The sequence below is a fragment of the Hevea brasiliensis genome, chromosome 18 (assembly GCF_030052815.1).
Source record: "Hevea brasiliensis isolate MT/VB/25A 57/8 chromosome 18, ASM3005281v1, whole genome shotgun sequence".
NCBI classification, from domain to species: domain Eukaryota; kingdom Viridiplantae; phylum Streptophyta; class Magnoliopsida; order Malpighiales; family Euphorbiaceae; genus Hevea; species Hevea brasiliensis.
The window spans coordinates 33,901,930-33,974,018 of NC_079510.1; the positions used below are offsets into that span (position 1 = coordinate 33,901,930).

General features: G+C 35.5%; 1 protein-coding gene, 2 long non-coding RNA genes, 2 other non-coding genes and 1 pseudogene across 5 annotated transcripts; 3 read left to right on the forward strand and 3 right to left on the reverse strand.

Moving 5' to 3' along the window:
• Window positions 1-3,574: 3,574 nt before the first annotated feature.
• On the reverse strand, window positions 3,575-4,717 carry LOC131175859 (extensin-like). Its single transcript, XM_058140535.1, has 2 exons — window positions 4,353-4,717; window positions 3,575-3,641 (listed from the first exon to the last, which is right to left on the reverse strand). The coding sequence occupies exons 1-2, from the start codon at window positions 4,715-4,717 to the stop codon at window positions 3,575-3,577; spliced, it is 432 nt and encodes a 143-aa protein (XP_057996518.1).
• Window positions 4,718-14,981: 10,264 nt separating this feature from the next.
• On the forward strand, window positions 14,982-15,088 carry LOC131176276 (small nucleolar RNA R71). The gene has a single exon (XR_009146399.1). It is a non-coding gene; the product is annotated as a small nucleolar RNA R71 (small nucleolar RNA).
• An 11,844-nt stretch (window positions 15,089-26,932) lies between these two features.
• Window positions 26,933-27,039, forward strand: LOC131176277 (small nucleolar RNA R71). Its single transcript, XR_009146400.1, has one exon. It is a non-coding gene; the product is annotated as a small nucleolar RNA R71 (small nucleolar RNA).
• A 5,670-nt stretch (window positions 27,040-32,709) lies between these two features.
• LOC131175970 (uncharacterized) lies at window positions 32,710-34,405 on the reverse strand. The gene is made up of 3 exons (XR_009146087.1): window positions 34,341-34,405; window positions 33,552-33,608; window positions 32,710-32,978 (listed from the first exon to the last, which is right to left on the reverse strand). It is a non-coding gene; the product is annotated as an uncharacterized LOC131175970 (long non-coding RNA).
• A 5,305-nt stretch (window positions 34,406-39,710) lies between these two features.
• Window positions 39,711-41,432, reverse strand: LOC131175971 (uncharacterized). The gene is made up of 3 exons (XR_009146088.1): window positions 41,350-41,432; window positions 40,561-40,617; window positions 39,711-39,986 (listed from the first exon to the last, which is right to left on the reverse strand). It is a non-coding gene; the product is annotated as an uncharacterized LOC131175971 (long non-coding RNA).
• A 4,984-nt stretch (window positions 41,433-46,416) lies between these two features.
• On the forward strand, window positions 46,417-47,870 carry LOC110650971 (metalloendoproteinase 3-MMP-like; annotated as a pseudogene).
• Window positions 47,871-72,089: the final 24,219 nt, after the last annotated feature.

Sequence of the window (72,089 nt, forward strand, 5' to 3'; positions counted from 1 at the left end):
GGAGGGACATTTTGATACTTTAAACTTGTATCTTGCATTTTCTTTTGATGATTGTCCCTAAAAATGCCACCCCCAAACTCATTCCTTTTAATACTTTGGGTGGATTTCTTTCAATTTGAATGACAATAATGAAAAGCACATATACTAGCACTCTTACAAGATGACAAGCATTTCTTCTCCCTTTTATTGTATTTTTTTTCTTTTTTTTTATGTACCTAATATTATAAATAATTATTCTCATGAAAAGGGTTGGAGTGTTTGGTTCATTGGCTAGGTAGCAATAAGGGTTTCAAGAAAAATTAGGGATAAAAAGGCTCAAAGGGGTTTGCAAGGGTCAATTTTAATTAGGAAAAGGGCCAAAGGTTTGAAATGAGGAGGTTTAAATCAAAGAATGCCTAATCATCTCTCTTTTCAAGTACAAGCTGGTATTTCGCCTTGAAAGGTTTAGAAAATTTGTTCTAGGATTGGTGAGACATCACTTGACTACCTTATATCCAATAACTCCCTCTAAACATTCCAATTTCTAAAGGACTAGTTGAACGGCTTTTTGGCTAAGAAGATATAGGCAAGGGATAGACACTTCAAAACTTTGCACCTCTTAGGAAACTTTCAATCCACAAACCCAACTAAAGGTAATTCAAATCACTTTCATAGGCAACTTTTCAATACTCAAGGGATTTGGCAAAAGATTTTAATGCATGATGCATGATTCCTAAAAATGAGCAATGCATTAACTAAATGGAGGGAATCTATTTGTATGCAATGTGTACAATTTCTAAGTGATGTATAATGTGTGTGTAAATGTGTTATGTATATGTATGTATGGATGTATATGTAAAATTTTTACAATATATGAAAATGGAATGGGATGAGATGTTCCTATACTCAATATGTGCAAAATGTAGCAAAAATCAAAATGCACACCCCCAAACTCAAAATTGGACATTGTCCTCAATGTCTCAAGCAGTGCATTATCAAAACTCAAAGCAAAGAGGAATTACCAGGAATTGTGAAATTTAAGAGCAAAAAGAAAGAGTTACCTGGTATAGAGCAGATGAGAATTCAAGAGATAATGGTGATGCATAAGAAGCTGCATAGGTTATGCAGAATAAAATGCTGTACAGAACAGGTGCATAAGGAGGGTGCATAAGCTGTGTGGTTCTGCATGAGTGGCAATAAGGACTGCACAGGCTATGCAGAACATTTGCATAAGGGTATTCACAGCCTGTGCAGTTCTGCATGAGTGGCAATAAGGGACTGCACAGGCTATGCAGAACATTTGCATAAGGGGATTCACAGCCTGTGCAGTATATTCAAAAGCTGCTGCATGATGATATAGCAAGGAAAAATGTACAAACACCAGTAGAAGCATGCAAATATATACAGTGTACGGACTGTTATACTCAATTCATATAGGCATTTTAGGGTAGTTTTGCATCCATTTTGCCCTCATATTTTAGTATATTTTATGTTTTTAGCTTTATTTTATCTTATTTGTTAATTTTAGATACTTTATATTTGATTTTCATAATTTTTGTTGTTTTGATAGGATTTTGTGGCAAATCGAAGATCAATGAGTGCAATAGGAAATAATTTGAAGAGATTTGAAGTTCTTTAAGCATGGAGGAAAGTTGAAGAAATCAAGCCTTGAAAGAGCAAACTAGCCGAAATTTGCTTGAGACTTTGCTTAAAGTCATGCTTAGGGTAAAGCGGCAGTACTTAAGGAGCAGCACAAGTCAAGCACCAGTAGAAGAGTCCATTCTACTCTAAGTCTGCCGAGATTTGCTGAAGGTCTGCTTAACCTTAAGCAGACAGTGCGACCAGAAGCTAAAATTTGCTAAGAAGCTGCTTAGGGTTAAGCCGAACCCTAAGCAGAATGCCCAGAACGTGAATAGTGCTGCTGACTTGGATAATTTTATACCTCATTTCCTATCCACTCCTTGTCTTTTATTTACTTTTAGGGACCATATAAATTCATCATTTCCTTATTTTTGCCATAAGAGGAAGGAAAAAGAAAAAAAAAAGGGAAAGAAAAATAGAATAGAGAAAAGGGAGGAGACGCCATTTTCTTTTGGGGAGGAGCTACTGCACCAGTTTTGGAGCTCCAGAAACCAGAGACTTTGGTTCTTCCACCTGGGTTTTTCTATTTCAGTCCTCTTATCATGTTTTCCTTTACTTTTCCATCAATATTTCTTGTAAATACCATCATGAGCGAGTAATTTCTTTAGATTTCAGAGTTGGGAAATATGTTTTAGATTAATTTGTGGATTTGGACTGGGTATTTCCTTATTTTATATGAATATGAGTTTTGATTCCTTCCTTGTGTGCTTGATTTACTTGCCTAATGTTGGTACCCATTGGGTATTGTGTTAATCTTTGATTGAAGGACCGAAAGGTGAAAGTCATTGATGGGTAATCATGGATTGGAACTTAAAATCACCTAGATTTAGAAATAAACTAGGACTTTAAGAGGAATTAATTATTGGTTACAAAACTTAATGGGTTTTAAAGTAATCAAATACGTACGAAAGTAGGTTTGGTTATTTTAGAACACACTTTGATTTGCTTGAAAAAGATATCAAAGGGATTTAGAATCAATTTCCTTCAAACTCTATTTTTCCCTAAAAATTGGAATGCCCAAGACAAATCCCAATTAATTTATGCATAAACCCCCAACTCTAGAATCACTTTTACCATAATTAGACTTTCGTTTAAATTACCCATTGTTAATTTTAGTTTAATTGCGAACTAGAATTAGAATTTATTTGTTTGCTCTTTACCCATTTCAATTAGATTAATCAATTTACCTTGCTCATTTACATTTACCATTTATTCATTAATCATTAGCCCAAATAATCGCTTCATTCATAGTTTAGTAATCAAATAGCAAATCCTCGTGGGAACGATACTTGATTCATCACTTTATTACTTAAGACGACCCGTATACTTGTGGATTTTCGTACACCACGGACAAGTATGCACAAAAAGGCAGTAAAGGCAATGAGAATCAATGAAAAATTAATGAAATAGCCATCCAATAGAACTTCAAGAAAAACATAATTCAAGGCAAACTAAATTTGTTTCAGTTATGCAAAAAGAAAAACTCCTAGAAGTTTGAATAGAATCAAAATAAAGACTAATCTAATTCTATTGTTTTGCCCTTGTCCAAAGATGCTGCTAAGGGACTGGTTGGAGCTGTCTGCTGTCGAAGTGATGGTTCTGGAGGAGGTGATGGAGGTGGAGGTGGCATTCCCAGAAAAACCATGAGCTGCTTCATCATCTCTTTTAACTCTTTCTGTTTGTCTTTGGTTTCCATAACAAAATCAAAGAGTTGATCATGACGATCCTTGAGGGTATCAAGACCAGATTCAAGCTTTCTATCCACAAAATATATATCATCACTAAGCCTTTCAAGATAGATGAATAAGGCTTTAGTGTTGAAGGGAGGAGGTGCTGTGGATGAAGAGGGTCAAGCTGCAGAAGGTGTAGGCTGTGTAGAATCTGCTGGGATGTCCTGTGCAGACTGAGTGGGTGGTGTAGGTTCAGTAGAATGCTGTTGGACTGGTGGGACAGATTATGCCTCTAGTTGTGCAGTGGGTTCTGTGTCTGCTGCTGGTTGTGCAGTGTCAGAAGGTGGCAAACTGAATCCAGTTTTGGATAGGTGTGTAGCATCAAAATATAGAGTGTCTGAAAGTGCTGGTAGTGGATGCTCTTCCGGATTAAAACCAAAATGCTTGGCTATAACAGTTATGAGCCCACCCATGACTATGTCACCTATGGATTTGGTGGCAATATGTAACACATGCTCACAAAAGAAGTAACCAGGAGAAACTTTGACTTTGTGAAAAGCACACCATAGCATGAACAATTCAGATTTTCCAACAACACCAGAACTAGTCCCTCTGCCCAAGATAGTGCTAGCAATAAGCCTATGGATAAATCTAAGTGCAGGGTCTAGTATTTGAGAGGTCTTGGATCTGCCAGCAGAAAAAGTCTGAGGTTGGTTTGTGATAATCCTCCAAAACTGGGCAGCATTCCAAACACCTTTGTTTGCTACCTCTACCCCTGTATATGGTACCCTAAATAGTCCATCAATTGCAAACCCAAAAATGCTATGAAATTGGTCTAATGATAGCTCTCTATTTTGCCCCAAACATCTAAATTTCATAGTTGGTTTGTAATCTATCTCATGCAATATCAGGGTAGCAGAAAATGAGGAAATAAATTCCAAAACTAGAGCTGGATAAACTATTTCTTGCTTATGCACAAATTCCATCCAACCTAAGCCATCAAGGTAGGCAACAACATTATCAAATAAACCAACTGATTGGAGGGCCTCTGCAGAAATGTACCTTGTGGGTTGCACTTTCCTGTCCTTAAGTCTCTTAAAGGTTGCCTTGTGAGCTGCATCAGGAAGGGGCCAAGGTAGTTTTGATACCTGTGTTGCTGCTGATGTTTGCTTTTTGCTAGAAGAGGGTGATTTGGCTTGTGGGGTAGAGGTAGAAACGCCAACCCCATGTCGTGTGGAGGCTGAAGTTTTGGGGTTTTTGGGTGGAGGCTCTGATAGTGGAGTGGTGGGTGGTTCTTTGCGTTTTGTGAGAGGAGGTGCAGAAGCCATGGGTCGGGTGGATTTGGACCTGATTTTTCTCTTATAAGTGGCTGTGGGAGGTGGTGGAGGGGTTTCTTGTGGAGGGGAATCGGGGTTGGGAGGCCGCATTGCCAAGGGCGAGACTTAGAGAGGGGAGGTTTGAGGGGAATGAGGAGGCGATTCCATGGGGTTATCGACGATGGAAATGGAAGAGGTGATGGAGAAAGTAAAAGAGGCAGAGGGAAGTTAGGGCAAAGGCGGCGAAAAGAGGAGTGGGGAAGAAAGATAATGCCGAGAAAAAAATGGTTGTGGGGGAAAGGCGTGAACAGGAACGACGGAAAGTGGAGGTGGGAAAGTGGGTGCCGAAAAAAAAATTTTGATTTGAACAGGACATGTGTAAAACTGCATAAGGGGAGAATGGGTGTGCATAACTTATGCACTCTCTTATGCAGGTTTCGGTGGAAGATAAAGAGTGTGAAAAATTGATCATGCAAAAGTGCATAGCTACTTATGCAAGTTTCGGCTAATAATGGAAGTGTAGGAAATGTGGTCATGCAAAAGTGCATAAGCCGTGCACTCTCCTTATGCAAGTCTCGGCAAATTTTGGATTTCCAGAATTGTTGGTCATGCGGAAGTGCATAAGCCGTGCACTCTCCTTATGCAAGTCTCGGCAAGTTTTGGATTTCCAGAAAATGTGGTCATGCGGAAGTGCATAAGCTATGCGCTCCCTTATGCAAGTCTCGGCAGGTTTTGGAATTCAGAGAAATTGGTCATGCGGAAGTGCATAAGCCGAGCACTCTCCTTATGTAAGTCTCGGCAGGAAGTGGAAAATGCAGGAAAGTTGGTCATGCAAAAGTGCATAAGCTATGCACTCCCTTATGCAGATTTCGGCAGAAAGAGAAAATGCAGGATTTGAAGTCATGCACACACTTATGCAAGTTTCGGCAGATATGAAATTTGACAAAAATGTGGCTATGCAGAATGGCATAAGCTATGCACATCCTTATGCGGTTTGCAACAGAGATGAAAAATGGCAAGAATTGTGGTTATGCAGGATTGCATAAGTTATGCAGTTACTTATGCACAATTCAACAAGATTGAGATTACAATTGAAAATGATTTGCAAGTGTGAAAAATACACTAGAATGTAGAAATGTAATTCTATAAAGCATAAATCATGAGAAATTATCACCCAAAAACACATCAATATATACAAAATCCATCACAATTGCATCAAACAAGCTTGTAGAAGTGAGTTCTGCATAAGAGGCATTTGTGAATCATGCCATTTCAATTCAAATTCTGCAAATCAACATTTAGCACATTAAGACTCAATAAAATCTGCATAAAGTTGCATCTATCCACAAATGAGAATGGACTTCCCAAGTTATGCTAAGAAAATGCAGTATGTCCACCTTGAATCTCACAACCCAAATAAGCTCAAAACTACAAAAATGACCCACTTACCATCATATTAACATGATAAGCATAAATACTTAAAAGTTACACACCCAACCTCACAAAGAAACATAAGCCATGTGCTGCAGACCCTTCCTTGCTGAAAATTGCATTTCTCTGCATAAACCAAGAAACAAACCTGCACAGGTTATGCAGTAAGAATAAATCAATCTTGGGAGAGTTGAAGGACAAAATATCAGATTAAGAGTCACTCCCCAGCAGTTCACCAACCTTCCTCCATTGAAATACATCTACAAGGGACAAGATTCAACAATGTCAAAAGTTGAATTTGGGGAGATTTAAGATAAAAATAAAAGCAATGTAAATAAAAGTAAATCAACAAAAACAAGATAAAAGAACTTGGGATGCCTCCCAAGAGGGCTAATTTATAGTCCTTAGCTGGACTCTTCATGCATTTCACTGAAAAGAGGTGAGGGATTGGAGAGCTTGTAACAGCTTGCTCCCTTTATTGGGTCTCCAGTTATGTAATGTTTCAATCTATGCCCATTGACCTTAAAATTCCCAGATTTTGCACTCCAAATTTCAATTGCTCCATAAGGGAAAACCTTAGAAACTCTATATGGACCAGTCCACCTTGATTTAAGTTTTCCAGGGAACAATTTCAATCTTGAGTTGAACAACAAAACTGAATCACCCTCTTTAAATTCCTTTTTTCTAAGATGCTTATCATGCCAAACTTTAGTTCTTTCTTTGTAAATACGGGCATTTTCATAGGCATCCATCCTCAATTCTTCAAGCTCATTAAGTTGCAACAGCCTTTTCTCACCAGCTTGCTTAAGATCAAAATTCAAGGTCTGAATGGCCCAATATGCTCTATGTTCTAGTTCCACAGGTAAATGACAAGACTTACCATACACCAACCTAAAGGGAGTAGTTCCTATAAGGGTTTTGTAAGCTGTAACACCCCTATTTGTATAGCCTGGTATATTTCACTGTTCCAGTGATCGGTGTCGGTCCGGAAAATTAAGGGGATTAGAACCACACTTAAGACAACTGGAGAAGCCATAAATACAAATAATTAGTAATTGCCAATTAGTTAAGTATAAATAAGAAAAACAGAACATAAGAAGTTAAACGAGCCGAGAGTCACAGCGATGGGTGACCTTCTCGGGAAGGACTGCGAAGTCATTTTAAACTCAAATTTCGAACCGTAAAATGTGACGCTGCGGTCCTTAGGACCCTTATGAACACAATGGAAAAGAGAAAATCATGAAAAAGAACTATTAAGTCAGTCAAATAATTAGGTCAGGGAGCCGGAAGAAATATTGAATTATTTGCAAACCGGGATGAACCGGCGAGGGACAATTTGGTCAATTGACCCCGAGAGCTAACTCCTGACCTAATTGTCAAATAAAATCGGAGAAAAGAAAATTTCAGAATCGAGAATTAAATTAAAGAACTAATAGAAAAATAAATAGAAAAAAAAAAGAAAATAGAAAAGTTAAAAAGGTGATGACATCATGCATGATGCCATAAAAATAATAATTAATATATTTAATTAAATTGATTTTTGGTCTTTCATAAGACATAAAAGAAGCATAAAAAAAAAGAAAAAAAAAAGGAGAAAACTTATCTCTCAACCCGTCACTCACCTCTCTCTTTTCCTCACCCTCACTTTCCTCCGTTAACAAGCTTTTAAAGCTTGAAAAATTTAGTTCTTCTTCCACAAATTTCAACTCTAAATCTTAAAAAGCTTCTAAGTTACCCTAGAAAAGAAGATTGAAGAAGAATAGGAAGGAAGAAAGTGAAGAGTGGGTTAGCTAGGAAATCTCACAAGAGAGGTAAGTTAATTTAATCTTTTTCTTTAGTTTAATTAAGTGAAGTTGAGTTGAAATTTCATATGAAATGGAAGAATTGATGCTTGTATGGAAATAATGAATTTTTGGCAGCCATGGAAGTTTATGGAATTGATGTGTTTTGATTTAATTAAACATGCCTTCTAGCTTGATTAGTGATGCTTATATGATGTATAGGTTGATGTTGCCTTGAATTGCTTAGAATTGAGAAGTTGAAAATTTAGGGTTCTTGGCACCTAGGGTTTGGGGAGAAAAATTTGTGAATGAGCCATATGATGTAGTTAACCTTATTTGAGTTGAATAATGGTCATTTGTGACCAATTGAGGTGTGTTAGAAGTGTTTGAACCCAAACCAAATTCGGGTTGAGTGTGGTCATGCTACTGGCAGCATGACCAAGGTCCCTTTGAGGGACCAAAAATGAAATTTTACAAGTCCAATTGGTATGAGACCAATTGGGAATGAAAATAGACACTAAATGACACAATTTTCATTTAGGAAGCATGCCCAAAAAGTGACCAAAACCTAGTGAACAAATTGACTAAAGTTGGAAAATTGCAGGCTGCCCTGTATAAACTGACCAAATGAACAGTGTTTGTTCATTTGGTCATAACTTAAGCTAGACAGGTCAAAATGACCTGAAATTTTACCAGTGGTTAGATGGGATATAGACCTAAAACTTTCATGAAGAACACCAACCCAAATTATGCCATTAACCCAATCAAATTACTGAGCAAAGTTGGATCATTGAATCTGCAAGACTGTAGATTTACCATATGAACAGTAAAGTTTTAATGGCTATAACTCTCTCTAGAAAACTCCGACTTAAGCGATTCTTGAACCGATGGAAACCTAAGACATAGTAGAACATTTCATATGAAGAAAATTAGACCAAATTATGGACTTAACTTTATCAAATTGCTGAACGAAATTGGATCAATAAATCTGCCAGAACTAAAATCTGCAGCATGAACAGTAACCGTATTTTGGAAATAACTTGAGCTACAAAACTCCAATTGGGGTGATTCAAAAAGGAGAATAAACTTAAGACAATAGGGAACATTTTCTATGAAGAAAGTTTTGTCAAATTCCAATAGTAAAATGACCAATGGAACAGTGCAACCTAAGGCACCAAAACTGAAAATTTTCAATTTTGCTTAAAAGACCTAGAATTTGAATAAACAATCAAAACCAACAATTTTAGTGACCAAAATGTGGTATGTGGGTGAAGTTGGAATTTCCATACCTATTAAGCCTTAGAAAGTCAACAATTTGACTTGAATAGTATAGTGAATAGTAACCCCAAAACACAAAATTTCAAAAACGTCGAGTTTAGCACGTTAGAGCTAGGTAAAAGTGAAGTTAAATTTATTTTTGGATTTATGCTAAGTTATGGTACTGAAACACTGTAAAATTGTGTGTTTCAGTTGAAAAGAATACCGGGAAAGAACCCGAGGAACCGAGTCAAGGCCAAGAGGCGACTCGCTTGAGGTTTGTGCACAACATCACTATGCTTTAAAATTCATTGATTAAGTGAATGAAATATGCATTTTACCTTTGCTTTGAATTGTTAAAAGTATTGTGACCTTATTTATGATGTTTTGATTTAAATTGTGAAAGTTACTGTGTATATTTGAAATGACAATGTTTAGCAACTTGTTAAGATAAGTTTTGAAACCACAGTGTCATGATCATATATTTGAACACCTCACTAGCACGACTAGTGGGGGTAATTAGTTTCAAATTTTGATTCCTTCTCTGGAGAAGTGTTGAGGTGTGCCAGTAGAAGAGGATGTGAATGGATATCCATATATTTGAGCTAGCTAGCCTTGTGATGTGATTTCTCTTTAGCCTCTGGCTATTGAGATTCTATTTGTTTCGAATGGCATGATCTAACTGTGGGTTTTATGAAATGTGATTTGATACTTCAAAATGAAAGTGTTGGGATTAAAATCTCATGACGCATGACTTGTATTTAATTTTCATGTTCAGTCAAATTTTTGAATAAATGTGATTTAAGTTTTGCATAAAGATTATTTTAGTATGTTGTGCACCACTGAGTCCTAGTACTCAGCGATGGCTCTTATTGTTGTCGCAGATATAGAGACTAGAGAAGTAGCAGACTGAGCTGCTGAGGATTGAGGATTTATCAGATTGGGAGTTATCGGGTATAATTTATACCCTGCCTGTAAATATTTATTTTGATGTATGTATTGCACATAAATGTATGGACATGTAAAATGGGTCTTGAGCAGCTTGTACAAAGTTTGTATGAAGTTTGTAATAAAAATTTAGTTTGAATTTCCTTTGATGTAAATTTTGTAATGATGTATATATATAAATTGTTTTGTCTCTAATGAAATATGAGTGGAACTATTTTATTTAATTTGAATGAGATGAATTGCTAGTATTTTGAGGATTATTGAATTTTGGAAATTGAGAAATGTTGATTGTGGAATCTTGAGATTTGAGATTGATTGAGAATTTGAAGTAGTGGTTGAGAAAAATTTTTAGAAGTGCTTTTTACAGGTATTTGAAGAACTGTTTTCTCAAAATACAGACAGAACTCTGCCAAAATTTTTATAAAATTTGCGAAAAAAATAAAATGGACCAAAAATATTAACTAGTTTTAATTTAACTAAATGTTTTAAATACTTATTAGAAAATGCTCACCACTTATCAAAAATAAGAAAATTGTTTTAAAATCCCTTGTAGGGTACTTAATGAGCTATCGGTAGGTGAAGTTCGATAGTTCATTAGGTATTCTACAGGATCATGTTATGCCTTACAGAGGGGTAAGGTGTGACATAAGCAGTCCTATATGCCCATAAAGCATCATCTAGTTTGACAGACCAATCTTTCCGAGAATTGCTCACTGTTTTCTCCAAGATATGTTTGAGTTCTCTGTTAGAAATTTCAACTTGTCCTGAAGTTTGAGGGTGGTATGGGGTAGCTATCTTGTGCACTACACCATACTTCCTCATTAAGCTCTCAAATTGCTTATTACAAAAATGTGACTAATTACAGCCCTTAGAGCTCAAAATCTACTCAAGACAAATTTCTTCAAGAATTTCACTACCACTTTAGCATCATTAGTTAGAGTTGCAATAGCTTCCACCCACTTTGACACATAGTCAACTCCAACTAGAATGTATTTATTACCATATGAAGGAGGAAATGGCCCCATAAAATCTATTCCCCAGACATCGAATAATTCCACTTCAAGAATATCATGTAGGGGGATTTGATCTCTCTTTAACAAATTTCCACTCCTTTGACATTTATCACATTCCAACACAAATTTCCTCACATCCTTAAAAAGATTTGGCCAAAAGAAACCAGCTTGCAAAATTTTACTAGCTGTTTTAGAGATTCCAAAATGTCCTCCATAATCAGAAGCATGGCAATGATGCATAACACTCAGTGTCTCCTCATCAGGAATACATCTTCTTATTAAACCATCACAGCATCTCCTAAAGAGTAAAGGATCATCCCATCTATAAAATTTTGTCTCATGCAAAAACTTTTTCTTTTGTTGCCATGTCATTCCTAGAGGTAAGACTCCACAAGATAGATAATTCACCAAGTCTGCAAACCAAGGTAGTTTAGCAACAAGAGAGAAAAGTTGTTCATCTAAGAAAAACTCATCAATAGGAACTTCATCCATTTCTTCATCATTCAATTTTAACCTACTAAGATTATCCGTAACTACATTTTCAGCTCCCTTCTTATCTCTAATCTCCAAATCAAACTCTTGTAGCATCAGAATCCACCTAATGAGCCTAGGTTTAGCCTCTTTTTTACGGAGTAAATACCTGATGGCTGCATGATCTGAAAATATAACCACCTTTGAGTCAATAATGTAAGGTCTGAACTTTTCCAATACAAAGACAATTGCTAAGAATTCCTTTTCAGTTGTTGCATAATTTGTTTAAGCCTCAACCAGTGTTCTACTAGCATAATAAATAGCATAAGCCTTTTTGTCCTTTCTTTGACCAAGAACAGCTCCAATTGCATAGTTGCTAGCATCACACATAATTTCAAAAGGTAGGCTCTAATCGGGTGGTTGCATGATTGGTGTAGTGATAAGAGCTTGCTTCAACCTGTAAAAGGCATCCAAACACTCTTGGTCAAATACAAATGGTATTTCATGGCTTACCAAATTAGACAAAGGTTTAGCTATTTTAGAAAAATCCTTGATAAAGCGTCTGTAGAACCTGGCATGTCCTAGAAAACTTTGAATTCCCTTGACATTGGTAGGAGGAGCCATCTTCTCTATCACTTCAACCTTGGCTTTATCAACCTCTATTCCTCTGTTAGACACCAAATGTCCAAGCACTATCCCTTCCTGAACCATGAAATGACACTTTTCCCAGTTTAACACAAGGTCAGTATCTGCACATCGCTACAAAACTTTAGAAAGGTTAGCCAAGCATATGTCAAATGAAGATACATAAATAGAAAAGTCATCCATAAAAACCTCCATTATATCTTCAATGAAATCTGAGAAGATTGCCATCATGCACCTTTGAAAAGGGGCTGGTGCATTACACAACCCAAATGGCATCCTCCTATAAGCAAAGGTTCCATATGGACAAGTAAAAGTGGTTTTCTCTTGATTATTTGGATGGATAGGGATTTGAAAAAAACCTGAGTATCCATCTAAATAGCAAAAATAAGAATGCCTAGCCAATCTTTCTAACATTTGATCAATGAAGGGAAGTGGAAAATGATCTTTTCTAGTGGCTATATTTAATTTTCTTTAATCTATGCACATTTGCCAACTAGTCACTGTTCTGGTGGGAATTAATTCATTATTTTCATTTTTGACCACTATCATTCCACCCTTTTTTAGGACAACATGTACTGGACTCACCCAAGTACTGTCTGAGATAGGATATATGATCCCTGCATCAAGCAACTTCAAATTTTTTTTTTTAACAACTTCTTTCATATTTGGGTTCAACCTCCTCTGATGTTCAATAGATGGCTTACAATTTTCTTCCAAAATAATTCTACGCATACAAAAGTGTGGGCTTATTCCCTTAATGTCATCTATGGTATATCCTAAAACTTTACTAAATTGCCTCCACACTCTTAACAACTTATCAGCCTCTAAGGTACTTAAATTTGCATTTACAATTACTGGATAAGTGTTATTGGTGCCAAGAAATTCATACCTGAGCTGAGAAGGAAGTTGCTTAAGTTCTACCTTAGGTTCATCTTCTTCCTTGAATGATGGTTGCTTAGATTCAACTTTTTCCTTTTGTGTGAGTTGAAAAACTAGAGCAGAAATGAATGGTGGACTACCCTCTAAATGTTGAGCATATGCAGCCACATGAGGGTTGTCATAGTCTATGCCTCCTCCATGAACCAAGCAATTTTCAAGTGGATCTTTCGAATATCTCTTTCTGAAGTGTTCTTCAACCAGCTCATCAATGATATCAATTCTCAAATAAGTATCAGCTTAAGAATGATGCTTCTTCATAGTGTTATTAATATTGAAAACCAATTGATCTTCACCAACTCTAAGAGTCAATTTTTCTCCCTTAACATCAATCAATGCTCCTGCTGTAGCTAGAAAGGGTCTTCCCAAGATAATTGGAATATTAGAATCCTCCTCCATGTCCAAGATGACAAAGTCAACAGGTATATAGAACTTCCCAACCTTCAGAGGCCCATTCTCCAAAATCCCTTCAGGATACTTAATTGATCTGTCAGCTAACTGAAGAGAAATGTGGGTTGGCTTAAGATCTCCCATATTGAGCTTCTCATAAATGGAGAGGGGCATAAGGCTAACACTAGCCCCTAAATCACATAAAGCTTTTGTAGAACATGATTCCCCAATGTGGCATGGAATTGAAAAACTCCCTGGATCCTTGAGCTTTGGAGGAAGTTTCCTTTGGAGGATAGCACTATATTCTTCTGTCAAAGCTACAGTCTCATGGTCTTCAAGTTTCCTTTTGTTTGAGAGAATTTCTTTTAAGAATTTTGCATAAGAGGGCATTTGTGAAAGAGCATCAACAAAAGGCACATTTATGTATAGCTTCTTCAAAACCTCTAAGAACTTTCCAAATTGCTTATCAAGCTTGGCTTTTTGAAATCTTTGTGGAAAGGGAAGTTGTGGTTTGTAAGGCTCTGGAGGTATATATTTCTCTTCCTTCTCTTCAATTTCCTCTTTACCTTTTTCTGCACTCTCTTGTTTTTCACTCTCATCAGTTTCTTTCTCATTTTCTCTCTTCTCACTATTTTCACTCTTCTCATTATTTACAACTTTCCCACTTCTTAAAGTAATAGCTTGACACTGCTCTCTTGGGTTTTCTGGTTGACTTGGAAGTTTTCCAAAAGACTTGGTACCTGAGGAAGATGCTTGTTGTGCAATCTGATTTTCCAACATTCTGTTATGTGTTTGCATCTATTCTAGCCTTGCTTTCATCTCTCTCATCTCCTCATCATGCTTAGTTTGGTTAGCAAGAATCTGTTCTAATAAAGCCTCTGTGGTGGAACTTTGTTCTTGCTATTTTGGTGGAGGATTCATATTTTTCTGTGAAAATTAGGCAATGGTTGCCTATTTTGCTGATATGGAATTCCTTGTTGCTGTTGTGGTTGAAAATTCTGATTTGGAACTTGACTTTGCTGATTTCCCCATGAAAAGTTGGGATGATTCCTCCAAGTTGGATTATAAGTTTGAGAGTAAGGATTCCCCATTTGTTTGTTTCCATAATTACCAACATACGCAGCTTGCTCTCCATAGTCTACTCCACAGCTGGTAGTTCCCTCTGCATAAGCAACTTGTTGTGAACTTCCAGATGATGATGAACTAACCAACATACTTAAATCTTCCATCTTCTTAGCCAAAACATTTGTAAGTGCATCAAACTTTGCATTAATCATGTTGAATGGATCAAGGTCATACATTCCAGCAGCTTGCCTCTTTTGAGTTGGAGCTGGTCCTCTTGGACTACTCCAAAGATGAGTATTCTTTGCAATTTTCTCCAATAGCTCATAAGCTTCATCTTCATGCTTCATAATAAATTCTCCTCCTGTTTAAGCATCAATAATCCCTCTAATTGCAGGAGTGACATTTGTGTAAAAATTCTGATTTATCATCCATTTTGGAATGGCATGATGTGGGCATTGTCTCTCTAATTCCTTCCATCTCATCCATGATTCATAGAGAGTTTCATCTTCTCTTGGTCTAAAAGCTGTCATTTGATTCCTCAATTCTTGAGTTTTTCTAGGTGGAAAATATTGTGCAAGAAATGCATCAGTGAGTTGCTCCCAATTTGTAATGGAGTTGTGAGGTAAAGAATCAAGCCAATCCAATGCTATCTTTCAAAGAGAATGGGAATAGCTTCAATCTTGCTGCATCATCAGACACTCCTGGTTGCTTTTGCATATCACAAATCATAGCAAACTTCTTTAGATGTGTGTGTGGATTTTCAGAAGGATGTCCTCCAAATTGAGAATTCTGAATCATTTGTAGTACTCCAAAATCCATCTTGTAACTATTTGCATCAATTCTTGGTCTTGCTATACTTTCTCTCAAGTCATCAAAACGAGGAAAAGCATGATCCATCATACTTCCCCTAGGCACATTAGCATTTACAACTTCTTCACCTTGGGCTGCATTTTCATTGTTTCGACCATTTCCAGCATTACCTCCACCAATTCTGATTCTTTCGTCAGCCATGTCTGCTTCTAATTCAGTTTCTCTCAAAGCTTCTTTCCTTTTTCTGGTTTCTTTCTTGTTGGCTTTAAAAAATTTCTCAATTTCAGGATTAAACAATAAGGATGTGTCACTTGTGCTTCTAGCTCTTCTCATAAAAGATTAAGAGTACCTAAAAAAGAACAAACAAACACAAAATGAAAAGATAACAAAGATAAATCTATAAACAACTAAAATAATCAAGAATTCAATCTTAAACAAACAACTCCCCGGCAACGGCGCCAAAAACTTGATGTGGCCCAACCTCAAGTGCACGGGTCGTATAAGTAATATAGAAAAGATATCGTTCCCACGAGGAGTTGTGTTAATGATTGAATTTTTGATATAAAAAGTTGACTAAATTGAACTATTTTTGAAATTAAAGTAATAAATTGATGGGTATTGGAGTATGAAATCTATACGGGCAAAATTAATAATCTATTCAACTATGTAATGATTTAACTAAATTTGCATCAAATTGAAACAAGCAAATTCAAATATGGCAAGATTTAGAATGGCAAGTAATTAAATTCAATTAGAAATTAACAATGATAAAAAGGCGATTCCGGAGTTCGGGATTTCATATTCAAGCTATTTTGGGATTTTAAATTGGTTATCCGATCTTGTGGAACTTACGGGTTTTAAGGAGATTAATTCTTAAATCATTTGAATACCCTTTCGAGTGAGACAAAGAGTGTCTCAATCAATCTAATCCTACTTTCGTGGAGTTAGAGTTAATTAAGACCCATTAAGTTCTTTAATTAATCTGTAAAGCCTCTTAATCCTTAGTCTATTTCTAGATCTAAGTTAATTAAGTCCAATTTCTTGATTATCTATCACAAGGCTTTCTCCTTTCGGTGCCTCAACCATGGATTAAGAACATCACTTAATGGGATCCTACACTAAGCATGTCATTAAGCACACAAGAAATGAATAAAACTCATTAAGACCACAAAATATGGATTAACCAATCAAAATCCACAAAATATCTCAAATATTACAACCCTTACTCTAGAATCAAATGAAAACTACTCACTACCCATAATATTTACAAGATATTCTGAGTTAATATGGAAATAAAGCTTTAATCTAAACTAAGAACTAAGAAACCCAATACTAGAAAGGTAGGAAAAGTGCAAGAAAAGAAAGAAATCTCCAAATCTGGTTGGAAATGGTGTGGGAGACGATTGTGACTCTTTAGCTGCTGCCCTCTCCTTTCCCTTTTCTTCCTTCTTTCCTCTCTTTCTAAAATGGGATAAGGGGCTATTTATAACTTTTTTTTCTGACAAGGAGCCCTAAAATGGTGTGTTTGAGGTGAGATTTTCTGAGGGAATCTTCTGCCAGCTCATTAATGAAGTCTTTGTGGGACTGCATAAGTGGACTGCATAAGTTATGCAGTCCCTTATGCAGTTTTCGGCTGGTTTCTGGCTCTCTTATGCGAAACTGCATGAGCGAGGTGCAAGACTGCATAGGTTATGCACAATTCTGTGAGGTTGCATAAGGGGGGCACGAATCTGCATAAGTTATGCGGCAACTTATGCAGATTTCGGCAAGTGCTTAGGACAGGTTCTTCTCCTTATGCAGAACTGCATAACTTATGCGGCAAGTTATGCGCAATTTGGCCAATGCATATTTCAACTTTGAAACTTGTTTTTGACATCTTTGGCTGTAGAAATTACTCCTCAATGACAAAATTTCTTTTTAGTCCTTCAAAAACACCATTTTTCCTACAAAACAAAGTAAAATTTACAAATTAATCCAAATTTGACAATTATGAAAAACTAACTAAATAACAAATGAAATTAGCTAAAAGTGACTAATAATCAAATAAAATGGCTATGAAATTAAACCTAAATGATTATGCAAAATGTATGCATCAGGGACATTTTGATACTTTAAACTTGTATCTTGCATTTTCTTTTGATGATTGTCCCTAAAAATGCCACCCCCAAACTCATTCCTTTTAATACTTTGGGTGGATTTCTTTCAATTTGAATGACAATAATGAAAAGCACATATACTAGCACTTTTACAAGATGACAAGCATTTCTTCTCCCTTTTATTGTATTTTTATGCTTTTCTCTCTCTCTCTTTTTTTTTATGTACCTAATATTATAAATAATTATTCTCATGAAAAGGGTTAGAGTGTTTGGTTCATTGGTTAGGTAGCAATAAGGGTTTCAAGAAAAATTAGGAATAAAAAGGCTCAAAGGGGTTTGCAAGGGTCAATTTTAATTAGGAAAAGGGCCAGAGGTTTAAAATGAGAAGGTTTAAATCAAAGAATGCCTAATCATCTCTCTTTTCAAGTACAAGCTGGTATTTCACCTTGAAAGGTTTAGAAAATTTGTTCTAGGATTGGTGAGACATCATTTGACTATCTTATATCCAATAACTCCCTCTAAACACTCCAATCTCTAAAGGACTAGTTGGGTGGCTTTTTGGCTAAGAAGATATAGGCAAGGGATAGACACTTCAAAACTTTGCACCTCTTAGGAAACTTTCAATCCACAAACCCAACTAAAGGTAAGTCAAATCACTCTCATAGGCAACTTTTCAATACTCAAGGGATTTGGCAAAAGATTTTAATGCATGATGCATGATTCCTAAAAATGAGCAATGCATTAACTAAATGGGGGAAATCTGTTTGTGTGCAATGTGTACAATTTCTAAGTGATGTATAATGTGTGTGTAAATGTGTTATGTATATGTATGTATGGATGTATATGTAAAATATTTACAGTATATGTAAATGGAATGGGATGAGATGTTCCTATACTCAATATGTGAAAAATATAGCAAAAGTCAAAATGCACACCCCCAAACTCAAAATTAGACATTGTCCTCAATGTCTCAAGCAGTGCATTATCAAAACTCAAAGTAAAGAGGAATTACCAGGAATTGTGAAATTTAAGAGCAAAAAGAAAGAGTTACCTGGTATAGAGCAGATGAGAATTCAAGAGATAATGGTGATGCATAAGAAGCTGTATAGGTTATGCAGAATAAAATGCTGTACAGAACAGGTGCATAAGGAGGGTGCATAAGCTGTTCGGTTCTGCATGAGTGGCAATAAGGACTGCACAGGCTATGCAGAACATTTGCATAAGGGGATTGACAGCCTGTGCAGTATATTCAAAAGCTGCTGCATGATGATTAGCAAGGAAAAATGTGCAAACACCAGTAGAAGCATGCAAATATATACAGTGTATGGACAAGTATGCACAAAAGGGCAGTAAAGGCAATGAGAATCAATAAAAAAATTAATGGAATAGCCATCCAATAGAACTTCAAGAAAAACATAATTCAAGGCAAACTAAAATTGTTTCAGCACATTCAAAAAGAAAAACTCCTAGAAGTTTGTACAAAAGCAAAATAAAAACTAATCTAATTCTATTGTTTTGCCCTTGTCCAAAGATGCTGCTAAAGGACTGGTTGGAGCTGGCTGCTGTCGAAGGGGTGGTTCTGGAGGAGGTGATGGAGGTGGAGGTGGCATTCCCAGAAAAACCATGAGCTGCTTCATCATCTCTTTTAATTCTTTCTGCTTATCTCTGGTTTCCATGACAAAATCAAAGAGTTGATCATGACGATTCTTGAGGGTATCAAGACCAGATTCAAGCTTTCTATCCACAAAATATATATCATCACTAAGCCTTTCAAGATAGGTGAATTAGGCTTTAGTGTTGAAGGGAGGAGGTGCTGTGGATGAAGAGGGTCCAGCTGCAGAAGGTGTAGGCTGTGCAAAATCTGCTAGGATGTCCTGTGCAGACTGAGTGGGTGGTGTAGGTTCAGCAGAATGCTATTGGACTGGTTTGACAGATTGTGCCTCTGGTTGTGCAGTGGGTCTTGTGTCTGCTGCTGGTTGTGCAGTGTCAGAAGGTGGCAAACTGAATCCAGTTTTGGATAGGTGTGTAGCATCAAAATATAGAGTGTCTGAAAGTGCTGGTAGTGGATGCTCTTCCGGATTAAACCAAAATGCTTGGCTATAACAGTTATGAGCCCACCCATGACTATGTCACCTATGGATTTGGTGGCAATATGTAACACATGCTCACAAAAGAAGTAACCAGGAGAAACTTTGACTTTGTGAAAAGCACACCAGAGCATGAACAATTCAGATTTTCCAACAGCACCAGAATTAGTTCCTCTGCCCAAGATAGTGCTAGCAATAAGTCTATGGATAAATCTAAGTGCAGGGTCTAGTATTTGAGAGGTCTTGGATCTGCCAACAGAAAAACTCTGAGGTTGGTTTGTGATAATCCTCCAAAACTGAGCAGCATTCCAAACACCTTTATTTGCTATCTCTACCCCTGTATATGGTACCCTAAATAGTCCATCAATTGCAAACCCAAAAATGCTATGAAATTGGTCTAATAATAGCTCTCTATTTTGCCCCAAACATCTAAATTTCATAGTTGGCTTGTAATCTATCTCATGCAATTTCATAGTAGCAGAAAATGAGGAAATAAATTCCAAAACTAGAGCTAGATAAACTAGTTCTTGTTTATGCACAAATTCCATCCAACCCAAACCATCAAGGTAGGCAACAACATTATCAAATAAACCAACTGATTGGAGGGCATCCGCAGAAATGTACCTTATGGGTTGTACCTTCCTGTCCTTAAGTCTCTTAAAGGCTACCTTGTGAGCTGCATCAGGAAGGGGCCAAGGTAGTTTAGATACCTGTGTTGCTGCTGAAGGTTGCTTTGTGCTGGAAGAGGGTGATTTGGCTTGTGGGGTAGAGGTAGAAATGCCAGCCCCCTGTCGTGTGGAGGCTGAAGTTTTGGGGTTTTTGGGTGGAGGCTCTGAAAGTGGAGTGGTGGGTGGGTCTTTGCGTTTTGTGAGAGGTGGTGCAGAAGCCATGGGTCGGGTAGATTTCGACCAGATTTTCCTCTTATAGGTGGCTGTGGGAGGTGGTGGAGGTGTTTGTTGTGGAGGCGAATCGGGGTTGGGAGGCCGCATTGCCAAGGGCGAGACTTGGAGAGGGGAGGTTTGAGGGGAATGAGGAGGCGATTCCATGGTGTTGTCAACGATGGAAATGGAGGAGGTGATGGAGAAGGTAAAAGGGGACAGAGGAGTGCTAGGGTAAAGGGCGGCAAAAAGAGTAGTGGAGAGGAAGAGGAAGAGTAATGCCGGGATAAATGGATGTGGGGGGGAAAGGCGTGAACAGAAAAGACGGGAAGTGGGAGGTGGGAAAGTGGGTGCCGAAAATTTTTTTGATTTGCACAGGACTTGTGTAAAACTGCATAAGGGGAGAATGAGTGTGCATAAGTTATGCACTCTCTTATGCAGGTTTCGGCTGAAAGAGAAGTGCAGAAAATGTGGTCATGCAAATGTGCATAAGCCGTGCACTCCTTTATGCAAGTCTCGGCAGGTTTTGGATTTCCAGAAAAGATGGTCATGCGGAAGTGCATAAGCTATGCGCTCCCTTATGCAAGTCTCGGCAGGTTTTGGATTTCCAGAAAGTGTGGTCATGCGGAAGTGCATAAGCTATGTGCTCCCTTATGCAGATTTCGGCAGAAAGTGGAAAGCAGAATTTGAAGTCATGCAAGAGTGCATAAGTTATGCGCTCACTTATGCAAGTCTCGACAGAAGTGAAATTTGGCAAACATGAGGTTGTGCAGAACTGCATAAGCTATGCACATCCTTATGCAGATTGCAGCAGAGATGAAAAATGGCAAAAATTATGGTTATGCAGGACTGCATAAGTTATGCAGTTACTTATGCACAATTCAACAAGATTGAGATTACAATTGAAAATGATTTGCAAGTGTGAAAAATACCCTAGAATGATGAAATATAATTCTATGAAGCATAAATCATGAGAAATTGTCACCAAAAACACATCAATATATACAAAATCCATCAAAATTGCATCATGCAAGCTTGTAGAAGTGAGTTCTGCATAAGAGGCATTTGTGAATCATGCCATTTCAATTCAAATTCTGCAAATCAACATTTAGCACATTAAGACTCAATAAAATCTGCATAAAGTTGCATCTATCCACAAATGAGAATGGACTCCCCAAGTTATGCCAAGAAAATGCAGTATGTCCACCTTGAATCTCACAACCCAAATAAGCTCAAAACTACAAAAATGACCCACTTACCATCATATTAACATGATAAGCATAAATACTTAAAAGTTACACACCCAACCTCACAAAAAAACATAAGCCATGTGCTGCAGACCCTTCCTTGCTGAAAATTGCATTTCTCTGCATAAGCCAAGAAGCAAACCTGCACAGGTTATGCAGCAAAAGTAAATCAATCTTGGGAGAGTTGAAGGACATAATTTCACATTAAGAGTCACTCCCCAACAGTTTACCAACCTTCCTCCATTGAAATACATCTACAAGGGACAAGATTCAATAATGTCAAAAGTTGAATTTGGGGAGATTTAAAATAAAAGCAAAAGCAATGTAAATAAAAGTAAATCAACAAAAGCAAAATAAGAGAATTTGGGATGCCTCCCAAGAGGGCTAATTTATAGTCCTTAGCTGAACTCTTCATGCATTTCACTAAAAAGAGGTGAGGGATCAGAGAGCTTGTAACAGCTTGCTCCCTTTATTGGGTCTCCAGTTATGTAATGTTTCAATCTATGCCCATTGACCTTAAAATTCACAGATTTTTCACTCCAAATTTCAATTGCTCCATAAGGGAAAACCTTAGAAACTCTATATGGACCAGTCCACCTTGATTTAAGTTTTCCAGGGAATAATTTCAATCTTGAGTTGAACAACAAAACTGAATCACCTTCTTTAAATTCCTTTTTCCTAAGATGCTTATCATGCCAAACTTTAGTTCTTTCTTTATAAATACGGGCACTTTCATAAGCATCCATCCTCAATTCTTCAAGCTCATTAAGTTGCAATAGCCTTTTCTCACCAGCTTGCTTGAGATCAAAATTCAAGGTCTGAATGGCCCAATATGCTCTATGTTCTAGCTCCACAGGTAAATGACAAGACTTACCATACACCAACCTAAAGGGAGTAGTTCCTATAGGGGTTTTGTAAGCAGTCCTATATGCCCATAAAGCATCATCTAGTTTGACAGACCAATCTTTCCGAGAATTGCTCACTATTTTCTCCAAGATATGTTTGAGTTCTCTGTTAGAAATTTCGACTTGTCCTGAAGTTTGAGGGTGGTATGGGGTAGCTATCTTGTGCACTACACCATACTTCCTCATTAAGCTCTTAAATTGCTTATTACAAAAATGTGAACCCCCATCACTAATTACAGCCCTTGGAGCTCCAAATCTACTCAAAACAAATTTCTTCAAGAATTTCACTACCACTCTAGCATCATTAGTTGGAGTTGCAATAGCTTCCACCCACTTTGACACATAGTCAACTCCAACTAGAATGTATTTATTACCATATGAAGGAAGAAATGGCCTATAAAATCTATTCCCCAGACATCGAATAATTCCACTTCAAGAATATCATTTAGGGGCATTTGATCTCTTTTTGACAAATTTCCACTCCTTTGACATTTATCACATTCCAACACAAATTTCCTCACATCCTTAAAAAGATTTGGCCAAAAGAAACTTGCTTGCAAAATTTTACTAGCTGTTTTAGAGATTCCAAAATGTCCTCCATAATTAGAAGCATGGCAATGATGCATAACACTCTGTGTCTCCTCATCAGCAATACATCTTCTTATTAAACCATCACAACATCTCCTAAAGAGTAAAGGATCATCCCATCTATAAAATTTTGCCTCATGCAAAAACTTTTTCTTTTGTTGCCATGTCATTCTTAGAGGTAAGACTCCACAAGATAGATAATTCATCAAGTCTGCATACCAAGGTAGTTTAGCAACAAGAGAGAAAAGTTGTTCATCCAAGAAAAACTCATCAATAGGAACTTCATCCATTTCTTCATCATCCAATTTCAACCTACTAAGATTATCCGCAACTACATTTTCAGCTCCCTTCTTATCTCTAATCTCCAAATCAAACTCTTGTAGCATCAGAATCCACCTAATGAGCCTAGGTTTAGCCTCCTTTTTACGGAGTAAATACCTGATGGCTGCATGATCTGAAAATATAACCACCTTTGAGTCAATAATGTAAGGTCTGAACTTTTCCAATGCAAAGATAATTGCTAAGAATTCCTTTTCAGTTGTTGCATAATTTGTTTGAGCCTCATCCAGTGTTCTACTAGCATAATAAATAGCATAAGCCCTTTTGTCCTTTCTTTGACCAAGAACAGCTCCAATTGCATAGTTGCTAACATCACACATAATTTCAAAAGGTAGGCTCCAATCGGGCGGTTGCATGATTGGTGCAGTGATAAGAGCTTGCTTTAACCTGCAAAAGGCATCCAAACACTCTTGGTCAAATACAAATGGTATGTCATGACCTAACAAATTAGACAAAGGTTTGGCTATTTTAGAAAAATCCTTAATAAAGCGTCTGTAGAACCCGGCATGTCCTAGAAAACTTCGAATTCCCTTGACATTGGTAGGAGGAGCCATCTTCTCTATCACTTCAACCTTGGCTTTATCAACCTCTATTCCTCTGTTAGATACCAAATGTCCAAGCACTATCCCTTCTTGAACCATGAAATGACACTTTTCTCAGTTTAACACAAGGTCAGTATCTGCACATCGCTGCAAAACTTTAGAAAGGTTAGCCAAGCATATGTCAAATGAAGATCTATAAACAGAAAAATCATCCATAAAAACCTCCATTATATCTTCAATGAAATCTGAGAAGATTGCCATCATGCACCTTTGAAAAGTAGCTGGTGCATTACACAACCCAAATGGCATCCTCCTATAAGCAAAGGTTCCATATGGACAAGTAAAAGTGGTTTTCTCTTGATCATTTGGATGGATAGGGATTTGAAAAAAACCTGAGTATCCATCTAAATGGCAAAAATAAGAATGCCTAGCCAGTCTTTCTAACATTTGATCAATGAAGGGAAGTGGAAAATGATCTTTTCTAGTGGCAATATTTAATTTTCTGTAATCTATGCACATTCGCCAACTAGTCACTGTTCTGGTGGGAATTAATTCATTATTTTCATTTTTGACAACTGTCATTTTACCCTTTTTTGGGACAACATGTACTGGGCTCACCCAAGTACTGTCTGAGATAGGATATATGATCCCTACATCAAGCAACTTCAAAATTTCCTTTTTAACCACTTCTTTCATATTTGGGTTCAACCTCCTCTGATGTTCAATAGATGGCTTACAATTTTCTTCCAAAATAATTCTATGCATGCAAAAGTGTGGGCTTATTCCCTTAATGTCATCTATGGTATATCCTAAAACTTTCCTAAATTGCCTCAACATTCTTAACAACTTATCAGCCTCTAAAGTACTCAAGTTTGCATTTACAATTACTGGATAAGTGTTATTAGTGCCAAGAAATTCATACCTGAGCTGAGAAGGAAGTTGCTTAAGTTCTACCTTAGGTGCATCTTCTTCCTTGAATGATGGTTGCTTAGATTCTACTATTTCCTTTTGTGTGAGTTGAAAAACTGGAGCAGAAAATGAATGGTGGACTTCCCTCTAGATGTCGAGCATATGCAGCCACATGAGGGTTGTCATAGTCTATGCCTCCTCCATGAACCAAAAAATTTTCAAGTGGATCTTCTGGATATCTCTTTCTGAAGTGTTCTTCAACCAGCTCATCAATGATATCAATTCTCAAACAAGTATCAGCTTCAGAATGATGCTTCTTCATAGTGTTATTAATATTGAAAACCAATTGATCTTCACCAACTCTAAGAGTCAATTTTTCTCCCTTAACATCAATCAATGCTCCTGCTGTAGCTAGAAATGGTCTTCCCAAGATAATTGGAATATTAGAATCCTCTTCCATGTCCAAGATGACAAAGTCAACAGGTATATAGAACTTCCCAACCTTCAGAGGCACATTCTCCAAAATCCCTTCAGGATACTTAATTGATCTGTCAGCTAACTGAAGAGAAATGTGGGTTGGTTTAAGATCTCCCATATTGAGCTTCTCATAAATGGAGAGGGGCATAAGGCTAACACTAGCCCCTAAATCACATAAAGCTTTTGCAGAACATGATTCCCCAATGTGGCATGGAATTGAAAAACTCCCTAGATCCTTGAGCTTTGGAGGAAGTTTCCTTTGGAGGATAGCACTGCATTCTTCTGTCAAAGCTACAGTTTCATGGTCTTCAAGTTTCCTCTTATTTGAGAGAATTTCTTTTAAGAATTTTGCATAAGAGGGCATTTGTGAAAGAGCATTAATAAAAGGCACATTTATGTATAGCTTCTTCAAAACCTCTAAGAACTTTCCAAATTGCTTATCAAGCTTGGCTTTTTGAAATCTTTGTGGAAAGGGAAGTTGTGGTTTGTAAGGCTCTGGAGGTATATACTTCTCTTCCTTCTCTTCAATTTTCTCTTTACATTTTTCTGCACTTTCTTTCTCACTTTCTTGTTTTTCACTCTCATCAGTTTTTTTCTCATTTTCTCTCTTCTCACTATTTTCACTTTTCTCATTTTTTTCACTCTTCTCATTATTTATAACTTTCCCACTTCTTAAAGTAATAGCTTGACACTGCTCTCTTGGGTTTTCTGGTTGACTTGGAAGCTTTCCAAAAGACTTGGTACCTGAGGAAGATGCTTGTTGTGCAATCTGATTTTCCAGCATTCTGTTATGTGTTTGCATCTGTTCTAGCCTTGCTTTCATCTCTCTCATCTCCTCATCATGCTTAGTTTGGTTAGCAAGAATCTGTTGTAATAAAGCTTCTGTGGTGGAACTTTGTTCTTGCTGTTTTGGTGGAGGATTCATATTTTTCTGCTGAAAATTAGGCAATGGTTGCCTATTTTGCTGATATGGAATTTCTTGTTGCTGTTGTGGTTGAAAATTCTGATTTGGAACTTGACTTTGCTGATTTCCCCATGAAAAGTTGGGATGATTCCTCCAAGTTGGATTACAAGTTTGAGAGTAAGGATTCCCCATTTGTTTGTTTCCATAATTACCAACATATGCAGCTTGCTCTCCATAGTCTACTCCACAGCTGGTAGTTCCCTCTGCATAAGCAACTTGTTGTGAACTTCCAGATGATGATGATGAACTAACCAACATACTTAAATCTTCCATCTTCTTAGCCAAAACATTTGTAAGTGCATCAAACTTTGCATTAATCATGTTGAATGGATCAAGGTCATACATTCCAGCAGCTTGCCTCTTTTGAGTTGGAGCTGGTCCCCTTGGACTACTCCAAAGATGATTGTTCTTTGCAATTTTCTCCAATAGCTCATAAGCTTCATCTTCATGCTTCATAATAAATTCTCCTTCTGTTTGAGCATCAATAATCCCTCTAATTGCAGGAGTGACATTTGTGTAAAAATTCTGATTTATCATCCATTTTGGAATGGCATGATGTGGGCATTGTCTCTCTAATTCCTTCCATCTCATCCATGATTCATAGAGAGTTTCATCTTCTCTTGGTCTAAAAGCTGTCATTTGATTCCTCAATTCTTGAGTTTTTCCAGGTGGAAAATATTATGCAAGAAATGCATCAGTGAGTTGCTCCCAATTTGTAATGGAGTTGTGAGGTAAAGAATCAAGCCAATCCAATGCTCTATCTTTCAAAGAGAATGGGAATAGCTTCAATCTTGCTGCATCATCAGATACTCCAGGTTGTTTTTACATATCACAAATCATAGCAAACTTCTTTAGATGTGTGTGTGGATTTTCAGAAGAATGTCCCCCGAATTGGGAATTTTGAATCATTTGAAGAACTCCAAAATCCATCTTGTAACTATTTGCATCAATTCTTGGTCTTGCTATACTTTCTCTCAAGTCATCAAAACGAGGAAAAGCATGATCCATCATACTTCCCCTAGGCACATTAGCATTTACAACTTCACCTTGGGCTGCATTTTCATTGTTTCGACCATTTCCAGCATTACCGCCACCAATTCTAATTCTTTCATCAGCCATGTCTGCTTCTAATGCAGTTTCTCTCAAGGCTTCTTTCCTTTTTCTGGTTTCTTTCTTATTGGCTTTACAAAATTTCTCAATTTCAGGATCAAACAATAAGGATGTGTCACTTGTGCTTCTAGCTCTTCTCATAAAAGATTAAGAGTACCTAAAAAAGAACAAACAAACACAAAATAAAAAGATAACAAAGATAAAACTATAAACAACTAAAATGGTCAAGAATTCAATCTTAAACAAACAACTCCCCGGCAACGGTGCCAAAAACTTGATGTGGCCCAACCGCAAGTGCACGGGTCGTACAAGTAATATAGAAAAGTTATCGTTCCCACGAGGAGTTGTGTTAATGATTGAATTTTTGATATAGAAATTCTAACTAAATTGGACTATTTTTGAAATTAAAGTAATAAATTGATAGAAATTGAAGTGTGAATTCTATGTGTGTGAGATTAATAGTCTATTCAACAATGTATTAATTAAACTAAAATTGCATCAAATTAAAATAAGCAAGTTGAAATATGGCAAAATTTAAAATGGCAAGCAATTAAATTCAATTAGAAATTAACAATGATAAAAAGGCGATTCCGGAGTTCGGGAGTTCATATTCAAGCTATTTTGGGATTTTAAATTGGTTATCCAATCTTGTGGAACTTACGGGTTTTAAGGAGATTAATTCTTAAATCCTTTGAATACCCTTTCGAGTGAGACAAAGAGTGCCTTAATCAATCTAATCCTACTTTCGTGGAGTTAGAGTTAATTAAGACCCATTAAATTCTTTAATTAATCTGTAAATCCTCTTAATCCTTAGTCTATTTCTAGATCTAAGTTAATTAAGTCCAATTTCTTGATTATCTATCACAAGGCTTTCTCCTTTCGGTGCCTCAACCATGGATTAAGAACATCACTTAATGGGATCCTACACTAAGCATGTCATTAAGCACACAAGAAATGAATAAAACTCATTAAAACCACAAAATATGGATTACCCAATCAAAATCCACAAAATATCTCAAATATTACATCCCAACTCCAGAATCTAATGAAAACTACTCACTACCCATAATATTTACAAGATATTCTGAGTTAATATGGAAATAAAGCTTTAATCTAAGCTAAGAAACAAGAAGCTCAACACTAGAAAGGTAAGAAAAATGCAAGAAAAGAAAGAAATCTCCAAATCTGGTTGGAAATGGTGTGGGAGACGATTGTGACTCTTCAGCTGCTGCCCTCTCCTTTCCCTTTTCTTCCTCTCTTTCTTCCCCCCTTCTAAAATGGAAAAAGGGGCTATTTATAACTTTTTTTTTTCTGACAAAGAGCCCTAAAATGGTGTGTTTGAGGTGTGATTTTCTGAGGGAATCTTCTGCCAGCTCATCAATGAAGTCTTTATGGGACTGCATAACTTATGCAGTCCCTTATGCAGTTTTCGGCTGATTTCTGGCTCTCTTATGCGAAACAGCATGACCAAGCGTATAAGTTATGCACAATTCTGTGAGGCTGCATAAGGGAGGCACGAATCTGCATAAGTTATGCGGCAACTTATGCAGATTTCGGCAGATATTGGAACAATGTTTCTTCTCCTTATGCAGATCTGCATAACTTATGCGGCAAGTTATGCGCAATTTGGCCAATGCATACTTCAACTTTGAAACTTGTTTTTGACATCTTTGGCTGCAAAAATCATTCCTCAAAAGTAAAATTTTCTTTTTAGTCCTTCAAAAACACCATTTTTCCTACAAAACAAAGTAAAAATTACAAATTAATCCAAAATTAGCAATTATGGAAAAACTAACTAAATAACTAATGAAATTAGCTAAAGGAGACTAATAATCAAGTAAAATGGCTATGAATTTAAATCTAAATGACTATGCAAAATGTATGTATCATTACTCAATTGATTTAATTAACTAAAATATATGATTTAATTAACTAAAATATATGATCAATGTGATATGTCACATACTCAATTGATTCAATTAACTAAAATATATATTTTATTGAATCATTTAAATGATAATTGTCACAATTAACCTAAAATATATATGATTAATGTGACATTGTACATAATTAGTTGATTCAATTTACTCAATTAAATGTTCAATTGAAAAAAATATATGATTAATGTGATATGTCATATATTCAAAATGATTCAATTAATTTAAATATATATTCAATTGAATCAATTAAATGATAATCGTTATAATTGACTGAAATAGATATGATCAATGTGATATTACACATAATCAATTGATTTAATTAACTCAATTAAAAGCTCAATTGACTAAAATAAATGATTGAAGTGACATGTTACATACTCAAATTGATTCAATTGATTTAAATATATATTCAATTGAATCAGTTAAATGGTAATTTTCGTAATTGGCTCAAATATATATAATCAATGTGACATGTTACATATTCAAATTGATTCAATTGACTCAAATATATATTCAATTAAATTATAATTTTTGCAATTGACTGAAATGTATATAATTAGTGTGACATTATACATAATCAATTTTATTTAATTGACTCAATTAAAATTTTAATTGACTAAAATATATGATTAATGTGACTGCAACATACCCAAAATAATTCAGTTGACTCCAATATATACATTTAATTGAATCAACTGAATTATAATTTCGCAATTGACTTAAATATATATGATTAATGTGACCTTACACATAATCAATTGATTCAATATACTCAATTAAAAGCTTAAATGACTAAAATATATAATCAATATAACATGTCAAATACTCAAATTGATTTAGCTGACTCAAATATATATTAAATTGAATAAATTAAATTATAATTTTTGCAATTGATACAATCAATGTGACATGTCATATGCTCAGTTTATTTGATTGATTAAAACATATATTGAATTAAATTCATATAGATTCTTCCTATTTACTCAAACCAAACAAGCATATTAATTTATCTATTACTGTCTAATTCAATTTCGTATCATAGATCAAATTAAAAATTTTTTTAAATTGAATAATAATTAATTAATTTAAATTAAAATCATTTTGGTTTAAAAATGAAATAATTAAATATAATTAAAGTCAGAAATTAAAATTAAAAGTGAGATGAATAATTTGATTTAATTAAAATTAATCCTAACATTAACCACCCATATTTTTTTTTAATTAAACTAGCCAGATTAAAGGGCAGAAAATTTGGCATGTTGTACCTTACACGTTTTTATGTAATATACATGATTTTTATCAATTGGTACAAAGTTGAGAAAAAAAAAATAAAAAAGCCTCCAAATGATAAATATTGATTAAGAGAAAATTGTTTCATCACAAATATTAGCTGAAGGAAAAAATACATATCGATTGCACTCTTTAAAGCTTTAATAAATTAAAATTAAAATAAAATTTCAAAATTAAAATTTAAATATTAAGTATATGTTATTAAAATTCAAATAATTATCTATGTTTTCTTCAATGTGTGTAGAGAAAATAAGTGTAGAGAAAAAGTTTTTTTTTTTTTTTGAAAATGAAAATATAATTTATTACTATTTGCTAAAGAAAAAGATGTAGTTAGAGGGAAAGTATTGAAAGAGGAAAGAGTAAAGGATAGAAGGAAAATTTACCTCAAAAAATATAAAGAGTAAACAAGACATTTTATGTTGCTGAAAATCCTTTGATTCATATTAATTGTGGATCCACTTGATCCCTCAATCATGATCCATATATATATATATATATATATATATATATATATATATATATATATATAAAGAGAGAGAGAGAGAGAGGATGAATGGTTGAGATCATTTTTTCAAAATGGATGGCTAGGATCTAATGTCAGTTAAAAGAAAAAAACAAAAAAAACGTATGGGAAGACCTATACAAAATTAAAAGATTAGTTAACTACTGGGCTAGGGGAAACAAATATATATTAGTTGTTTTTAATATTAATATATATCAATCCGGTTTGGTTTTTTAAAATTTTTTGTTATAAAAATCGAACCAAACCGAATAACTAAAAATTTTAAAAAGTAAAATTAAATCGAATTAAATTTCTACAAAAACTGAACTGAATTTTTGAATTAAAATGGTTCGGTTCAGTTTATTCGGTTAAAACCGAATAATTATTTTTGTTTTTTTTTTTTATGCTTTCGTTCTTTATTACCGTGCTACACTGAAGTACAACTATAGTTTTCATTATCAAGAAATTTGTTATATACACCAGGATGTATTACAAATCATCAGAAATTAAAATTTTATATTTATATATTACAATAAGTTCTATCGTGTTTTTACATAAGGCTACTATAATTTTAAATTGCATGTCAATCTTTTATCAGATAAGTGTATACAACTAAGTACGTGTAAGAATTTTCCTTATAATTAAAAAAAATTAAGGATTAGAAATACCTGCACGTACCTTTTAATAATTTCATTATAATTTGGTTAATAATTGAATGATTGGGAAATCAAATCATTATTTAAAAAAAAATTACAATTTGAATAATTTTTATAGCAAATTTATAAAAGAAAAAAAAAAGATAATTTTAATAGTAAAAAGGAAAAAAATTGAAACCAAAAATAATTTCAGTTTTAATAATTTAATGTTTCGAAAATTATTCTTCCATGCAAGTGTGTAACCATTGAATATATGGAGAACTTGAGGAAAAAGGAGGAAAAGTTATTTTATTATCATTATTGTATCAATAGTGAATATATTTTGTTGGTAGATCATCATAAATTCAACATAATTGATTATTATAATAAAATTATTATACATATAGAATAGTTATATTCTAAAATTTCATGTAATGAAGAGGATAATTTTTTTTATTTTCATTTGTTTAAAACATTGTTAGGAGGGTTTTTAAATAAATAAAAAGAGAAATTTTTACTTAAATTTTGTCTATTATAGACTCAAAATATAAATATTTAGAGATATAAATATATGATACTCATATATTTAAGAAGTAAATTAATCTATTGAATCTATGATGAAACAGGTCTAAATAAGAAAAATCTAAATAAAAATTTAGTTTGAACATGACATGTCACGACCCAACCTATGGGCCGGACCGGCACTATGACCTGAGCCAGCTTAAAGCCCCGGAGGCCTGTAGTAAGCCTAACTATTCCTCAAATCCATAACCAGGCCCACAATTTAGACCTAATATGCATATAAAATAATTTAAATTAAACTATTATAATTATATTTTGAGCCAACTTAACCCAGAAATTTTCAGAAACTAAAATCAGGGGAGCCTAGCTCAACCCTGTTACCTCATTTACAAATTGTTTAAATACCATACAAATCTTCATTTATTAATTTCAAAATTTTAAATTAACACAATTTCTAACAAGGTCTACACTATTACTAACACATGCGGAATTCTAGATTTTAAATTTAGAAAATATAGTAAAACAATTAAATAATCGACGTTAAACCTGCGAGGAAGAAAACAGGTTGCTCTGTAAAATAACTCCTCCTGTGGCCTGGAAAATATTGAACAGGAGTGAGCGTTCGACTCAGAGAATAAAATATCAATTTTAACCATAATCTCTATAACTATCTAAAACTAATGCACCATGTGGAGTGAAATGCAACATCAGCAATATTATCACATCATAACAACAAAAAGGTAATTTGGAGCACTCACACACCCAGTAATATCAATCAGTACATTTATGGGAGTTGATCCCCTATACAGCTCTCTTAATCCAACATGTGCCAGCGAAGAACTCAGCTCGGACTTCCACTTAAATAACCAAATCGGGGTCCTAGCGAAGAACTCAAGCCGTGTCTACCCCGAAGGACCAGGTCTCAGCGAAGATCTCAAGCCGTGTCTACCCGTCCTATCCATAGTCCACACCACATCGCACGCACGCCAATGCACGCACACTGCTCCAAATTACCACAACAACATCCATGGCACTTTAACAGTTATGAATGTAACATAAATCGTGCCTAGAGTTTAACTACATAGATATATACATATAAGTGATGCATGGGCATGCTTGAACATATAATAAGATTGAAATTACAATTAAAATTAATATTTTACTCACAGTACACCGATGACTATTGTGGCTGCTGGATGCAGAAAAATAGCTGATCTCGATCACCTAATAATTAAATTATAAATTTATTAGTACTAAGTTAGAACAAAACTCTAAAGAGGCAATAGACTGTCTAATTTATGCCGAAAATCCAGCAGAGTTTTCCCTATACCTGGGACCTACACAACCTGCAAAAAGGCTCAAATAACACTTCTAAATTCAACTTATATCTCATCATCATTATATGGCCCCTCCTGGGCCCTCCAAACCAAGCAATACTCAAAACCTTAAAAATTACGTTTTAGTCCCTATAATTGGCATTTTGCAAAAATCCACTCAAACATGCTCTAAAAATTCTAAAATTTTGTTCCGCGGTCCTTAATAATATTATAAGGTTATTGCAAAATGAATTGTAATTTTCTAATCACCATGAATATTTTATTCAAGAATTTTACTCAATTCCATAAGTTTCCAACAGCTAACATATTCTTAATTCAACCCAATTCAATATTTACATATTTAAACCTCCACCCTCAAGCTTCAACCAATTATATAAAATTTAAATATCTTAATTTCAAATAATCTTATATGCCTATAAGTTAAAAATCTAACTAAAATCCATCTATATTTTTCAAAAATATTCTACAATCACTCAAAAATTCAGCAAACACCATAGAATATCTCCAAATAATTTTGCTTTCATCATATATTTTTCTTAGAATTTTTTTCCAATTTTTCCTGTTTAAGAAACACTGTATTTATACTCCACAGACAGAGAAATAATAAAAATTGTCTTACCCGAAGTTTATCTGTCTCAAAAATTCCAAAAATTTATGAGGAAACCTCTGGAAGTTGAATCATCTCATAGCCCACCGGAGATACCGCCGGAACCACCGCGCACGGTGGCCGGCCACCGGCGATATTTGCTGGATCTGATCATACCACCATGTTCCTCTCCTCTTCCTCAGTCCATAGGTGGTCTCGGATCGTCGATCCAACTGTCGGATCGTCGTAGATCTGACGAAAAAGCTTGAAAAACCCGAAATTTCTCTCCTCCATATCTCACTCATCCGACCTCCATTTGCTGCAAAATTGGTATCAAAAGAAAGCTCTCGGAACAAGCTTTCCAACACTACCTGAATCGCCTCGATCGGACATCGGATGAAGCCGAAATTACGCCGGAAAGCCGCTGCCCACTGTGCACGCGTTTTCTCTCTCTTCTCCCTCTCTTGCTGCCATTTCTGGTGGTTCTGGCCGTCGACGGAGGGTCGCCGGCCGGATGGGGAGCCGCTTGGGAAGTCGTCGGCCGGTCACCGGAGAAGGAAGAAGAAGAAGAGAGGGGAGGAGAGGAGAGAAGAGAAAATGGGGGAGGGGGGGGGGGTTCCTCCTCCCGTTTTTGAACTTTTTTTTTTCTGGTTGTTACATTCTTCCCCCCTTAAGAAAAATTCGTCCTCGAATTTTCGAATAAACAAAGAAATAAGGAAAAGAAGATTATTAGAACAAGTGTAATCATTACTCCTTCAGCTATGCAGAGATTGGTAAAACATTTATTCTTCAAACTCTTCGTATATTATATATGACATTCTACTGCTCTCTGATTCTACTATAGTGTCCTATTTGTCATTATCTCTTTCTAGAGGGCTTTTATCTTGTAACTATTTATTAACCATTTTTCTGACATTTCAAGTATTCGCTATACCTCACTATTCTTGACTTGATGTCTCATAACTTCAATTAACTTTGGTGCTTACCTCACTTTTATTACGCCCCAACATGTCTCTTGGTGACTTCAGTCATCATTCTTTTGTTTTAATAATCTCTGTTTCCCCAATGACATAACTTATGTTCCTTATTCCATGGTATCCTATGAGTAGCTTTCCTGTAGCACCTAATCTAGGCATCTTGTTCGAGATCTTTACTCTTCTTATGACCTCAATGGTCAACACCTATAATCTTCTCACTCCCATGCTACTTCAAATTTTTAATCTCTTTTGTGTCATTACTAAGGTACTTAGACCAACCTCTATCCATCTTATGTAACTAGTCAGGTAGAGTCTCCTCCAAGGGCCAAGTGTATCATTTATCAACATTGGAAAGTAAACTGGGTTTCTCCTTCTAGGTAACAAAAGTGTTTATATTCCCTGACAACTCAATCCATGCGACTTTATCAATTCTCACTCCTCCTTTGGAATGAGAATATCTAGACTTTTTCCTAAAGCTTCTTAGTATGTGGCCTACTTCTGACACATTGGCATTTAGATCGAGGCTCTACTACTCCTTTAATCTATCATCTCATAATAACTTGTTTTAAACATCTCTTAGTGTGTTCCTAGCACACCTATTCCTTCTTATCCTCATCATTATAACTGGCTCTATCGAGCTTTCTTCCTGTCCTTTACATCTTATCCACTTCCCTTTTCCTATTTCTGGTATTGTTGATATCTTTTCAACCTGCTGTACTTATTCCTTAATTTTAATCCTATCTCACCCTTACACCTTTTCCTTCAAAGATGTCTATCCCATCATCAACTTTAACTTTCTTTTTATTTCTTAGTCTTATCTTGATTACTAGTTCCATTACTTCGAAAATTCTAACCTTACGATTTACTCCTACCAGCACATTCTTCACCTTATGTAACACTTATAATTACCCATAGAAATTTCTTTTTGTATCCCCTTTCCCAACTTAACTATCAGAACATTATCATTCCCCACCAGCCTCAGTAGGAAATTGCTCATCCTGGATGGATAGGAGCCCTTGAAACTATAAGTTCCATCTGAACTAACACGGCCGTGGGAAATGTGTGTCATGCCTTAATTCCAAACAAGATACTTCAAGTGTTCATTCTCCTGAATATAATCACATATACTGCCCATACCTTTCCAAACTTCAGTCTCCACTTTTCCCATTAGTAACAATTCTATTCACTGTAACTCATTAGCAATTAGCACTTCCTCCAGCTCATAATTTAAAATAGTCACAAGCCTTAGTAGCTAACTCAATTTGACTCCTGTTATTACTCTAATCGTCCTTTCATACTTAACACTAGGTATGCACTTACTGTCCTTCTCATATCAGGAAATTTATGTATGAATTGGTGCCTACCAAACTCTCAAATAACTAGGTCTCCTTAACTCAGTCTCTGTTCCTTATATAACGCTTCTAGAATCAAAAACACGAGCTAAACTTAAAAAGAAAGAAAAATATTCTCTTATATTCAACTACGCCCGATTGTCCATATAATAACGTTTAACCTATGTTCCTTGGTCTTTCTCTTCAAATTTCATCATCTCCTAGCACAATTATGCTCTACCTATAAGGTATCATCTGCATGAATTCTTTATCGCATCATTGTCCTTCCTGACATAATACTTTATATTTTTATTAACTTTACTTATACTCGACCTATGATTCATATCTATCATCGTTTATATTGTGCCCTTAACTTTTGTTGATTCCTGAAAGATTTCTCTCGCTAATAGATTCTTCCAACACTAATTCCACCCTTATCTATGGTCATTTATTTAATGCTTGAACTTTCTAGTGATTTATAACCACCCAAACTTGTCACTTCTCGTTCTACCGCTACTGTTATTCTGTCGTTATTGCTTCACTACAAAGTGATTTTGTTGATCACATTAAAAATGTTTGCCTAACATTCATAATGAACCTCTAACTACCTTCTCACTATCTCAAAGGTCTAACCTAAAGCCTATGTGTCATTATCTATCATTCTTTTCCTCTCATCATACCTATTTGATCCCTTAGATTGACTTTTATTTAACTTATTACTTACTAACTCCTTTGTCTCTGCCTAATTAGATAGTCCGCAATATCATCTCACACCTTCTAGCTTTTGCTCATTATTATTGTATCCCTCACCTAATCTTCTTGATACTGTTAACAAGTTAAAAGAATCTTGCCCCATTGCTATCCACTTCACTTTAGGAATAGGGAATAGATAAAGTATGATCTAATCATGCAACTCCAAGCTCTATATTTTAGCCCCTGGCACTACCTCAACTACATCATGCTATGAGTATCACATTACTAGATTCCACACCTCCATCACTATTCTCACTAATATGGTCCCATTTTGGGTTTTCCATCATTGTCATTCACCTTGCCAAGAATAACACTTAGCTTACCCTATATCTTAACTTTGTTCCTTTTTTATTATGCGTTCTTCAGGTTGTCCTTCCGTTTATTTCCTTTGTCTTACCCAAAATAGAACTTGACTATTCTATCACTGGTTCCATTATTCTTCCTAACATGATAGCTGTACCTACTAACTATATCTTCCAGAGTCTCTACCGCGTTATCACATATCTGTGCTACTCAGATTTGGTCCTTTGACCACTCTAGCTAGTACTTCCACTGGCTTTTAGATTATATTGCATTTGCAATCAATTGTCCAAACCTTCATCCTACACTTTCTCTATCCATTGGCCTTCTATAACTTATCTTCGCTAATTTATTTCTCTTAACACTATTATAATTAGATTATACTATTGTTTTGAACAATATAAAGTTAGAAAGGAACTCAGAAAATTGCAGTCATACCTTTATCGTATGATTTCTATTCTTATCCTTTAGTTTACATAATACCCTTACTACCTCGAGAACTGATTCTACAGTAATTTTATTTATTTGTTGTTGTTATTATTATTATTATTATTATTATTATTATTATTATTATTATTATTATTATTATTATTATTATTATTATTATTATTATTATTATTATTATTATTATTATTATTATTTTCTATGTTTACTCAATTAGCCAAAACTTAAGATTTCGGGCACCCAAACCCGTCATCCAATTCAAAGGATTTACATCCATCGTGATCTGATTATATATGATTTCTATAATGAAACTTGTATCCTCTGCAAGATACCCGAGCCAACTACTCTCTACCACACTTTACAGTCCCATCTAGGACACTATTCCATAAGTCATCATTATCAGTAATAACCTTCGATCCCTTCTGAAAAGATAGTACTATACCCTAACTTGCTGTAACAAAGATACTACATTTACCACCTTGCCAGAACCATGTCAAGTTAATGACTCTTTTATCATATCATAGCTCTATAAATCATCAATTCATAGTTTCGACATTCTCTAGGTAGTAGGGTTGTATTTTATTCCATACTTATACACACAAGGTATACTATTCTCACTCTATAAGTGTCACCTTTACTTTGCAACTAATCCAAAACCTCTGGTCTGATGGCAACTTTTGATGTAACTCTAGCTCATGCTAGGGTAACTGAGTCACTGACTCTAGTTATCACCCAACTGTGACCTTTCAATATTCTAACTCTAGACTCTTAACCAGGAGTTCCCAACTCCTCTGCAAATATAGAACTCTGTTCTGGCATAACTGTACCAAAACATAAGCCATCTCAAACACCCTCATTATGGAGCACCACGGGGATGCACGCAGCTCTACACAATAATCTCATGTCGGTACTGTAATCTGTAGCTTACAGAGCAGACATTGAGAACATTGTATAGTTACTACGATACGTCCTGACAGACTAAGTCTCTTAATCTCTTATCTCTCTTGAATATTCTATTATCATAAACTTATTCTGACTGGGTCATTCATTGACGACTGCCAGCAGTGGTATCCTTATCCTTATCTAGGGCAACTGTACTTTTAAGACTCACCTTTATGTACTCGTGCCTTGCACGAAATGGGCACACCATTTAAACCCATACAGATAGAAACATAACATTTCTTGGAGTACGTATCCTCATGATGGACCTCACATGTCTACTAACTCTATTTCACATTTTTATGTATTCCACGAAAATCAAGACACTAACTGAGGTACTCTTATATTTCCCGAAGTATAACGCAGAATCTAGAAACAAAGAATTACAGAAAAAGACGAAACAGAATCCTATACTCCGCATGTAACATCCTAACAAGACTCCTTTTACACTCCCAAGTATATTCTTTCCCATGAATCTAGAGCCTAAGCTCTGATACTAACTTTGTCACGACCCAACCAATGGGCCGGACCGGCACTAGGTCCTGGGCCAGCTTAAAGTCCCCGAGGCCCGTAGTAAGCCTAACTATTCCTCTAATCCATAACCAGGCCCACAAATTCATATAAAATAATTTAAATTAAACTATTATAATTATATTTTGAGCCAACTTAACCCATAAATTTTCAGAAACTAAAATCAGGGGAGCCCAGCTCAACCCTGTTACCTCATTTACAAATTGTTTAAATACCATATAAATCTTTATTTATTAATTTCAAAAATTTAAATTAACACAATTTCTAACAAGGTCCACACTATTACTAACACATGCGGAGTTCTAGATTTTAAATTTAGAAAAAATAGTAAAACAATTAAATAATCGACGTTAAACCTGCGAGGAAGAAAACAGGTTGCTCTGTAAAATAACTCCTCCTGTGGCCTAGAAAAATATTGAACAGAAGTGAGCGTTCGACTCAAAGAGTAAAATATCAATTTTAACCATAATCTCTATAACTATCTAAAACTAATGCACCATGTGGAGTGAAATGCAACATCAGCAATATTATCACATCATAACAACAAAAAGGTAATTTGGAGCACTCACACACCCAGTAATATCAATCAATACATATATGGGAGCTGATCCCCTATACAGCTCTCTTAATCCAACATGTGCCAGCGAAGAACTCAGCTCGGACTTCTACTTAAATAACCAAATCGAGGTCCCAGCGAAGAACTCAAGTCGTGTCTACCCCGAAGGACCGGGTCCCAGCGAAGATCTCAAGCCGTGTCTACCCGTCCTATCCATAGTCCACACCACATCACACGCACGCCAACGCACGCACACTGCTCCAAATTACCACAACAACATCCATGGCACTTTAACAGTTATGAATGTAACATAAATCGTGCCTAGAGTTTAACTACATAGATATATACATATAAGTGATGCATAGGCATGCTTGAACATATAATAAGATCGAAATTACAATTAAAATTAATGTTTTACTCACAGTACACCGATGACTATTGTGGCTGTTGGATGCAGAAAAATAGTTGATCTCGATCACCTAATAATTAAATTATAAATTTATTAGTACTAAGTTAGAATAAAACTCTAAAAAGGCAATAGACAGTCTAATTTATGCCGAAAATCCAGCAGAGTTTCCCCTATACCTGGGACCTACCCAACCTGCAAAAAGTCTCAAATAACACTTCTAAATTCAACTTATATCTCATCATCATTATATGGCCCCTCCTGGACCCTCCAAACCAAGCAATACTCAAAACCTTAAAAATTACGTTTTAGTCCCTATAATTGGTATTTTGTAAAAATCCACTCAAACATGCTCTAAAAATTCTAAAATTTTGTTCCACGATCCTTAATAATATTATAAGGCTATTGCAAAATGAATTGTAATTTTCTAATCACCATGAATATTTTATTCAAGAATTTTACTCAATTCCATAAGTTTCCAACAGCTAACATATTCTTAATTCAACCCAATTCAATATTCACATATTTAAACCTCCACCCTCAAGCTTCAACCAATTATATAAAATTTAAATATCTTAATTTCAAATAATCTTATATGCCCATAAGCTAAAAATCTAACTAAAATCCATCTATATTTTTCAAAAATATTCTACAATCACTCAAAAATTCAACAAACACCATAGAATATCTCCAAATAATTTTATTTTCATCATATATTTTTCTTAGAATTTTTCTCTAATTTTTCCTGTTTAAGAAACATTGTATTTATGCTCCACAGACAGAGAAATAATAAAAATTGTCTTACCCGAAGTTTATCTGTGTCTCAAAAATTCCAAAAATTTATGAGAAAACCTCTGGAAGTTGAATCATCTCCATAGCCCACCGGAGACACCGCTGAAACCACCGCGCACGATGGCCGGCCGCCTGTCGCCGTTGACATTTGCCGGATCTGATCATACCACCATGTTCCTCTCCTCTTCATCAGTCCATAGGTGGTCTCGGATCGTCGATCCAACGGTCGGATCGTCGTAGATCTGACGAAAAACCTAAAACTTCTCTCCTCCATATCTCACTCATCCGACCTCAATTTGCTGCAAAATTGGTATCAAAAGAAAGCTCTCGGAACAAGCTTTCCAACGCCACCTGAATCGCCTCGATCGGACGTCAGATGAAGCCGGAATTACGCCGGAAAGCCGCTGCCTACTGTGCTCGCATTTTCTCTCTCTTCTCCCTCTCTTGCAGCCGTTTCTGGTGGTTCTGGCCGTCGTCGGAGGGTCGCTGGCCGAATGGGGAGCCGCTTGGGAAGTCGTCGGCCGGTCACTGGAGAAGGAAGAAGAAGAAGAGAAGGAAGGAGAGGAGAGGAGAGGAGAGGAGAGAAATTGGGGGGGGGAGGGGGAGGGGGGGGGGGGGTTCCTCCTCCCGTTTTTGAACCTTTTTTTTTTTTCTGGTTGTTACATGACAAGTAATACATCACAGGAGATTTCACTGAATTTTGAATGGAGGGAATTTTCTTACAATAAAATTAAAATTGGGTGATATTATTAGTACAAAGTGACTTTAAAGATAGAAATGAAACAATCATAAAAATTGAGGGATTACGTATAAATATCACCCATCCATTGAAAAGCAAGAAATCGACTAAACATGACATGTGAGCCCAAAAGATAAAGGGCCTGTTTAGTATTATTGTTGAAATTGATATCGAGAAAATCATCTTTTTAAATATACTAATAGAGAATATTAAAAAATAATTAAAAATTAAATTTAATTATTTTTAATTATAAAAGTACTAATATAATCAAATATTTTTTCTAAAATAATATTTTTATCCAAAAAAATAATTTCAAATCCTAAAACTCAATAATAAGCAGGCTAAAGATTCCAAGCAAAAGCCCATCATATTTGTTTTAAGGCCATAACAGCCGGCTGCTTTCTTATTTCTCATCCCTGTGGGACCCGCAAATCTGGGACCCATGTTTCTGTTCTAAAACTTTACTGCAACGCTAACCACCAAACAAAGATATAAACTCGCTTACTACTAGTCCCATAGAGTCAAAGTCAACACTTTAATAGCAATCGTTAATCATACACTTCTTTTTGTCTATATATGTTGTGCACCTCACTGCAGAGGATAAAAAATCTGATTTCCTTTTTTTAACATTAGACGACAAACTTGGAAGCCCAATGGGTGGGTTATAACCGCGTTTATAAGGAGACAAACTGGTTCTTGATCTTCAATTCTTCTCCTCCTTTTTCAGTACTAGGACAGATGATGGCCATCACAAAGTTTTGTCAGCTTTTCCCATGTTTTCTCCATCTTCTTGCTTATTTGTGGGATTTCAAGATTCTGCATAGGTAGAGGTCGCCATTTGTGGAGCGTTTTTGTCTAAACTGTCTTATTATTACACTCGATTTACACCTAATCATGTCTTAAATTCTTAATTTTTATTTATTAAACACGTCGCATAATATATTTTTTCTAAATTTTAAATTTTAAAATTTTTATTGTGTCATAAATTTTTAATTATCTAATCCGTTTAATGGATAATCACATGGCGCATTTATGTTTATATTTAATACAAGAAATTTAAATTTTTTCAACGTCATTTAAAAGTTTATATTTATAACAGTGAAATAAATTTAATTTAGTATAATTTTATATAATATTAAATTTTTAATTATTTTTTATTTAACTTTTTAATTTTATTTGATAAAATTATTTATGTATGCTCATATCAATAAGTATTAATATCATTGATTTTTATTTGATATAAAATATTTTACATAATTTTATATTTTTTTATGGTATAAAGAAAAATTTTTAAAAATAAGAAGAATAAATATATTAACACTAATAAATTATTTATAAATAATGAATTAGTAACTAAAATTTTCTTTTTATATAAAAAATAAAAAATCAATGCTAATAGAATAAAGGATATTGACGTTGGTATATTATTATTTTTAAAAGAATAATTATATTAAAAAATATATAGATAATTATTTAATTTATAATAAAATACATTGTCAAATTAATTTATAACATATTTTTAAATTAAATTTTTTATAATTATTTTTCTAAAAGCAAACATCAAATTTCAACAGAGAAAATTGTTGGATCCAAATAAATAGAAAATATAATAAATAATGTAATGGTTATATTCATAAAAAAAATTAGACTATTTTAAAATGAAAATATCAATTTAAGTTTATATTTAAATATAAATTTATTTAATTAAAATAACAATTCTATATATTCTTAATTTTTTTTATACATATTCATTATTTGCTACGCTAGAATAAAATTACAGTATTAAAAAATATTATTTTTTTATATGTACACACATTAGTATTTTTTAAACTTTTAATAATATATCATTTTAAAATAAAAAAATTAATATTATAAATTTCAATCATTTTATTAATTATATTAATTTTATAATTAAACTTAAGCCTAACATATTATGTTAATTATTAATTTTTTAAATAATATATTTATCTATTTATTTTTTATATATATAATTTATTTTATATGCTTTGTATGTAATTACATATTATTTAAAAAATTTATATTCATATAATTTTATTATATGTTACATAGAAATTAAATATTTTTTATAAATCAACTAATATGAATTTTTCTTATAATATTTTTTCGTTGTTTTATACATATATAAGGCTTATCAATAAATGTAGTAGTATTTGCATGGGATTTATAAATTCAATTTTAATTTGAACTAACTTATATATTAATACAATAATTAAGAATTTTAGAAATATAACTATAATTAAAAAATATATATTTATTTTATATGAAATATTTTTGAAATGAATTTATTAGAAATTAAATTAAAAGAAAATTTCAAAAACACTAATAAAAGAATTTATATTAGAATTCATTTTGGTAAATTTAAATGTAATTGTGTTTACATACAAAATTTTAAGATAGAGATCGAAATATATTAGAATCCATTAAAAATTATTTATATAAATAAAATATTTTTATATTTTTATAAATAATATAAATCATGAAGGTATTTTTATAAAATTTTATTTTAAATTACATTTAATAAAGTAAAATTTAAATATAAGCAAGATTAAAAAATTTATATTTATATAAATTCTATATAGACACTTAAATTTTAAGTTTTGACATTTTTAAATTTATATAAATTAAAAATTAAATTAAATAATAAAAATATAATTGTGAATATTATAAATAATAAAAGACAATTTAGACAAAGCCAATGTTCCTCTTTCCCTTCACACACACATATGTATTATATTTATTAAATTATTATATAAATTAAATTAAAATTATATTAAAATAAATAAATAATTAACTAACTATGTCAATAATTTATTTTATAACTGTATTCACAAAAGTTATTTTTTAATCAATACTAAAATTTTATTAAATTTCTTTATCCTTTGTCTTGCTTTTGCTTGAAACTGTGCTTTGGTTGATTATTCGCTTTTTGTATTATTATTATTTTGGTTTAGAGTCTTACTCATTCTTGGTTGTTATTGCTTCAAGGAGCTGTTTGAAGGATTAGTTGGGCTGGGTTGGATTGAGTTTTATTCGTTTCTAATTAATTATTGAAGGGAGAAATGCAGGTTTTTGGTCATTTGGTTTTGATGCTTGTGCCTGACTTGTGCTGTTTATTGATCTTTTTGGTCTTCTATGATGACACGAACTTGTTTAGGTTTTATATTTTTATTTTTAGGAGGCTTAGATATTGTTTTTGGTGTCTGGGTAGTTTAAATAATTTTCAGATGAAAGCGTAATCGTCATTTTTAATTTTGCAGTACCATTTCAATGGATTTGGGAGGAGCACCCTTTGGGTAAGGTTTTTATCTTTTTTATTTTTAATTATGGGGTTTCTCCTCATAGTTAAGCTATAAATGTATTTGAGTGCTCTGTCAAGCTAATTGAGGTATAGGTTAATGGTTTTATATCTTGGCACCTGTTCTTACATTTCAGTTGTCACTTGTTGTTCTTGCTTTTAATATCATGCTACATTGAAATGATTTAGATTTGTCATGTATAACCTAGTTTTCAAAGTGAGGAGCTTCAGTTTTACACTTAGCTTGAACCAGTAATCTTAGGACTTAAAAATAACTCCCTTTAAGTCCAAATTCTGAGTCAGCAATTGGGAATTCACATTCATTTCCTGGGGCTTGTTTTATACTTTGGTCATCTATTGTTTTGCACTGCAGGAATGTTGTTTTTCATTTAGTGATGGGCTACCTAATGAAGGTAATGGCATCCCCTACTTTTATTTGACAACTCTTGATCCAACTACAAGAAATGCATTGAAAGACCACAGGTCTTCAATCACAATCAGCGAATACCCTATAGGAACTTGTGGCATGAAAGACCCTGAGAACCCCACTTGTGCAAAAATTACCCTGACTGGAAAGGTATTCCCCATAGAAAAGGCCTGTTGTAATTTTTATTTGGTTTTAGTATAGAATGATGAATCAGCTGTGGCATAAGGTGCCTAATGACTATTTGTGAGAAGATTATTTTGTCAATACTGCCACATGTAGGCATATATCACAGGCACCTTAATGCTTCTCCTCTCCTTTTTCTTTTTTTTTTTTTTCTGATTCTTTTTAGATATTTCTGGAAGTATTGTGGAAATACACTTAAATGCTTGTATATTTGCAATTTGGGTCAACTTTCAAATTTAAAGACTTATAGGAATCTTCCATTCATATTCCAAATATGCAGTGAGAAATGGTCAATATAGGTTTTTTTTTTTTTCTAAACAAAAAATTTATTAATGATAAAAGAGAGTCAAGAAAGAAAGATAGCTCAAGATGGCTAGATCTTTGCCAACAAGAAATTTTAGAACATAATCATCGGCATTATTATAGGCAATATTGACTTTCTTTTCTTTGGATTTTTCTTGCTTAAATTCAGTCTATACTTAAAACAAGACACCAATGAAACTATCTATTAAATATATAAGTCTCACATATTTATGGTGGCAGGTTATTTCCCTTTTGTATATATACTGAACTCATAATAACACCAGTCGTGAGACGTAATGCTAGTCAATGGTCATAAAGTTGAGACCAACTCATTCTTCTAAACAAATACACATATGGAAGACTGCTGACTCATTCTTCTCACCGTATGATGATATAAATAGCCACAAGAGCTTTGAGTTGCTGCCATACCCAATACAAGCTCAACTTTGTCATGATCATGGCTTCTAATTATATAGCTTTTCCCATCTTCTCATTCACTCTCATTGTCTTCATTTCTCTCCTTTCTCAAGCAGCTTTAGCCAACCCTAATGATGAAAAATCATCGCCATTTGATTTCCTTAAGCATCTTCAAGGATGCCATAAGGGTGATAACCTTAAAGGCATCCATGAGCTCAAAGCCTACCTTGAACATTTTGGTTACTTAAATTATAAAAACCAATCCCAAGCCAATGATGATGATTTTGACGATTTGTTAGAGTACGCTATTAAAACTTACCAGCTGAATTACCATTTAAAGGTCACTGGATCCTTAGATTCCTAAACGGTGTCCAAGATGATGATGCCTCGATGTGGGATGCCAGACATCATTAACGGCACCACTCGGATGATCTCCGGCAAGGAAAACCACCACCATAGCTCTACTTCTTTCCATACAGTCTCTCACTATTCATTCTTCCCTGGAAATCCCAAATGGCCAGCTTCTAAGTACAACCTTACCTACGAGTTTCTTCCCTGAACCCCAGTCAAAGCCATGGACCTTGTTTCGAGAGCTTTCCAAACATGGGCTGCAAACACGCATTTCAGATTTTCTAAGGTACAAGATTATAGAACTGCCGATATCACAATAGGGTTTCATAGTGGCAGGCATGGGGATGGGAGTCCTTTTGATGGACGTGGTGGAATTCTGGCTCATGCTTTTGCACCGCAAGATGGACGATTCCACTATGATGCCGATGAGGCATGGACAGTGGGTGCAACCCAAGGTGCATTCGACTTGGAGACTGTTGCTTTGCATGAAATAGGGCATCTGCTTGGACTTGGGCATAGCTCAGTGGAAGGGGCTATTATGTTTTCGTCTATTCCTTCTGGAGTGACTAAGGGTCTGCACAGAGATGATATCCAAGGGATTCGTGCATTATATAACGTTTGACATCCAATTCCAATTTCTTGCATCAATTTTATTACTTTTTAGTACCACTTGTATTTTCAACCAATACTATAAAATGTAAGAAAATGTAAAAAAGGTCAAGATGTTGACTTTGTTACAACAAATATAGGCCATAACCTGATTTTGCTTAATTAACAAATATCATTTTTCTTACTTAATTACCCTGCCTTCCACAGCGTTTGGTTCAAATCTAATTATAAACTTAAAATTTATCCAAAAATAAATTTCACCAAAGTTAGTATGATACAATTTAAAATATAGAATTTAATGTTATATATGTAGAGAGAGATAAAAACCGAGAGAGAAAGGTAGGAAAGAGGAGAGAAAAGAGAAGAAAGAGATAGGGGTAAGAATTCATGAGTATTTTAATTAAAAAATATTTGTCATCTTAATACAAGAATATTTTACTCCAAATAATTTTATTGTCTTAAATTTTTTTTATTCATTACAAATTTCATCGAGTTTGATGGGAATTAATTTAATTTGTAACCAATTTCATGAAATTGAATTTTTAAAATTCAATTATATAATTAAATTGCAATAGTAATACTTCACTTATAATATAAAGAATTCATCCCCCTCAAAAAAAAAGTTAATTATCACGAATACATTAATTATAAAATATGTTAAAAAATTAAATTAAAGAAGTAATATATGGGACTTTTTGAGAATAAATTAGGATTGTACTTATAATATTAGTACATATGCACTTCAAATGAGGGTTAATTATTAAAATAATATTAAAAAAATTTGAGCAAAGTAACGTACCATCAAACAGATTAGAAAACTAATGTACAAAAATATTTGCATTCCTTATTGAGTTTGGAGTCTTCCTCTGCAAAATATGTAATTCAACAGCAGTTATTAATGTTAAATATTAGTTATTAATGATTAATTATTTATATAATTTTTAAAATAAAAATATTTAATAAAAATAACAGTTGAATTAAATATTAGATATAAAAATAATGATATGATATTATTAATTTTAATAAAAATGCTTTCTCTATCTCTAAAGCTAGCTAATTAAAAGTAATAGTTTCATGCTCAAATTCTAAATTCTAATATAAATATTATGTCACAAAATATCATAAATAAAAAAAATAATATTATAAATAAAAAAAATAATATTTTAACTCTGATTAAAATACTAAATATTATTTTAAAATGTATTACCCAATATGATTTATATAGAATTAATAATAGTAAGTAACGTTAACGGGTTTGCGAATATATGAATTTAAAAATAATAATAAAAAAAAACGACCCTCTCCATTGATCATATTCTGTGATAAACAGCGACATAGTACGCCCAGCCAAAAACATGCACCGGATCTGTGTGGTAGGCAACTACTTGATGATCTAGATATTATTAGGTTATTTAGAATAACTCAAGATTCTTCTCGTACATGTCATTTTGAAACTGCGAAAGACCTTTCTTTCATTATACAAAGTTTCTTTCAGCTTTAATTAATTGATTTTCTCAATCTAACTGTTAAATAATTTTATTCCCTTTTCATTCTGGATACCAATCAAATTTCTTCCAACTAATCTTTTAATTAAATCTGAAATTTATATTATTATAATTTAAATTTATTTAATTTTATCATTAATGAATCACTCATTTATGTTTTATTGATTTAAAATTTGATATATGTAATAAAAAAATTAATTAAATTTGCAAACATTATGATTACACAAAAGATTATTTTATTTCTTCAACTAATATATAACAACCACTTTTTTAAATTTAAAACAAGAGATTTTAAGAATTTTGTAAGATCGAGCTTTTAACTCAGAATGTTTGCCTATTGAATCAACTCTGCTAAGTGCCAACTCGAATCATGATTTGGATTCTGATATTAATTGTAGAATCAAATTATCACCATGTCAAAAATTTAAATTATTAGTAGAGGCGCAATTCTAATCCTCTTATTGCGTAGCAGCTTAAGCGTTATAAGCTAAAAGGATCTGAGCGAAATGATAGCTCACTGAACTATTCTTACTCGGTGCTAATACATTCTAACCCAATAATCTTTTATAATATTATTTTTTTTTACACAAAAAAATGTATAATAATATATATATTTTATTTGCAATCACAACCTTAATTATTTTGCACTTGTGGGCTAGTATAATTTATATAAAAACTAATTATTTTGATTCCGAAGAGTAGAGGGCATGAATGCCATCAATGTCATCCTGACTGAGATGCCTTTTGGTAGTTCCGTATGGAATTGCACGATACATAATTGCATTCTCATCCTGACTATGTCCAAGCCCAAGAAGGTGACCTATTTCATGAATAGCCACTGTTTCCAAGTCCACCTGATCTGCATCAGGGTTAGTACTCCAATTCTCATCTGCATCATAATGGAATCTTCCATCCTCTGGTGCAAAAGCATGGGCCAGTATGTTTCTAGGCCCATCAAAAGGATAACGATCCCCATGATCTCCACTGTAAAACCCTATAACAATATCTGATTTTGAACCAGCAGGTGCCTCCTCGAATGTGAACTGGGAAACATCAGCCCATTTTTTGAACTGGGAAACATCAAGACTCAAAATTGAGACCCAATATATAAAATAAAATAAAGTAAAATAAAATATTACATTTTTAATTCGGGTCAATCCAACCCGACAACCATCAAAAGCTAAAGCCAGGGGAGCCCAGCTCAACCCGATATCATCATTTACAAACGTTTAAATAACTCAAAATTTTTCTTTTATTAATACCAAAAAAAAAACTTAATTAACATAGCATCTAACAAGATTCACACTACTATTAACACATGTGGAGTCCTAGATTACAAATTTAGAAGATACTAATACAAATACATAACTGCTAATAAACCTGTGAAGAAGGAAGCAGGTTATTCTGAAAAAAGAACTCTTCCTGTAGCCTAGAAAAATAGGGTGAACATGAGTGAGCATTCGACTCATAGAGTAAGATATTGATTTTACATATAATTTCTATAACTACCTAAGTCTAGTGCATCCCTAAGAATGAATGCAACACCTTCACACAATTCAAACAGGTCAAGTCATAATCACATCAAAGGCAATTTGGAGCACTCACATACCCATGTGTCACATCCATACTCACACACACACACACACACACACACACATATATATATATATATATATATATATATATATATATATGAGAGCTGATCCCCTATACAGCTCTCTTAGTTACAACTTCTGCCAGTGAGTTTAACTCAAAGCCAGACTTTCTTTTAATATCTAAATACAGGGGCCGGCGAGATCAACTCAATATATACTCACTGGTTAACTAGTGACTACTGTAACAATTGGGCGGAGAAAGACGGCTAACTCTGATCACCTAAACAATTATATTATAAATTTATCAGTACTAATTAAAAATAAGACTCTAAAGAGATAAAAGACATCCTAACTCATGCTAGAAATCCGACAGAGTCTCTCCTATATTTAGGATCTACCCAACCTGCAAAATAATTCAAATAACACTTCTAAAATCATACATCTCAACCCATATCTCATCAACTTCATATGGCCCCTATTGGGCCCTCTAAACCAAGCAATAATCACAAGATTGGAAAATTATGTGAACTTATGCTAGAAATCCGACAAAGTCTTCCCTATACTGAAGATCTACCCAACCTGCAAAATAATTCAAATAACACTTCTAAAATCATACATCTCAACCCATATCTCATCAACTTCGTATGGTCCTAATTGGGCCCTCTAAACCAAGCAATAATCACAAGATTAGAAAATTATGTTTTAGCCCCTAAAACTGACATTCTACAAAAATCACTCGGAATAAGGGTCAATTTGCCCTCTATACTTGTTGTGGAGGTTCAATTTAGCTCATTTTTAACTTTTAGTCCAATTTAACCCACAACTTTTGATTTATGCTCAAATTAGCCCAATTAATTAATATATGTCATTTTTTAATATTTAATTATTTTTATATTGTATAATTATTTAAATAAAAAATAAAAATTTTATTTTTATTATTCAATATTATTAATTAAAATGAAAATATTAAAAAAATTATATTTTCATATAATTAATTAAAAATAAAATTATTACTATAATTAATTTAATTATTTAAATGAAAAAATATGATTTTTGTATTTCATGCTTTTAATTTAAAATTAAAAAATTATAATTAAATAAAACTAAAAATATAAAAATATTATTTTTTTCCATATTATTAAACTAAAAATATTAAAAAATATCTTTATATTTTCATATAATTAATTAAAATTAAAAATTATTACTATAATTAATTTACTTATTTGAATGAATTTTTTATAAAATATAAAAATATTCATTTAAATAATTAAATTAATAATAGTAATAATTTTTAATTTTAATTAATTATATGAAAATATAAAAATATTTTTTAACATTTTCAGTTTAATTAAAAATATTGAATAATAAAAATAATATTTTTATTAATATTTTAATATTAAAAAATAATTAAAGATTAAAAAAGGCACATATCAACTAATTGGGCTAATTTGAGCATAAATCAAAACTTCTGGGTTAAATTGGACCAAAAGTTGAAAATGGCCTAAATTGAACCCCCTCAATAAATATAGGAGGCAAATTGACCCTTATTCTAAAATCAGTCAAACGAATTCTAAAAATTCTAAAATTTTGTCTCGAGGTCCTTAATAATACTATAAGGCCATTGCAAAAGGAATTACAATTTTCTGATCACTCATGAATATTTTATGAGTTTTATTCTAAATCTGGTATTAAGCAAAAATTGAGCAACTTGGAGTTCGGGTTTACCTTTATCAATTCTGACACTTGAAACATATCCGAAACGCTTGAAAATGCTAGGATCGACTGTAATATTAGCCACGTTCCAAGATGGGCCACCAGGTGATCAGATCTGGCTAAAAACCTAGTCTCGGCGTCAGTGAGCAATCATCGATCCGATCACACCTAAATTGAGCTCAAAAATTGTTATTAATTATCATAAAATTATTTTTAATTTTTTAAAATTAAAAAAGTCCGAAAATCTCATCTAACCATCTGGACCATTCAATGATCGCCTTTTTCAAATGGCGTCTGATTGGAGTGAGGCTTTCAAAGATTTCGTCGCCCTGAGTCCATCTGTAGTCTCGAATTTCTGATCTGACAGTCGAATTGCCAGAAAGCTTGAAAATACCCATTTTTCTCTCTCCTCCTTTTGCCTGATTCTGGTGGCTGGTGGCTGCTGGTGGTGAGGCTAGTTGGAAAATGAAGTTGGGCTCGTGGGGAGTCGACTAGAGCTAGTGGGGTCACCGGTCACCAGCTAGAGAAAATTTCTCTCTCCTTCCTCTTTCTTTCCTCTCTCTCTCTCTCTCTCCCCTGCTAGCCGAATTCTAGATCTCTGCTGCAGCTAATGACATTGCCGGAGGGTGGTCTGATGGGTTTCACCGACAGTGGTCCATGCTCGTCAGAGAAAAGGAAGAAGGAGAGTGGGGAGGTGAGAGAGATGGTGAGGGGAGAGGGAAGGGAGGGGGGGGGGGGAGAGAGAGATGGGGGGAGGGAAAGAAACTCCCACTGCTTCTTCAATTTTTTTTTTTTTTTATAAATGGCTGTTGACAGTGATGGGCATACTGCAACTAAAGTTGTAGTAGTCCCCTCACCTTTATATATATGTATATATATGCGTGTGTGTGTGTGTGTGTGTGTGTATTAAATTAGTATATATAAAAATAATATTTTTAACATTTAAATACATAATATTTTATTAAAATACCTTTATCAAATTTCTAATAAATCTAATATTAAAATACTATCAATATTTATAATAACCTCTTACTCAATAAATTAATTGAACATAATAATATTATTAATAATAATAAGAATAATTACATTAAATTTAAAAATATCAAAACAAAAAATATTATAATAAAAAATTGATATTTCTAAAGATTAAATCCAAGACTTCAAAATAATTTTATAAAATATATCAAAATGACTAAATAATTTTTTTTAAGCAATTAAATACAAAAATTATTGAATTCTTAGTTAATAATAAGATTAAGCACAACTTAATGAATTGTTTAAATCAATAAAATAATATTAGAATAATATTAAACTTACATTTTGATATATATATAATTTGGATTGTTACATTCTTCTTTCCCTCTTAGGAAAAAATTCATCCCTGAATTTTCAAACAAGCTGGGAGATAAAGAATAAAAGGTTATTGGGATAGGTGCGGACATTTATTCTTCATACTCTTTGCAAGCTACAGAATACATTCTACTATTCCCTGTCTCTACCATAGTGTCCTGCCCTTTATTGTCATTTTGTCGTGAAACTCATAGCTTTATTGCTTGTTATGTCACACCTTACCCCTCCGTAAGGTATAACATGATCCCATAGAATACTTAATGAACTACCGAACTTCACCTACCGATAGCTCATTAAGTACCCTACAAGGGATTTTAAAACAATTTTCTTACATTTTGGAAGTGGTGAGCATTTTGGTAGGAATTAAAAACCATTTATTCAAAATTTAAATACTAGTAAAAATTTTTGTCCATTTTAATTTTGCCGCAAATTTTATAAAAATTTTGACAGAGTTCCCTCTGTATTTTGAGAAATCAGTTCTTCAAATACCTGTAAAAAGCACTCCAAAAAATGTTTCACATCTCCCAACCTCCAATAATTCACAATTCAACTCAAATCAATTCATTCCAAAACAGTTCCACAATCCAAATCAAATTTATCAACTCAGAATATTTAATAATTCATTCACAAAACATAAAACAGGAAATTCATATGTACAAATATTAAATTTACAGAAGAAAATCTAAAATAATATTATTACAATTTATTTACAACTGCTCGACTTTATATTGATACATACAACATTTCCATATTTACATCAAAATTTATCTATAAGGGCATAAAATAATACCCGTACAAAAGATCCAAGTACTCCTTGATTTAACAGCAGCTCACTCTGCTGCTTTCTCCTTGCTCTTATCTGCGACAGCAAAATAAGCTATCGCTGAGTATAAAAATACTCAGTGGTGCACAATAAAAATTTAAAATGCAATAAATAAATCATTCATTACCAAAAGCAATTCAAATGTTTCTCAATCACATTTCAATAATGATCGAAGTTCATAATAACACCCTTTTGTCAAATAATCTATTAAACACAGTTTAGTCAAATAATTCCATAAACACAGTGTTGCCAAAGTCATACACAACTTAAGCCATGACACAAAATTTTCGATCAATGCCGCGTTGTACACCACGACAAAGCAATCTACAACCCCATTAATCGAAATCAATGAGGGAGGTGGCTAGCTAGCTAATGAGTACTCATCCGATCTACAACCTCAACTGGCAAGCCAGAGAGGGAGGAAAATAAACGATCTCAACCCCATAAATGGAGGAGGAAATGTGATACTGTCATGCTAAGTGTGAACATAAAATCCATTTCAAACATTTCATTCAAATATTGCATACAAAAATCAAATCAATTTCCAAAGTTACAATTTGATCACAAGGTGGCAACACAAAAGTTCATAAATTCATACTGCATGCTAAATCAATTTTTCAAGGGTAAAATGCTTAAATATGATTTATTGTGCACAAACCTGACTGGAGTCGCCTCTAGGCCTTGACTCAGTCTCTCCGAGCTTCCAAGTCTTTTTCAGCTGAAACACACAATTTCATAGTGTTTCAGTACCATAACTTAACATAAGTCTAAAAATAAATTTAACTTCACTTTAACTAGCTCTATTACGTTAAATTCGACGTTCTCGAAGTTTTTGTGTTTCGGGTTACTATTCACTACACTATTCAAGTTAAATTGTTGACTTTTTAAGGATTAATAGGTATGGGAACTCCAACTTCACCCACATACCACATTTTGGTCGTTAAACTTGTTGGTTTCGGTCATTTTCTCAAAGTTTAGGTCATTTTGGCAAAATTGCCAATTTTCGGTTTTGTGCTCCGAAGTTGCACTGTTTCATTGGTCGATCTACTGTTGGAATTTGACAAAACTTCCTTCATAGAAAATGTTCCTTATTGTCTTAAGTGTATTCTCATTTTTGGATCGCCTCAATCGGAGTTTTGTAGCTCAAGTTATGGCCAAAATAAGTTTATTGTTCACGTGCACTGTTCATACTGATATCTTGGGTTATGGCAGATTTTGATCCAACTTTGGTCAGTAATTTGATCAAGTTAAGTTCATAATTTGGTCTAACTTTCTTCAGATGAAATGTTCTACTATGTCTCAGGTTTCCATCGGTTCAAGAATCGCCTAAATCCGAGTTTTCTAGAGAGAGTTATAGCCATCCAAACATTGCTGCTCAATGAAAATTCTGCAGAGTTGCAGGTTTGGTAACCTGACTTTGCTCAATAATTTGAATGGGTTAATGGCATAATTGGGGTGATTTTCTTCATGAAAGTTTTAGATCTATATCTCCTCTAACCCCTGGCCAAATTTCAGGTCAATTTGACCTGTCTAACTCGAGTTATGACTTACTGTTCATTTGGTCAGTTTGGTGCAGTGGCAGCCTGCTCTCATTTCACTTTGGTCAATTGTTTCACCAAGTTTTGGTCAGTTTTTGGCCATGGTTCCTTAATGAAAATTGTGCTATTTTATGTCTATTTTCATCTCCAATTAGTGGCATAGCAATTGGGCTTGTAAAATTTGAGTTTTGGTCCTTCAAAGTGGGTTTGGTCATGCTGCCAGCAGCATGACCATTTGACCTACGAATTTGGTTTTCAATCCAACAATTCCCACACATCTCTTTTGGTCATTATTGACCATTTTCCATCTCACAATAGACCAAAGTCATCATTTATGCATTTCTCCAAAATTTGGTTCACAAACCCTAGCCTCCAAACCCTAACTTACTAATTTTTTTACATTTACTTGAGTCCATGCCTTTAACCATAATCATTCAACTAACTAAAGTTAATATACCCCTTTCAAACCATTCAATTCATGCAAATCATCCTCATAACCAAGCTGGCCTAAAATCAGTTTAGTCCCTCTACATGAAAATTTTTCATGTTTTTATGCAATTAAAATCTTGTTTAATCACAATTTTATACTGAAAATTCAATTCAAATTCAAATTAAAAGAGGAAACTTACCTTAATTGAAGCTTTTTTTTCAATCTTCCTCAAATCTTCAAATTCTTTTAATTTCTTGCTCCAAATCTTCTTCTTGAGGGTCAATTTAATGGTTTCTATAATTATTTTCAAGGATTGGGGGGTGAAATCTAAAGTTTAAGAAGCTTAAATCTAAGTTTTAATGGTGAAACAAAATAAGAAGATAGGGAGAGGAGAGAGCTACGGGACAGAGAGAAGAAGAAGAAGTAAAAAAAATTGGCTTTTCAATTTTGTTTTTAGTCTTTAATTTGACTTAGTCAATTAGTTAATTAAATTAAAATTAATTATGAGGTCATAGTTACATCATCATGATAATGTCATCAACTTTTCAACTTTTTCATTTTCTCTATTTTTTTTCTATTAGTTCTTTAATTTAATTCCCGATTCCGAAATTTTCTTTTCTCTGATTTTATTTGACAGTTAGGTCAGGAGTCAGCTCTCGGGGTCAATTGACCAAATTGCCCCTCGCCGTGTCACGGGGCCACTTCCTAGCTCGGACAGTAGTCCCGTGCGGCGCCTAGACTTCCACCCAATCTAGGCCAGCCTACTTGTATTCAAGGGTCTTTCCTCCTTAAAGAGGATTTCCAATATCCTTATCGAAGGTTTCCCACGTATCAAGCCCAATCATCGAGCCTTGATATTCCTTGTAACACGATGTCGCCCTTCATCGTGTTCATCTGCAAGCATCCACCAAAAGCCTAGCAACAAGCATTGTTCGACAGCAAGGCAATAAGCGACATCCGACTGTATGGCTGAACCCAAAGCCAATCTATAATATTTGTTCCCCTATACCGAGTAGCATCATTGGCCCGTATCCCGCGCAGCATCGTCGGTCTTATATAGAAACCTCGGGCCTAGGAGAGACGCGCACTACAAGCCCCTCGGCCTTGTAGTGTCCATGAAGCTCCTTCTTCATGGAGACACCGAGCTCCTGTCTCTCGAGAGCCCGATGCCCGCCGCCTAGTACAATGAGTACGTAGGGAGCTCACTTAGAGTCACGCCCTTGCGCCAGTGACCCCGGGGATGGTGGAGAGCTTGACACCCAATCGGAGACTAGCTGGGCCCGACCGTGCTCACCAGTGGCCAACTAGTCACACCCCCCTAAAGAGCATTAGGAACATAGTGACCTCTGGCAGGAGGAGACATCAGTATGTCTCACCCATCACACCCCCCTGGACTTTTCCATATTTATAAAAGTGTTCGCCAAACTTCTCATTCTCATCAATCGTGCCCTTATATCATTTCATAGGCCTACGGCTTGGCTGGGTTTGGCCAATCCTCATGGGGTAACAGGCTGTCCGCCTTACATTCTCCCCCACTTAGATAATCGATGTCCTCATCGATTTGCTCCGAACACCTCTTATTGAACAAATGTCTCCGGAACATCAAGTGCCTCTCCCAGTTATTCACCATATTGAACACAGCTCTCCCAAACATCTTGTGCCTCTTCAAATCCTTCACCATGTCTGGTTCTCGCATATTGATCTTCTGATTCCCTTATGTATCTTCATATGAACTTGTGTGTGTGTCTTCATACACCTTCTTCATATCATCCTTATGCTAGGATTATGGCATGGTTGCCCCACTCGGTCAATGATGGAATGGCTGCCCCGCTTGATTAATAATGCCATTACCATTTTCTTCCTTGTGATATTCTCCCCCACTTAGATACTTGACAACCCTGTCAACCACTGCTGTTGTTGCCGTGGTATTGCATTCCAGTGAATTCTCACTATGATGGATCTGTTCAATCATCTGCATACTCCCCCACTTAATTCTCCATATCTCATGTTGGGATGGTTTCTTCGATGCTTCATTTCTCCGTATTGTGATTACCATGCCTCTGCAGGAATATCCTCGGCCTTCACTAAGTTATTCTCGTGGCTTTGCCTTATAGTTGCGCCATCATAAGTACCTCGCAAAATAATCACAATACAAGACAATAGCGTTATACATGAACTCAAGCATAAGGAAGTAATAGTATTCCATTTCGGAACTATGCTATAATATTATAGTTGCCAATAAGGAACAACATAGTCATCATGTAAATGAATAGATAAACTTACACATTACCGATTTTGGGTATCCCCCGTTCCTCTCTGGAACTCGCATTATGCTCGTGGGACTCATTTGCTCATGCTAGTTTTACCGCCATTTCCTACTGCACACCCATTGTTCGTATACCCATCTCTTGATGCTACCGCTTATCGATGATAAATAATTCTCGGCTACCAATTGCTTCCGCTCACTTCGTTCTCTTCCGGTTTGGCTTTTAATTCATCTTGGGCACCACCAAGTGAGTTTGACCTTCATGTTCTCTTGAGGTCTCCACCTTTTGCTCCTTCTCATCTCCCACATGGAATGGGGTTAACATCTCGACAGGATATCGTATTGCTCATGATTGCACTCTCCACCTGCAAAATTTCACAAGATTGCCTCGAGGGCTTCTCTTAGCCCACCTGCTTCACATTTAGTTTCCTCGGTGAAAAACACATATACACGACTGCCACAGTCATCAAGCTCATCTCGTTATCGCAATCTAAATGCTTGGCCATCACAATTGCTTAAATTTCCCACAAATGTCCGAAACTCTATTTGACACCACTATCATCACAATTGTGATCCCAAGATCATTCGTTTGCCCATAACTCAATGTCACTTGACAAGTGCTTCATCATCTCTATGTATTCTCACTTCATAGGTATTCAAGGTGGCCTCAAGCTCTATTGGCACACCCAATTCATCGGGGAGTCATTACCCTCTCCTCAAAAGACTATATCTAATGAGGCGTGCAGCCCTCCCACATGTGGTATCACCACTTTTATCACCATGTGGCTCTGAACAGCACCATCTAGCATTTTAACATTGTTTTGGTAAGCTTTTCTCATGTAAGCTGCTGCCACCATCAGCATTATGACCTAGTTACCAGTACTAGGCATCCGAAACTTTGAGTTTCATAGGGATACTCTGGCTATTTCTTGCCAACGCAACTTCATAGTGCTTACACGCACAATTGGGCCTCTGCCCTTTCTCGTGTTACCACAAGCCAACTCGTTACCCCCGAAATTGGTCCTTGTGTTTTATACCCTTTCTAGGCTTATCGTAAGCCAACTCAATTTCTACGCAACATGATTCGGGATCCACTTGTCCCTTTTTCGAATTTATCTCACAGCTGATTTTACTTCAGCCGCTCGTAGCGTCTATCGCCTCGTAATTAAGTGGGATTCAATAAAATCCACACATAATCCGAACTTGCCATCAATGGCATTCAAGGACCATCTCGCCTCAAGTTGCACTCTAGCAACAGTCTCATTTTCTATGTTATCCATAGGATAGCAACATTCTTATCTCAAGGGACTCAATGCATTTCTCATCCTTCATTTAAAGGTTAGAGCAGCCAACTGCAATGGGCATTCTCCAAGAAGGAAACAACTGTCTCCATACCGATTAGGGTATTCCAACCCAAAATTTCGAAGGTTCTCATAACCGTTAAGCTATCTCGAATTTCCATTTCTTTACTCGCACAAAATACGTTAAGGTATTTTGAGGGCTTTCATAGCCAACAGGTAGCTCCCGAATTCCAACTCTTACCCCAACTAGGGTAAGACACCATCTCAGTGAGATAAGCCATCGGTTTCTTAATCTCTTGGGGATAGCACACCCCATATCTCGAAAGACTTCCACAGTCTATTAACAATTCGCAATCGTCTTATCGATCCTTGGGGCTTACTCGTCCCCACACATCTCGAAGACTTTCATAGTCTTTTAAGCAATCCCGAGTATTGGATCTCATCACCCGACAAGGGTCATTCACATCTCAATGGCTTTAGGGCTACCAGTTGCCCCATATTCTCTAGTGATTTCTCAATATCGATCGTCTCATTCTTGTCCGACCAAAGTCTCAAATGATATTTCTTGCTTGGCAAATGTCATTTGCCAATCTCGCACCCCATTTTGCTCACGTTAGCATCCTTTGCCTTGATGATCCCCAATTAGTGTACTGCACTCGCATACCACCTCTTCAGGGCTCAACAACATCAAGAATACTCATTTGCCCAACATATCACTTATACATTGTGCATGCCACAATATGTTCCCAATAAGGACATCGTGCCCTTCCCCCATTTTGGGGTTCCATACTTCGCTCACCCTTTCTCAAGGTGAACACACAGTTAGCTTTCATTGCTTTATTTAACAAACATCGCATTCCATCATTTCTCATTATTTTTGCATTTCGTGTGCATCACACCACCGAAGGTTTCTCAAGGAAGGTATGGATTATTATCCATCACGAGCACAGACCTTGCTCTGATACCAACTGTCACGGGGCCACTTCCTAGCTCGGACAGTAGTCCCGTGCGGCGCCTAGACTTCCACCCAATCTAGGCCAGCCTACTCGTATTCAAGGGTCTTTCCTCCTTAAAGAGGATTTCCAATATCCTTATCGAAGGTTTCCCATGTATCAAGCCCGATCATCGAGCCTTGATATTCCTTGTAACACGATGTCGCCCTTCATCGTGTTCATCCGCAAGCATCCACCGAAAGCCTAGCAACAAGCATTGTCCGACAGCAAGGCAATAAGCGACATTCGACCGTATGGCTGAACCCAAAGCCAATCTATAATATTTGTTCCCCTATACCAAATAGCATCATTGGCCCGTATCCCGCTCAGCATCGTTGGTCTTATATAGAAACCTCGGGCCTAGGAGAGACGCGCACTACAAGCCCCTCAGCCTTGTAGTGTCCATGAAGCTCCTTCTTCATGGAGACACGGAGCTCCTATCTCTCGAGAGCCCGATGCCCGCCGCCTAGTACAATGAGTACGTAGGGAGCTCACTTAGAGTCACGCCCTTGTGCCAGTGACCCCGGGGATGGTGGAGAGCTTGATACCAAATCAGAGACTAGCTGGGCCCGACCGTGCTCACCAGTGGCCAACTAGTCACACCCCCCTAAAGAGCATTAGGAACATAGTGACCTCTGGCAGGAGGAGACATCAGTATGTCTCACCTATCACACCCCCCTGGACTTTTCCATATTTATAAAAGTGTCCGCCAAACTTCTCATTCTCATCAATCGTGCCCTTATATCATTTCATAGGCCTACGGCTTGGCTGGGTTTGGCCAATCCTCATGGGGTAACGGGCTGTCCGCCTTACACGCCGGTTCATCCCAGTTTGCAAATAATCCAATATTTCTTCCGGCTCCCTGACCTAATTATTTGACTGACTTAACAGTTCTTTTTCGTGATTTTCTCTTTTCCACTGTGTTCATAAGGGTCCTAAGGACTGCAGCGTCACTTTTTACGGTTTGAAATTTGAGTTTAAAACGACTTCGCAGTCGTTCCCGAGGAAGTCTCTCATCACTGTGACTCTCGGCTCTTTTAACCTCTTATGTTCTGTTTTTCTTATTTATAGTTAACTAATTAAACATTACTAATTATTTGTGTTTATGGCTTCTCAAGTTGTCTTAAGTGTGGCCCTAATCCCATTAATTGTCCGGACCGACACCGGTCACCGGAACAGTGAAATATATCAGGCTATGCAACGGGGTTGTTACAATTCTTCCCCCCTTAAATAAATTTCGTCTCGAAATTTTACCTGGTATCAATCTCTGAATAGCTGTGGGTGTTGTCTCCTCATGTCCTCCTCTCGTTCCCAAGTAGCTTCTTGGCCCGAATGATGGTTCCACAAAGACTTTTACCAATCAGTATCTGCTTATTCCGTAGTCGCTTCACCTCATAAGCGTAATCTTTATGGGTTCTTCTTCATATGTGAGGTCTGGATTCACTTCTATTTCTTCTACTGGTAGTACATGAGATGGGTCTGATCGGTACCTCCTCAACATAGACACATGGAAGACATTATGTATCTTCTCCAACTCTGGAGGTAGTGCCAACCGATATGCCAAAGGACCCACTCTTTCCAGAACCTCATATGGCCCGATAAAACGAGGACTTAGTTTCCCCTTTCTGCCGAATCTCATAATCCTCTTCCAAGGAGAAACCTTGAGGAAAACTTTCTCACCCATTGCATACTCAATATCCCTTCTTTTCAAATCAACATAGGACTTTTGACGGTCTGATGCAGTTTTAAGTCGACCCCTGATCACCTTGATTTTTCTTGATCTGTTGAACAATTTGGGTCCAATGTAATGGCCGATCCTTCTCCAGTTAGTATTGTCCGGTTTGGCCCGTGACAATTTGAATTTATTAAAGGCAAAACTGGGTTAAGTGGTCTTCATGAAAAGTGTAGCCCTATGTCTAAACTTTCCATGGGTAAAGTTTTAGGTTATTTGGACCAGTATAGAGAGAGTTATGACCAAATGAACAGTACGTGTTCATTTGGTCATAACTCTCTCTATAATGGTCCAAATGACCTAAAATTTTACCCATGGAAAGTTTAGACATAGGGCTACACTTTCATGAAGACCACTTAACCCAGTTTTGCCTTTAACAAATTCACATTGTTAGCACAAGTTGGGTCACTGAAACTGCCAACCCAGAAAATGACCAAATGAACAGTACGTGTTCATTTGGTCATAACTCTCTATAATGGTCCAAATGACCTAAAATTTTACCCATGGAAAGTTTAGACATAGGGCTACACTTTTCATGAAGACCACTTAACCCAGTTTTGCCTTTAACAAATTCAAATTGTTAGCACAAGTTGGGTCACTGAAACTGCCAACCCAGAAAATGACCAAATGAACAGTACGTGTTCATTTGGTCATAACTCTCTCTATACTGGTCCAAATGACCTAAAATTTTACCCATGGAAAGTTTAGACATAGGGCTACACTTTTAATGAAGACCACTTAACCCAGTTTTGCCTTTAGCTAATTCAAATGGTTAGCACAAGTTGGGTCACTGAAACTGCCAACCCAGAAAATGTCCCAAAATACTATTCCTTTGGTATTTTGACCATAACTTGAGTTCTATAACCCCAAACTCAGTGATTCAAAAACTGAAATTCAAGTTTAAACATAGAGGAGCAATTGTTATGAAGGAATTGTGACTAAATAGACATCCCAACCTAGTCAAATTCCTAGATAAAGATAACACATCAACATTAATCTAATGAAAGGTTCATGGGAAAAATGCTATATAGGATAATTAAAATACTCATAAGGAAAATTTAATATTAAAAATGATATGAATATGTAAATTAGGACTAATGTCCTATTAATATGAAATTTATGGTACCAATGAACAGTACAAAAAATAGTAATAGTGAATAGTGCTAAATTAATTAAAAATATTAAATTGCCCATAGTAAACCTAGACTTATTTATTTAGTTGGATAAAATGGTATACCAATTAGGGACTACAGATAGCGATCGCCACCGAGAAAATCATGAACTGACAATATATGTCCGGTATGATTATTCTACAGGCTATATGCCTACTTTATTTACGGCTTTACAAGCCCGATGTGGTAGTCTCGTGCGACGGTGGCCTCGTGCTCCAGGATGTATCTGAGGTAGACATATGGCTGTCTAACCCGTACAAACCCGTACATCCAGCTTTTATAATTTGTTATAGGTTTCTTGGGCATTGATAATAATTAATTAATACTGAATATACAATAAGTAAACAGGAAAGATCTCAATAATTTTAATTGTTTCCAAAGTGTAATTAAAAAAAAATATATAAAAGACCCAGAATTTATGATTTGTAAATATTAATTCAATTGTTTAATTATTGTTATTATAAATTATGCACCACTAAGCGTTATGCTTAGCGCGTTGGTTTTCCATCGCGTAGGTACTGAAGATCAGCAGTCGCCACAGTAGTATTTGGACAGAGTTCCGACCAGATCTGCCACCGATCAGAATCACCTCCCCGGTCTGTTGTATTTTGGTAGGGCCCATGTATAGACTAGTATTTTGGTTCATTATGTTTAGTCATGATGTAATTACTAGTTTATGATGTATTTCATTTTGGACTTGTAACTAAACTTTGAGATTGAAATGAAAACTTGTAATTTATTATCTATGAATTTCTATATGAATGCAATAGATAATACTTCATTTTTAGATCTCATAAATAATTGTAAATGATATGATACATGATAATATGATATGGAAATGTGTGAAATGAATATGGACATACTAACAGGTGATTAGTGGAACCCGCCAGATGCTAATAAAATAAGGGAGGCTCTGTCCGGGTCTCCACAGAAATAAGATATAAAAAAAAAAAAAAATTCTACACATTGAATACATGTTTTAGATGACATCAAAAGTTTACAATAGATATGATAAAACAAGATAGGGTGCTCCGGCACCGAATGTGGCACTTCTTGCCCGGCTATACGGTAGACGGGTAAGGGGCGTCACATTTAGTGGTATAGTGGTATCAGAGCTGGACTCCCTCTAGTACGGTGTGTGGCGCGAGGACGCACCAGGCGGAAGCTGGTGGGCTTGTCACGACCCAAGGATGGGGTTGGGACGTGCTTGTTCAACCAGCTACGCACTGGGGTGGAAACTTCGTGTCCCTCATCGGAAACGGGAAGAAAAGATTTGGGCCATATATGTGGGAGCCTTCCTCACCTGGTCAGCGCGCTTTTGGGAATGAAACCTCCCAAGAGACAAATCTGTGAGGCCCATGGGCCAAAGCGGACAATACTAACTGAAGAAGGATCGGGCTGTTACATCCAATCATTTTTCTTTCACCCACGTCATCCCAACACAACGGGGTTCTACATTTCCTGCCATACAAAGCTTCATATGGAGGCATCCCAATGCTTGATTGGTAGCTGTTATTGTAAGCAAACTCAATCAAAGGCAAGTGTGTATCCCAACTACCCTCAAACTCAATCACACAAGCCCGTAGCATGTCCTCCAAGATCTGAATTACCCTCTCGGGTGGCCATGCATGCGTGGGTGGAATGCGATGCTAAAGTTCAATCTAGTTCCTAGGGCTCTCTGAAGACTACCCCAGAATCTAGAAATGAACCTAGGATCTCTGTCTGACACGATGGATACTGGCACTCCATGCAATCTCACAATCTCATCGATGTACAACCTGGCCAATTTGTCCAAGCTGTAGTCCATTCGGACTGGCAAAAAATGAGCAGACTTAGTCAGTCTGTCGACAATGACCCACACTGCATCATGACTCTTCTGTGTCCTCGGAAGTCCCATTACAAAATCGATAGTTATTCTTTCCCATTTCCATTCAAGATCGGTAGTGGATGTAACAACCCAGTTGGTACTTGATGCTCTGCCTTTACTTGCTGACAAGTCAGGCATTTGGATACAAACTCTGCCACATCTCTCTTCATACCCATCCACCAGTAATGCTCCTTTAGCCCTCTATACATTTTTGTACCACTAGGGTGCATAGCAAAAGGAGACTCATGTGCTTCCTTCAAAATGATCTGCCTCAAATCAACATCATTAGGAACACATATTCTGCCCTGGTGTAGCAGTAGACCATCATCTCTGATTGAGAATTCTGGTTTCTTGCCCTGCCGGACCTCTTCCAACAGCTTTTGATACCTTTCATCATTCTAAGCAGCCATTCTAATCTGATCAATCAACACTGGCTGTACATGCCATGCAACTGCTGTCTGCCCATCATCATTAATCTCTAAACTGGCATGTAATAACCTCAACTCATGTACCAAAGACAAAGGAGTAACCCGTAGACTTACCATAGTCTTGCGATTTAGGGCATCAGCCACAACATTAGCTTTCCCTGGCTGATAGTCTATCAGACAATCATAGTCTTTTATCAACTCTAACCATCTCCTCTGTCTCAAATTCAACTCTTCTGGTGCCCAAATACTTCAAACTCTTATGATGTGTAGATGTAACATTTCTCCCCATATAAATAATGTCTCCAGATCTTAAGAGCAAACACAATGGCTGCAAGCTCCAAATCATGTGTCGGATAATTCCTCTCATACGGTTTTAGCTGGCGTGATGCATAGGCAATGACATTTCGATCTTGCATCAACACACAACCTAACCCGTTGTGAGAAGCATCGCCAGAATCAGTATATTCTTTACCGGTGTGGGTAAAGTCGACTTGAGCCTCACAAACATCTTTTCAATTCATCAAAACTTTCTTTGGCATTTGTCCGTCCACTGAAATTTCACATCCTTTCTAAGTAGCTTGGTCAATGGAGATGCCAACATGGAGAATCCTTCACAAATCGGCGGTAGTATCCACTAACCCAAGAAAGCTGCGAATTTCGTGACATTTCTGGTGGCCTCCAATTAAGGACAACTTCAATTTTGCTAGGATCTACCTTAATACCTTCTCACGATACTATGTGCCCCAAAAAGGATATCTCCTTCCGCCAAAATTCACACTTCGACAATTTGGCATATAGTTGTTTCTCTCTCAAAGTCTGCAGTACAATCCGCTGATGTCTATCATGCTCTTCTGCATTCCTTCAATAGACCAATATATCATCAATAAATACCACAATAAATTGGTCGAGGTATGGTCTGAAGATAGTGTTCACCAGATCCATAAAAGCAGTCGGAGCATTAGTTAACCCGAATGGCATAACCAAAAACTCATAATGGCCATAGCGGGTTCTGAAGGCCGTTTTAGAAATACTCTGCTCTTGTACTTTCAGCGGATAAAAACCTGATCTCATGTCAATTTTGGAGAACATACCGCACTCTTAACTGATCAAACAAGTCATCAATGCGGGGTAATGGATATCTGTTCTTTATTGTCACCTTATTCAACTGCCGATAGTCAATACACAAACGGAGAGTGCCATCTTTCTTCTTTACAAACAACACTGGCGCTCCCCAAGGTGACACACTAGGGCGGATGAAGCCCTTGTCAAGCAGTTCTTGGAACTGCACTTTCAACTCTTTCAATTCTGCAGGTGCCATTCTGTATGTTGTTATGGAGATTGGGTCCACACCAGGCATAACATCAATTTCAAACTGCACTTCCCTTTCTGGAGGTAATCCTGGCAATTCATCAGGAAACACATCCGGAAAATCACATACAGTAGGGATGTCCCTTAGTGCTGGACTCCCCACTTGGGTGTCTATCACATGTGCCAAGTACGCCTCACACCCTTTTCTAATCATTTTCCTGGCCAATGTAGCTGAAATGATGTTTGAAGGCAATAACTGTCTCTCCCCATGTATTACTACATCACCATACTGAGGGAGACCAAAAGTGATCTTGATCTCTGATCAATCATGGCGTGATGCCTGGCTAACCAATCCATGCCCAAAATAATGTCATAATCTCTGAAGGGCATTTCAATTAAATCAGACAGAAAAGTGTGTCCTTGGATCACCAAAGGACAATCTCTATATAGCCTATTTACCCTGACCTCCTGGCCTAATGGACTAGTTACTAGCACATCATAGTCCATTGGTACACACTGAATAGCAGTAGAACACATCACACTAGCACTAACATACGAATGTGTGGAGCCAGGATCAAATAACACATACACATCTTGGTCAAGGATGGAGAAAATACCCGCTACAACATGTGATGTTTCAGCCTCTTCCCTCTGATGCATGGTATACACTCTGACTGGTGCGCCACTAGGTACTGGCTAGTTAACAGTGCTCTGACTTCCAGGGGTGTTACCAGGACCCCTACCTCTGCCTCTACCTCTAACAACTGACGGTGACCCTCTAGGTGCAGAGACTTGGGTTGATCCTTCAGATGTGGCAAAAGATCTAGACCGGCGCGGACTAGTGCAATCCTTAGCGAAATGTCTGCTTCCTCCACAGTTAAAACATGCACCAGTAGCCTTGAAACAAACCCCACCATGAGTTCTACCACACGTTTCACACTGCCGAACCGATAGAGTTCCTCGGGGTGCCTGCTGGGTCTGCTGACCAGATCGGGGTGGTCTTTGGCCAGAAAATCGGCCTCTGCCTCTACGGGAGCTAGATCCCCCAAACTGTTTCCTCTTCCCAGAACCACTTCCAGATGCTTGTTCAGTAGTCTTTTCAGTTTTCTCTTTCTCTTGTGAACCCTTCTTCACTGCCCCTTCGGATTCTATCCTTTCTAATTCCAAGGCTTGTGAGATCAATTCAGTAAAATTCTGATGTCGAAAACCCACGACTTGCATTCTCAGACTCTGCCTTAGCCCGGACTCAAACCTCTTGCATCTGTCCCTGGGGGTGGAGACTAAGCTTCCAGCATAGTGGCTTAGCCTTGAGAAGTCTCTCTCATACTCTGCTATGGTTCGGTTCCCTTGTTTCAAACTCAAAAATTCTTGCAACTTCATGTCCACATATGCATCGGGAACCCATTTCTGTCGGAACTCCCTCAAAAAGTCTGTCCATGTCAGCACAGGTGGCTCAACCAGGCTGTGGGGGATGGTCTTCCACCATTCAAACGCATCCCCTTGCAACAATGAAACAGAATACTCAAACTTCAGCTCTTCCGTACATTGCAGCTTTCTAAAAACTCGTTCCATTCTTTCCAACCACTGTTCTGCCTCCAGTGGATCCACAGTGCCTTTAAACTCAGTGGCCCCAAATTTCATCAATTTTTCATACTGCCGAGCTGAGGGCTGTGGTTGGGCTACAGGTATTGGCATCTGAGCTTGGGGTGGCACATTACCCGCATAAATTGAGCAGGAAACTGCTGGAGCAGGAGCTGGAGTGGCTGACCCACTCACATTCTGGAGTGCTGGGGCTTCCCCTTGAACCTCAGCCTCAACAGATTGTTCTTCGGAATGATCTCCTCCTTCCATTCCGTTTTTCACAATTTTCTACTTCCTGAGATCAAACACAAGGAGGTTGACCTCCGTTAGTGCATATTCATGATGTAAATATGTCATATGTATCAATTAAAGACACTTGAGTAGTTATACTTATCAAAGAAATATTCACATACATAGTCAAAATTTATTGCAAAACCATGCTCTGATACCACTAAAACATGTCACACCTTACCCCTCCGTAAGGCATAACATGATCCCGTAGAATACTTAATGAACTATCGAACTTCACCTACCGATAACTCATTAAGTACCCTACAAGGGATTTTAAAACAATTTTCTTACATTTTGAAAGTGGTGAGCATTTTGGTAGGAATTAAAAACCATTTATTCAAAGTTTAAATACTAGTAAAAATTTTTGTCCATTTTAATTTTGCCGCAAATTTTATAAAAATTTTGACAGAGTTCCCTCTGTATTTTGAGAAACCAGTTCTTCAAATACCTGTAAAAAGCACTCCCAAAAATGTTTCACATCTCCCAACCTCCAATAATTCACAATTCAACTCAAATCAATTCATTCCAAAACAGTTCCACAATCCAAATCAAATTTATCAACTCAGAATATTTAATAATTCATTCACAAAACATAAAACAGGAAATTCATATGTATAAATATTAAATTTACAGAAGAAAATCTAAAATAATATTATTACAATTTATTTACAACTGCTCGACTTTATATTGATACATACAACATTTCCATATTTACATCAAAATTTATCTACAAGGGCATAAAATAATACCCGTACAAAAGATCCAAGTAGTCCTCGATTTAATGACTCACTCTGCTGCTTTCTCCTTGCTTTTATCTGCGACAGCAAAATAAGCTATCGCTGAGTATAAAAATACTCAGTGGTGCACAATAAAAATTTAAAATGCAATAAATAAATCATTCATTACCAAAAGCAATTCAAATGTTTCTCAATCACATTTCAATAATGATCGAAGTTCATAATAACACCCTTTTGTCAAATAATCTATTAAACACAGTTTAGTCAAACAATTTCATAAACACAGTGTTGCCAAAGTCATACACAACTTAAGCCATGACACAAAATTTCCGATCAATGCCGCGTTGTACACCACGACAAAGCAATCTACAACCCCATTAATCGAAATCAATGAGGGAGGTGGCTAGCTAGCTAATGAGTACTCATCCGATCTACAACCTCAACTGGCAAGCCAGAGAGGGAGGAAAATAAATGATCTCAACCCCATAAATGGAGGAGGAAATGTGATACTGTCATGCTAAGTGTGAACATAAAATCCATTTCAAACATTTCATTCAAATATTGCATACAAAAATCAAATCAATTTCCAAAGTTACAATTTGATCACAAGGTGGCAACACAAAAGTTCATAAATTCATACTGCATGCTAAATCAATTTTTCAAGGGTAAAATGCTTAAATATGATTTATTGTGCACAAACCTGACTGGAGTCGCCTCTAGGCCTTGACTCAGTCTCTCCGAGCTTCCAAGTCTTTTTCAGCTGAAACACACAATTTCATAGTGTTTCAGTACCATAACTTAACATAAGTCTAAAAATAAATTTAACTTCACTTTAACTAGCTCTATTGCGTTAAATTCGACGTTCTCGAAGTTTTTGTGTTTCGGGTTACTATTCACTACACTATTCAAGTCAAATTGTTGACTTTTTAAGGATTAATAGGTATGGGAACTCCAACTTCACCCACATACCACATTTTGGTCGTTAAACTTGTTGGTTTCGGTCATTTTCTCAAAGTCTAGGTCATTTTGGCAAAATTGCCAATTTTCGGTTTTATGCTCCGAAGTTGCACTATTTCATTGGTCAATCTACTATTGGAATTTGACAAAACTTCCTTCATAGAAAATGTTCCTTATTGTCTTAAGTGTATTCTCATTTTTGGATCGCCTCAATCGGAGTTTTTTAGCTCAAGTTATGGCAAAAATAAGTTTATCGCTCACGCAATCGCTCATACTGATATCTTGGGTTCTTGCAGATTTTGATCCATCTTTGGTCAGTAATTTGATCAAGTTAAGTTCATAATTTGGTCTAACTTTCTTCAGATGAAATGTTCTACTATGTCTTAGGTTTCCATCGGTTTAAGAATCGCCTAAATCCGAGTTTCCTAGAGAGAGTTATAGCCATCCAAACATTGCTGCTCAATGAAAATTCTGCAGAGTTGCAGGTTTGGTAACCTGACTTTGCTCAATAATTTGAATGGGTTAATGGCATAATTTGGCGTGATTTTCTTCATGAAAGTTTTAGATCTATATCTCCTCTAACCCCTGGCCAAATTTCAAGTCAATTTCACCTGTCTAACTCGAGTTATGACTTACTGTTCATTTGGTCAGTTTGGTGCAGTGGCAGCCTGCTCTCATTTCACTTTGGTCAATTGTTTCACCAAGTTTTGGTCAGTTTTTGGCCATAGTTCCTTAATGAAAATTGTGCTATTTTATGTCTATTTTCATCTCCAATTAGTGGCATATCAATTGGGCTTGTAAAATTTGAGTTTTGGTCCTTCA

What these genes read in the sequence shown, in the direction of transcription:
- LOC131175859 (XM_058140535.1), bottom strand. Translation starts at nt 4,717, where the DNA reads ATGCGGCCTCCCAACCCCGATTCCCCTCCACAAGAAACCCCTCCACCA. An exon ending in AGGAAAGTGCAACCCACAAG is followed by an intron (nt 3,642 to 4,352) that starts GTACATTTCTGC and finishes AACTGGATTCAG; the next exon opens with TTTGCCACCTTCTGACACTG.